Here is a 69950-nt window from a genome sequence, read left to right on the forward strand (position 1 = left end):
ATTGCAATGGCTTCTCTTGTTGTGGAGCACAGGCTCTAGCGCGTGGGCTTCAGTAGTTGTGTCACGTGGGCACAGTAGTTGTGGCTTGCGGGCTCTAGAGCGCAGGCTCAGCAGCTGTGGCGCACGGGCCCAGCTGCTCCGCGGCATGTGGGATCCTCCTGGACCAAGGCTCGAACCCGTGTCCCCTGCATCAGCAGGTGGACTCTTAACCACTGCACCACCAGGGAAGCCCCCCTTTGGGGATTTTAAATCATGCACATGATTTACTTTTTTTCAGCAACATAAATCTTCCTCATGGTTTAAAACTCAAATAAAACTACAGGGCTTAGAGACTTCCTTGGTGGCACAGTGGTTAAGAATCCACCTGCCAAAGCAGGGGACACAGGTTTGAGCCCTGGTCCGGGAAGATCCCACATGCCACGGAGCAGCTAAGCCCGTGCACCACAACTACTGAGCCTGTGCTCTAGAGCCCGCAAGCCACAACTACTGAGCCCGTGTGCCACAACTACTGAAGCCTGCGTGCCTAGACCCTGTGGTCCGCAACAAGAGAAGCCACTGCAATGAGAAGCCCATGCACTGCAATGAAGAGTAGCCCCCGCTCGCCACAACTGGAGAAAGCCTGCATGCAGCAACGAAGACCCAATGCAGCCAAAAATTAAAAAAAAAAAACAAAAAACCAACCTACAGAGCTTATATCAAAAATTAGCAGTCCCCTACCCCACCTCTCTTGTACTCCAGGTCTCTTCCTAAAGGCAATGAATTCAACTCTTTCAGCTGTTCCTTCTGTTTGCCATTCTCTTTCTTTTCTTCTTTTTTTTTTTTTTTCCATTCTCTTTCCAAGTCAGGGTTTCTCAAACTTCAAGGAGCACGTGAATCACCTGGGATTTTGTTAAAATACAGGTTCTTATTCAGCAGGTCTGAGGCGGGTTCCAAGATTCTGCATTTCCTCATTATTTTTTAAAATATTTATTTATTTATTTATTTATCTGGCTGCGCTGGGTCTTAGTTGCGGCATGCAAACTCTTAGTTGTGGCAAGTGGGATCTAGTTCCCTGACCAGGGATCGAACCTGGGCCCCCTGCATTGGGAGCGTGGAGGCTTAGCCACTGGACCACCAGGGAAGTCCCTGGCATATGCTCTTAATTTGTCAGAAGATTTGTTTGAGCCACTGTAATTGAAGGCCTCTTTGTTACAGCAGCTTAGCTGCACCCTAATTAATAGAGAGTGAAGGGCCATCTCTCACCCATCCCCTACTGGGCAGGGAACCACCCCCCACTGGTGGGAGTGTTTCCTCTCTGGACCTGTCTGGGCCCCCACGTGCACTGCCCAGCATTGGAGGCCTGGCCTAGAGTGCGCACCCAGTGACTACTGAATTTGAATTTGAAATGGGAGCTATTTGTGTCTGTATTTGCTTCCCCCTCGGATTATGAGCAATTTAGGTTCTATCATTCAGGTCTCCGATGAAGGACTTTGAAAAGCACCAGCCATGCTCAGGTGTGCCAAAGGGGAAGGTGCTTTGTCCAAGCTTCAGAGGCCCCTGGGCGAGAGAGCCCGCCCAGTTACTGTGTACCTGGCATTTCACATGCCCTGGTTCACATAATTCTCTCCACCATCCCCCGAGGTAGGTATTTGGAGTGAACCTCAGTAGATTTTGCCTGCCCACCATCCACGGGGGTGAGAGGGAATGAGAAATGAATCAAAACAAGAAAGGGTCCTGGGCTTCCCTGGTGGCGCAGTGGTTGAGAATCTGCCTGCCAATGCAGGGGACACGGGTTTGAGCCCTGGTCTGGGAAGATCCCACATGCCACGGAGCAACTGGGCCTGTGAGCCACAATTACTGAGCCTGCGCATCTGGAGCCTGTGCTCCGCAACAAGAGAGGCCGCGATGGTGAGAGGCCCGCGCACCGCGATGAAGAGTGGTCCCCACTTGCCGCAACTAGAGAAAGCCCTCACACAGAAATGAAGACTCAACACAGTCATAAATAAATAAATAAAAGAACGTGAATTTCTTTAAAAAAAAAAAAAAAAAGAAAGGGTCCTGTGTGGACCAAGAATGACAATGTGCCATGAACTGAAGGGAAAGATTAACCCCGCCTTCCGCACACCTGAGTCCAAAATGGAAAATAAGGGGCATGGAGGAGTGTTCGCTGGGGCCTGGGTGGACAGGACAGGTGAGGCCTGGCTGTCAGTGTTCACGTCCCGGTTCCCGGTTCACGAAGGCCAGGGTGCTAGGCTAGGAACCCGGCAGACAGCCCCTGCGGATGGCCTGAGTGCTTCCAGCCAGCAAAGGCGTGGGTCCAGGGTCCACCAGGAAAGGCCTAGGCTCTCAGGTAAGGAGGTGGGTGGGCCTCTCCAAGGTCGACACATCTCAGACCTCTTCCTTTTTTAGAGGCTTACTGTGTTCTGGAAACATTAAGAAGTGCCAAAAAAGGCATTATGAACGCCACGGTGTATCTTAACTATTTATACTTGCCTAATTAACATACATGCAAATACAGTGCAAGATAGTTGTTCCGTTCACAAGGTAATGACAGGATTCATAAAGGACAGTGACTCAGGGATACCCCATAGAGGGGTCAGGGGAGGATGTGGTCTGAGATGGGACAAGCTCTTAATGTCCCATAAATGTTCTCAGTTCTCAATCCCATCAGAGAAATTGTCATGCCTGAATGTATAACTGCACGTAGAAATCATATCAGAAGCCTACATTTAAGTCTCTTCAGGAATGTGAGATTCCCCCCACGCCTGAGACAGGTCTGTGAGCCGAGCCTGAGCCCAGGAGGATGGCTGGGGCTGACCCTGAGTGCCAAGGGCTGCAGGCCTGACTCCAGCCCCCCAAAGCTGGTGGGGCTGCCCCTGCTGACGTGTTTCTGGCCCGTAAGTCTGGTGCGGGGGCCACCCCTCGTGGAGGGGGGTCAAATGGCCGAGGTGTAGTGCTCAGACTCTCCCGAGATGCTTGGAGAAGTTTGGAGCCGCCTGGTGACTCTAATCTTCCCTCCCCAGGCGGGGGTCAGAAGCGGGTGGGGCCGAGAGAAGGAAAGGCAGAGTCTCAGGCTCCTGCGAACTGGGTCTGATCCTCCACCCCCATCCCCAGCCCAAGAGCAGACCCAGCCACCCAAACAGTAGACAGACAGAGCTTCACAGCCACTGAGAATTAAAACCTATTGATTTTCCCCATTAGCTAGAGAACACCATCAGAGTGCATTAAAACCAGGCAAAGCACCAGCATCATGAATAATTAACATCCACAAATGACAAACCCAGGGGGCCCAGGGGAGGGGGAAGGGGCGCCTGGAGGCCTAGGGCACCTGACCCCTTATGACTCCCACCCCAGGGAGTCCTAACCTGGCCTGCCCTCCCCTCCCCTCCCCTCCCCCTCCTCCATGAATCTCTACTAGTCCTATCCCCTCTCATTGCCTGTCCTCTCCTCAAAGAAACATCAAGTCTCCAAGGCAAGCAGCCTAGGAAGACAGAGCACTGAGATGAGAATCAGGAATGCCCGGCCCTGCCGTGTGTCACTGTGTGACCTCCAGGGAGTCTGCCCCTTTCTGGGCTCATTCCTCTGGCTAAGTCTACAGATCTATGGTTCCAGAGAGGGACAGTGACTGGCCCAAAGCACACAACAGGTCTGTAAGCAGAGCCCATACTAGACCCTGGGGCCCCTAGTCGTGCCCCCCCAGTCCAGCCTATGGGGCACCTTTAGGCAAATCAGAAAAAAGTCCCCCGCTTTGGATTGACCATTGGAAAATGGCACCCCTCTGGGTGAACCAATTAGATGAAAGCATGCCCTCTGAACAGATCAATTCAAAAGCGACCCTCCCTCTAAGTGGACTAATTTTTAAAAAGGCACTCTTCAGTCTGACCAATAAGAAAAAGGAACTCTTTTGAGTGGACCAATTAGAAAAAGGTGCTCCCCAACCCCTGCATGCGGTCAGAGTTTTAAAGGAGCAAGACTGCAGAGCAGAGGTACGGCTGCATGTCAGCCCCCCACTCACCACCCACTGGGCTGCCCTGTGCAGTGTGTGCAGCCTAAACAACTGTGTGTGGCAGGCTGTGTCCCCACCCCCACCTTTTCTTGGCCAAGGAGGCCCAGATCTGTCCTTCCAGCCGGTGGAATTCAGTTCACTGAATTGATGTTTCCTTCCAAGCCGCTCCACCTCCCACGTACTTCCTCAGCCCCTCAGCTGACCCAGGTTCCCACTTCCATCCTCCTCCCACCCATTCTTCCTCCTCAGAGCCCCGGGAGGGGCAGCGCTGGAATGAATACCTCCTACACCTCTGACCGTGTTACCTGCATCTTCTTCCTGCCCTGCAGGGCACCCTGCATCTTTCCATGCCTCTGAGCCTTTGCAGGTACACTGCTCTCTGCTGGTGATGCCCCGCCTCTAGAGCCCCTGGGAAACATCTACTCACTCTAAAACTCAGCTTAAAGACCTTCTCCTCTGCTGCTCACTCTCTCCTTAAACGTGCCAGCTAGTTCTTGCCTCTGAGCCTTTGCACCTGCTGATTCCTCTTCTTGGACCTGTTCTGCCTCCAGATATCCTGCAGATATTCCAGCTGGCTCCTCCTCCTGCCGGTCACAGCTCCAATGTCCCCTCCTTGTGAGGTCTTCCCTGAACACCCTGTCAAACCACCTCCCCATCAGCCTCCCTCACAGCTCCATGTTTTATTTTTTCATAACACTTTTCACAAGATGAATTTATTTTTCCTTTGTTTACTGGTGCTTCCAAAGCCACTATGAATGGCTGTGCATGTTGTAAGTTGCAGAGGAGGTGAGTGGGGCTGGAACACAGCCTGCCATGCACACTACAAGCTGGTGCTGGGGAGAGGGGTGGGGGTGTGTGTGTGGGAGGGGCTGCACCTGCCCGGAGGGAGCGCCTTTCCTAATTCACACACTGTCACCAGGTATACAAGCTTCAGCCCCAACGGCCTCCAGCTGTGACAGGCAAGCCCACCAACTCAGGAAGTGTCTGCCCTCTCCATTGCTGTGAGTCCAGTGTCCAGCGCAGTGCCTGGCACGTAGCTGGTGCTCAATAAACATTTTTCAGTTTTTTTGGGCTGCACCTCTCGGCTTGCGGGTTCTTAGTTCCCCGACCAGGGATTGAACCCAGGCCTCAGCAGTGAACGCTTGGAGTCCTAACCACTGGACTGCCAGGGAATTCCCCAACATTTTTCAAGCAAACAAATTCTACTCGGATTCCCCCACTCCCACCCTCTCCCCACACTCTTCAATAGAATACACCATGCATGTGGTCCATTTCTGGGTCCCACAGGGGCTGCGTGTAGTTCATTGTTGGGGGTGGTCCCACAGGAAGCCAGTGACAGAACTGGACCCAGACTTGGTGATGGTAATTGTTTGTTAAGGGAATGCAGAGGGGATCCAGGAGTGGATGCGTAAGTGAAGGAGTCCTGGGTATGCTCCCTGCAACTCAGTGCCCTGCTCATGACAGGGACCATGCCCTGAGACCCCAGTCTCACCCGGCTCCCTGGAGAAGCGCGGGGTGGGTTCAGGTGGCCCCGGGCACTCTGACCAAGATCCAGATGCCGAGCGCTGCACAGTCATTCTTGGGCAAGAGGTGGCATCTGAGGGTCCCGTGGGAGGCAGGCCAGGCTCAGGCGGGGGCGGAACTCAGGCGCTGCCTTCCCTCTGCTCCCTGTGGCCACCCGCCTACCGGCCTCCCAGCTCTGGCAGGGAAGGAGTTAACCTCCCGGCTTCTCAGCGTGAATGTGGAGCTATTAATACCCACAGCCAAGCCGGTCTGCCCGAGCAGCCACTGGAGTCGGAAGAGCCGGGAGCAAAGGGAGCTCCAGTCGGAGCTAGCGCTGGAGCCAGGACTCCAGGGTCCAGAACTTTTCTCGGGGATAGCGAGGGCACTGTGCCAGCCTCACCTGGTCCTTGCCCACCTTCCAGCTTCAGGTCCCGACTGTCCTTCCCGGAGGCCACCCGTGCCGTGCCACCCACCCCAGCTGGGGAGAGCAAACTTTCTTAGGGAAACCACCGCCACTGCCGTGCTGGCTGGACGGGGAGGAGCAGACGGCTGGACAGACAGATGAACAGATGGACAGGACATCTGCGAACCTGTCCTCCTGGTCCTGCCTCTGACAGGCTGCAGCAGAGCGGGCAGCTGAGGGGCCTCGGGCGCCACCAGGGGCAGCAAGGGGCCCTGCTGGACCTTTGTGCACCAGCCAGCTGCCTCTGAGTCCAGGCGGCTGGAAGCTGCTTCCAGGGGCCCAACCCCGTGGCTGGAAGGTCTGTGGGTCAGGACAGCAGATCCCACCAGACAGAGCCCCAGGCTCTCCCACCCACCGAGGCGACGGGTAACCTGAGTGAAAAGGCACAGGTGGCAGGTGGGCAGGTACAGCCGCGGGGTCCTGAAGCCAACAGGCTACTGACCCTGGAGCACGCTGGCTCGGGGACCCCTGCCCAGGCAAAGGACGATGCTGCCGAGGCCGCCACCAGCCACCCCTGCCCCGTCCTGGAGCTGCCTCCGGCCTGGCCCCTGGGCTGTGGAACAGAGGATGTGCCAGCCTTCTGCTTCGTCTGTTTCCACAGGGAGGAGGAGGAGGAGCTGCTGGAAGAAGTCCCACTGCAGAGGTCAGTGCCCGAGGTGGGCAGCGGGTGGGCAGGGTGAGGGCACAGGGCTCGAATGGGGCCCCTGGGGGCCTGGAAGTCCTGCTTCCGAGTTCCTCGTCTGTCCACTGCTTACCAGCCACCGCCACCTCCCTGTGTCAGACTCTCAGATCTCTCACCTGGGTATCCCCACAGCCTCCTCCCTGTCTCTCCCATCCTGCCCCCACAGTGACCCTCCTGTCCTTTCCCATTGTGGTCATGTCCTCCCTGCTCAGAGCCCTCCATGGCTCCCAGCTCCCACACGATGAAGTCAATACTCAGCTGGGCATTCAAGGCCTGTGAGATCAGGCCAGCCCCACCCACCTCATCTTGCTCTGCTCTCCTGTATTCACCCCCAGAGAAACCCTGCCCAGACTTCCCTTCTCCTGGCTCCCCTCCTTCTAGGCCCAGCTGCAATACCTCCTCCTCCAGGAAGCCCTCCAAGAAGCCCCTGCCCCATCCCAAGCTGAAAGCCACCTTTCCTCCCTACACTGCACTGACACCTAATAGTGATAGGTTTTCGTTGAATTAATAAGTGGAAATGTCTGTGTGTGCATATGGATGCGTGTATGTGAGTTTGTGTATAAAAGAAAGGGAAGGGAGGGGAATGAAGGTTTGTGTGTGTATGTGATTGGGTATCTGGGTGTGAGTATGTGGAATTGTGAGTATGTGTACATGTCTGTGGCAGTGGGTGTGAGTTCTATGTACTTATGTGGGGAAGGGGGTGTGCACTGGGACCGGGTCGGGGGGTTCATGCCCTAGAGATCATTGTCTCTTTTGCCAGCTCTCCCTACCCCCACCTTCAGGAAAACCCAGGCTCCAGCCAAGTGCATTTCACAAGCTGTGACTGCAAGCTCCAGGAATAGATGGAACATCTGTAGGGGAGACAGGGGTCACCTCTCTCCAGCCCAGCCTGCCCACGCCTCCATCACTGCCTGAGTCAGCACTGCCCTGGGTGGTGAGAAGGGCAGGCTCAGGGCCAGCCCAGGTGTGCCCTCTGGGCCCCTAGTAGGAGGGCGGGAGTATGGGCTCCTGCAGCCTGGGACAGTTTCCTCCCTGAATCTCACTGTTGGACCTGGGTCAGTCATTTCCCTTCCGCGGGTCTCTGTCTCCTCATCTGGGAAACGGTGGGCTGCTCCTTGCATGGTTGTCAGTTCATCATTCAGCAGCGAATGAGAGCTCATAGTACGCCAGGGCCCCAGCCCTCATGGGGTCCAGCCTGCTAGGAGAGACCCGAAAGCAAACCAATCAGTTTGGCAACGCGATGGGCGCCTTGATGGGCGTGAGTGCACTGCGCGCAGGGAGTGAGGGGGAGGGACTGACCACCTCTGCCTGCAGGAACCCTAGGAGCCCCTGCGGGTCTGTCTTAAAGGACAGGTCCTCTGCCAGGTGGTGTGTGAAGTTAAGGAAAGGACATCCCAGGCAGGGGGTACGGCAAGAGCAAAGACTTGGTGATATGCAAAAGAAATTGTGTGGGCATGGTGGAGATGGGGCTGACAGGGTCTGCGGGGGCCAGATCACCAAGGGCCTTGACTACTGAGCCAAGGACTTGATCTATAGGTGATGGGGTGAGCAGTGGGGAGGGCTTGAAGCAAAACGGGGCCAAGTTAGGCGACTCAATGAGGTCACAAGTGTGGAAGTGTTTCTTGAAATCCAAAACAATGGATTCCTGAAAGCATCACTATTTTCATAGTAAGAGCTCAAAATGCTTGTTGAATGATTGGACGAATGGACGAATGAATGAATGAATGAATGAATATGATGTGGGGAGATGGGACATCAGAATCACTGAGCTGGTGGGCGCTGGCCCTTTAAGATTTGGCAAGGGGACACCGCCAGGCTGGGCAGAGACAGTGACCACAGGTGCCAGGTGGTAAAGCTAAAAATACTGAGTGATGTGGACACCCAGGCTGCAGGAGCCAGGCAGTGCTAGCGGGGAGGGAGGGGGGGAGGCTCTGGAGTGTTTCTTTCCTACTGGAGGAGGGGCAGTGGGCAGTGAGGTCTGGTAGGGTCACCTTGGGGGTTTAGAGGAGCCTGTCCCCCTCCCCCACTACTCTCAGACTTTCTCCAGCCCCTGGAAGGTGCCAGCTTTCACTCCCAATAGCTGTCATGTTTAGTAGCCCCAGGGCGTGCTAATTCTGAAGCATCCTGCTTCTCTGTGACTCTGGGGAAGTCAGTTCTTCTCTTTGGGCCTCTGTAAAATTAAAGCATTGCTGGGGCGCTTTTAGGGACAGAGAAGCAAGGAGGGATGCAGGCAACCAGTTCACTCATGTGTGGATTCAGCAAATGCTCCCCAAGGCCTCCTGGGGACTAGATGCTGAGGCCACAGAGATGAAAACAAACCAGGCACTTCCCTGGAGGAGCCCAGCAAGGATACACTGGAACAATTGCATGCAGCGCAATGTGCTGTCATTGAGGTGTGAACGCAGTGCCCTCGGTGGGCTGATGTAAGAAACGGCCACACTGAGAACTCATCTGCATGTGGTGAAAATCTGTCAACAAAAGCATCACCCATCAGCCACCTCCACTTGATGCTTGATGTGTGATTAAGGTGAGGCTCGCGGCCTTAATGAACAAGCCCTGGAACCGCACGCGCTTCACATGGCAGAGCCTCCTGTGCTGCTCACGCAAAGTCCAGAGGGGGCTGGGGTGTGGGGGACACTCTGCTCTACTCAGTCTTTCGGGGACCCAGGCTCCTCCCACCTTGTGATACTGTCATCACCCAGGGCCTCAGAATCCATCACCGGATCCTCTGCTTCCACTGGCAAATGAAGAAGAAAGAGGGTGGAGATCACATGGAAGGGTTTTCCGAGCCAAAGCTGCAAGTGGCCTACTTCACTTCTGCCCACACTACATGGCCAAAGCAGCTAATTGCAAGAGAAACTGGGAAACGTAGTCCTGTTGTGAAAATGTTATATTTGGTATACATGAAAGCGCCTGGCACATAAGAGGTACCCAGCATGTCCGTGCGGAATGCATTCATTCACTCTGCAGATTTCACTGAGCACCCTCAGTGGACTTGTACTAGAAACTGGGCAGTGAAAACACCAGTCCTGCTCTCAGTGGGCTTTTATCAAAGGGGGAGTCAAACAAAATACAAGTAAACAAACAAATAAATACCATCTTCCGTGTTCAAAACCCACTGTTAAGGAAATGACCAGAGGGATGGTTGGGGGAGACACCCACTTGACATAAGGGGGAGGGGAGGTAGGGACAATTCATCTAAGACCTCAAGAATCAGAAGGAGCTGAGCAGAGTTGGCGGAGGAGCATTTCAGGCATGGAGAACAGAGAGTACAAAGGCCCAGAGGCAGGTTAGAGTTTGGAGACTGTGAGAAAATGTCAGGTCATTGTGGCTAGAGAAGGGTGAGTGATGGGAAGAGTGATACGGGCGACAGGGAGAGTGACAAGGGTGATGGGGAGAGTGACAAGGGCGACGGGGAGAGTGACACGGGCGACGGGGAGAGTGACATGGGCAATGGGGACAGACAGGAATGGCTAGATCACGTAGGCCTTGTGGGCCATGGTGAGGAGGATGGATTTTATTCTGGATAAGATTGGGAAAGCTTTGGAGGCTTTTAAGTGGGGGAAGCCATATAATTTGATTGACATCTTAAGTGGTCACTTGGGCTGCTCCGGAGAGAATCCATGGCAGCCAGCCCAGAGTAGACACAGGAAACCGGGGTGGAGGTCATGGTGATGATGGAGGGGGCCATGGTGTTGGCATGGACCATGGTGGCCCATGGAGACGGGGGAAATAGGTGCCTTCTAGATATATTTGGGAGACAGAATTTGCTGATGGATTAAAGGAAGAAGGGAAGCAAGGATGAATCTGAGGTTTCTGGGTTGGATAAGTGTGGGGATGATGGGAAGGTTCAAGGGAGGGAAGAGACGTGGTGGGAAACTCAAGAATTCGGCCATGGATGTTTTCAACATAGAAGCACATGAGATGCCCAAGTGAAGATGTCAAGTGAGGACGTGATACTAAGAGTCCGGAGCTCAAAGCTGGAGTTTTTGGGCGGGCGAGAGGATATCAGAGACTTCAGTGTGAAGATGGCATTGAAAGCCATGAGGTTGGGACTTCCCTGGTGGCGCAGTGGTTAAGAATCTGCCTGCCAATGCAGGGAACACGGGTTCGAGCCCTGGTCCGGGAAGATCCCACATGCCGCGGAGCAACTAAGCTCTTGCACCACAACTACTGAGCCTGCGCTCTAGAGCCTGCGAGCCACAACTACTGAAGCCCATGCGCCTAGAGCCCATGCTCCGCAACAAGAGAAGCCACCGCAATGAGAAGCCTGTGCACCGCAACGAAGAGTAGCCCCTGCTCCCCGCAACTAGAGAAAGCCCGCACGCAGCAGCGAAGACCCAACGCAGCCAAATTTTAATTAATTAATTAATTAAAAAAAAAGGAAAACCATGAGGTCACAAGGAGAGAGAGGAGAGGAGAGGCCCCAGGACGGAGCCCTGAGGAACTCCACAATTTTGGGGTCACGTGGAGGAGACGCTAACAAGGGCGGAAGAGAAGTAAAGTAGGAGGGAAACCAGGAGCATGGGTAGTCATGGAAACCAAGAGACGAGTGTCTCAAGGAGGAGAGAGAGGTGGACAACTGGCTTCAGAGATGCCAAACGGCCAAGGAAAAGGAGAATAGATTCAGCAGCACAGAAGTTGAAAGTGCCCCGGATAAGAACATTTCATGGAGGGGTGGAGACAGGAGTAGGTGTGAGCAGAAACTTCTGGTTAAAGACTGTGGATCGAATACACACATCTAATTTCTCTGTGTCCTGAAACTCCACGAAAAAGAAGTGAGTGGGTTTTTTTTTTCTTTTCCTTTATGGTTTATTACAAGATATTGAATATATTGATAGTTCCCTGTGCTATACAGCAGGACCTTGTTGTTGCTGGTTTTTTGGTTTTGTTTTTTAGTGGTGTTGTTTGGCCACACCGTTCCCTGACCAGGGATCTAACCCGCGCCCCCTGCAGTGGAAGCACGGAATCTTAACCACTGGACCTGCAGGGAAGTCCCAGGACTTTGTTGTTTGTCTCTTTTATATATAGTAGTTTGTATTGGTTAATCCCAAACTCCTAATTTATCCCTCCCCCACTTTCCCCTTTGGTAACCATAAGTTTGTTTTCTATGTCTGTGTCTGTTTCTGTTTTTCAAATAAGTTCATTTGTATCATATTTTAGATTCCACATATAAGCGATATCATCTGATATTTATCTTTGTCTGGCTTACTTCACTTAGTGTGATAATCTCTAGGTCCATCCATGTTGCTGCAAATGGCATTATTTCATCCTTTTTATGGCTGAGTAATATTCCATTGTGTATGTGTGTGTATATATATATAAATATAAAATTGTATATATACATTGTATTATATATATATATATATCACATCTTTTTTATTATTTTTTTTATTGAGGTATAGTTGGTTTACAATGCTGTGCCAATCCCTGCTGTACAGCAAGGTGACTCAGTTTTACACATACATACATTCTTTTTTAAATATTCTTTTCCATTATGGTTTATCCCAGGAGATTGGATATAGTTCCCTGTGCTATACAGTAGGACCTTGTTGTTTATCCATTCTAAATGTAATAGTTTTGTAGATAGGTTCATTTGTGCCATACTTTAGATTCCACATATAAGTGATATCATATGGTATTTGTCTTTCTCTTTCTGACTTACTTCACTTAGGATGATAATCTGTAGTTGCATCCATGTTGCTGCAAATGGCATTATTTTTTCTTTTTTATGGCTGAGTAGTATTCCACTGTATATATGTACCACATCTTTATCCATTCATCTGTTGATGGACATTTAGGTTGTTTCCATGTTTTGGCTATTGTGAATAGTGCTGCTATGAACATAGGGGTGTATATATACCACATCTTCTTTATTCATTCATCTGTCAGTGGACATTTAGGTAGCTTCCATGTCTTGGCTATTGTAAATAGTGCTACAGTAAACATTAGGGTGCATGTATCTTTTCGAATTAGAGTTTTCTCTGGATATATGCCCAGGAGTGAAATTGCAGTGTCATATGTTAACTCTTTTAGTTTTTTAAGGAACCTCCATACTGTTCTCCATAGTGGCTGCACCAGTTTACATTCCCACCAACAGTGTAGGAGGGTTCCCTTTTCTCCACATGTGAGTGGGTTTTTAAGGTGTATTTATTGCTCTTTTGTTGCTGCCATAACAAACTACCACAAACTTAGTTGTTTAAAACCAAATTTATCATCTTACTGACTATATGTCAAAAGTCCAACACAGGTCTCCCTGGGCTAAAATCAAGGTGTTGACAGGGCTGCTCTTGGAAGCTCTTTCTGGAAGAACTTTCTGGAAGCTCTAGGGGAGAATCCATTCCCTTGCCTTTTCCAAGGTGCCGTTTTCCAGTTGGCCCCCTCCCTCCGGCAAGGTAGCGTCTCTCTGGCCCTGCTTCTCTCATCACGTCTTTCTTGGACCACAGCTGGGAAAGGTTCTCTGCTTTTAATGCTGCATGCGATTAGCTTGGGCTCACCTGAACAATCCAAGATCATCTCCCCATCTCAAGGTCCTTAACCTTAATCTCACCTGCAAAGCCCCTTTCTGCCACGTAAGGTAACATACTCCCAGACTCTGGAGATTAGGACACAGACATTTTGTGGGATTAGGTGGTCCATCATTCTGCCTGCCACAGCATGAATCAGCAAGAACTAATACATTGAAAAAGGAGACAATAGCAACACAGTTTCGGAATCTGGAAAGCAGAAGAACATGGTAAATGATGTAGCAGTCTGATGAAATTGCACCTCAAGTGAACCCTAAATTGGGGGTGAGAAAGCCAAGGGGCACCACAGTTCCCCCACAAAACCCCGAAAGGCCCTGGTGTTAATGGACTAAGTATCCCCTGGAAGTGAGCGTAAAGCCGGGGCCAAAAACAGGAGGATTGGTCTAGGAAGGGCTTTAATTCTCAGATTTCTTTCTCTGCTCAGCACCACTGGGCAGCTGCCTCTCCCCCACCCTGACAAAGACCGAAGGCTTATTCTCCAGAGAGGATAAAACACAGAGTCTCTGAACCAGAGGACAGGGCACCGTGAGGACGAGGGGAGAGTTCTATACCCTACTGGCGGGATTATTTGAATATTGCATCCTGAATGTGGGGAGCTCTGCCCCCGCCCCCATCACCTGGGGCCTCCTTCCCCATCTCAGCTCCCAGACTAACGAAGTCCAGCCTAAACTCTCCAGGCAGGACACTGCAGATTTATTCCCTTCAATCTCTGAGTATATTAACAATGGGTATTTTTTTCTTGCTCTTCTCTTGTTTCCTGTTTTAGTTTTCTTCTCTCCGTGCATAGTTTCTGTTTCCTCCAGATTTTTTTTTCTGTTCGGATTACTTCTGTCTACTACTGAGCCCGTGTGGGCTTAGTTGCCCTGCAGCATGTGGGATCTTAGTTCCCTGACCAAGGATCGAACCCGTGTCCCCTGCATTGGAAGGCAGATTCTTAACCACTGGACCACTAGTGTCAGACTCTCCAAGAAAAGGATACCTAAAAAGGTTGGCATCAGGGATTTCCCAATGAAACAACCCAATGCGAATTCTCTATATTGACCCCCTGACTCAGCCAAGCCCCCTACCCATAGCATAGAGCTACTCAGCAGCTTGCTTGCATAAGTTGTATTTTTCTAGTCTTTAATCAAGGCATAATTACTGTGAAATGCAAAGGTCTTAAGTGGCCAAATGAGTTTTGACAAATGTATACACCTGTGTAACCCACACCTTAATCAAGATATTACCATGTGAGGTAACATTCAGGCTTTCATCATGCCCCAGTCAATACCCAACACACACAGAGGCAACTACTATTCTATCAGCTCTTTAACTCTCTTAAATACGAGCAGATAACCAGGGACCATCAACATTTGCGAAAAACCTCTAATATGAGAGGCAGAACAAAAACAAACAGAAAAACAGAATTTAGAGGAAACAAAATATGCAGGGAAAAGAAAACTTAAAAGCAAAACTATAATTACTATATTCAGAGATTTAGGAAAATATATTGCAACTATGAAACAAAAACTAGATGCTATTTTGAAAGGGAAAAAACCTCTGAGGATGAACAAAACAAAACAAAAAAGTTCTTAAAAATTAAGAATATCATAGCAGTGGGAGTTTGGAGTTAGCAGATGCAAACTAGTATATATAGAATGGATAAAAAACAGGTCCTACTATATAACATAGGGAACTATGTTCAATATCCTGTGATAAACCATAATGGAAAAGAAAATGAAAAAGAATGTGTGTGTGTGTGTGTGTATATATATATATATACATATATATATATGCTGAATCACTTTGCTATACAGCAGAAATTAACACAACATTATAAATCAACTATACTTCAATTAAAAAAAAAAGAATATCATAGCAGAAATGGAAAACTTATTTAATAGAGTTAGGGGTCAGCAAACTACAGCCTTCGGGCCAAATCCAGCCTGTCACCTGCTTTTTTTTTTTTTTTTAATATTTATTTATTTATTTTTGGCTGTGTCGGGTCTTCGTTGCAGCCCACAGGATGTTTTGTTGCAGCATGTGGGCTCTTCGCTTCATTGCAGCCTGTGCGCTTCTCTCTAGTTGTGGTGCACTGGCTCCAGAGTATTCAGGCTCAGTAGTTGCAGCCCGTGGGCTTAGTTGCCCTGCAGCATGTGGGATCTTAGTTCCCCGACCAAGGATCGAACCCGTGTCCCCTGCATTGGAAGGCAGATTCTTAACCACTGGACCACCAGGAAAGTCTCCTGTCACCTGTTTTTTAAATAAAGTTTTATTGGAAAACAGCTACACCATTTGTTTATGTACTGCCTATGGCTGCTTTCACATTGGTGGAGTCGAGTAGTTGTTACAGAGACCCTAAGGCCCATAAAGCCTCAAATATTTACCATTGAGCCCTTTATAGGAAAAGTTTCCTGACCCCCGGGGTTAAAAGATAAAGTTGAGGAAATTTTCCAAAAAGTAAAGCAGAAAGGTAATGATACGTATCTGTTTGGATCCTCCAGTAAACAGATGGTGAGCTGAGTTAGCAGTGTAAGAAGTCCTGGGGGGCTAATGCTTGTGAAAAATAAAGGAGGAGGAATCAGGATTGGGCAGGAGGAGTCTTTAGACCGTGACGTAGATCTGACACCCATGAAATGAAGGAGGAAAGGAAATAAATCTGGGAAGAGAGAGCCTGACTTTGGTGTAGATCAAAGTCTTGACCAACCCAGTGGGGGCTGCAGAGCAAAGACTGTCCATTGGAGGAGCCCCACATTGGGCAGAAAGGGCCAGGTCCTGGTGTCCCCGCTGTGCTCAGTCATTGGCTGGGCTGCCCAAGAAGACCTTGGTCTTGAGTCAAAGGCTGTGGTAGGTCTCAAAGGCACTGTAGTTGGAGGCTGTCAACCAACTGCACTCTTCACAGCTGAGTAACAAGTTCTTTCTTGAAGGGAGAACCCAGTGGGGCACCTGCATGGCTGCCACAACATGGAAAATAGGAAAGAAAGAGTAAGAAAGAGGAGCAGTGCAAGAACCTGACACCTTAACACAGGAGTTCCAGAAAGAGAAGAGAGAAAGCAGAGAAGAGGAAATAAGTCGATGAAATATTTCAAATATTTCTCAGAATGGAAGGACCTGAGTTTCCAGATCAAAAGGGCTCACTGAGGACTTCCCTGGTGGCGCAGTGGTTAAGAATCCGCCTGCCAACGCAGGGGACACGGGTTCGAGCCCTGGTCTGGGAAGATCCCACATGCTGCGGAGCAAAAAAACCCATGTGTCACAACTGCTGAGTCTGCGCTCTAGAGCCCGTGAGCCACAACTACTGAAGCCCATGCGCCTAGAGCCCGTGCTCCGCAACAAGAGAAGCCACCGCAATGAGAAGCCCGCGCACTGCAATGAAGAGGAGCCCCGTGGCAACTAGAGAAAACCCATGCGCAGCGACAAAGACCCAATGCAGCCAAAAAATAAGTAAATAAAATTAATTAATTAATTAAAAAAAGAGAAAAGATGCACATACAGAAATCAATTTAATACAGGATAGATGGATGTAATATATGTGATATATGGATGTGAGATCACTCTAGAGAAGTGAGGAGGGAATAATGGGGGAGGTAACATCTGCATCTCTGAAAAAGAAGTAGGGTTTCAGAAGGACAGTATGGAGGAAAGGCATCAAGAAGAAGGAGCAGCATGAACCACTGCATAGAGGCAGGAGCATGATTTGTCCCGCGTGGCTGCAGTATAAAGGGTTAAGGGGAGTTTAGGCTGGAGAGGTAGGTTGGGGTCAGGTTGAGGAAGGCCTCCAATTCCGGCAAGGAGTTTGGATGTTACTCAGTAAGCAGTAAAAGCCTTTCAGTTGCTCGCTGCAACTAGAGAAAGCCTGCGCACAGCAACAAAGACCCAACGCAGCCAAAAATAAATAAATAAACAAATTTATATATTAAAAAAAAAAGAGGGCCCACTGAGTGTCCAAAAAAAGGATAAAGTTCGACCCACACCACAGCCAGTCACTATTAAATTTCAGAACGCAGAGACAAGAAGAACATTCTACCATATTCTAATAAGGATCAAGAATCATAATGGCATCAGATTTCTCAACAGCAATCCTGGAAACCAGAAGACAAGGAAGCTATTTTCAAAAGTATAAAAGAATTATTTTCGGTCTAGAATTTGATACTTAGCCAAACCATTAATAAAGTACAAAAAAGATCTTTTTAGATTTACTAAGGCTCAAAAATTTACCTCCCACGCACCCTTTCTTAAGAAAGCTACTGGAGGATGTGTTCCTAAAACAAGGAAGTAAACCAAGAAAGAGTAAACCTGGGATGCAGGAAACAAGGGAGCCAACACAAGAGAGAGTTGAAGGGCATCTCCCAGATGTTGGTGAAGGGAGATCCCAGGGCAGCTTCTCTGAGGAGCAGGCCTGGAGGGCAGGTAGTTCACATTGGAAAAGTCAGAAGGTTCTAGAAAAGGTTTCTTCAAGGAGATGAAACTGATAGGATGCCCAATATACTTAAACTTTTGAAAGATTTACACAACAAAGAGAGAGTGTGGGTTGAATTAGACATAAACACAGAAAAACAGGCCCTACTCCCCCCTCAAAAAAGTTATTAAATCCAAGAAGAACAACTTTTGTGCAGAAAAGGGAAATTAAAAATTTTAAACTTCTGCTCTAACACACTGTTAAGAGAATGAGAAGATAAGCCATAGAATGGGAGAAAAACATTTGCAAAAGACATCTGATCTGATATAGAAATGTTTAACTGATAAAAGACTGTTATCCAAAGTATACAAAGAACTGGTGAAACTCAACAATGAGAAAATGAACAACCCAATTAAAGAATGGGCAAAAGATCTGAACAGTCACTTCACCAAAGATGATATGCAGATGGAATATAAGCTTATAAAAGATGCTCAACATCATATGTCATCAGGAAATAGCAAATTAAAACAACAGTGAGATACCAGTACACACTTACTAGAATGACCCACATCTAAAACACTGACAACACCAAATGCTGGTGAGGATATGGAGAAACAGGAACTTTTGTTCATTGCTGTTGGAAATGCAAAAGTTTACAGCCACTTTGGAAGATGCTTTGGCAGTTTCTTACAAAACCAAACATACTCTTTTTTTTTAATTATTTATTTATTTTTATTTATTTATTTATGGCTGTGCTGGGTCTTCGCTTCCATGCGAGGGCCTTCTCCAGCTGCGGCAAGCGGGGGCCACTCTCCATCGCGGTGCGCGGGCCTCCCACCACCGCGGCCCCTCCCGTTGCGGAGCACAGGCTCCAGACGCGCAGGCTCAGCAATTGTGGCTCACGGGCCCAGCCGCTCCGCGGCACGCAGGATCCTCCCAGACCAGGGCCCAAACCCGTGCCCCCCGCATTGGCAGGCAGATTCTCAACCACTGCGCCACCAGGGAAGCCCCTAAACATACTCTTAACATATGATCCAACAATAGCATTCCTTGGTATTCACCCAAATGTGTTAAAAACTTATGTCTGCACAAAACCCTGCACATGAATGTTTATAGCAGCTTTTTTCATAATTGCCAAAAACTTGGAAGCATCTAAAATGTCCTTCAATAGGCGAATGGATAAACAAACTGTGATATACCCATACAATGGAATATTATTCTGTGATAAAATGAGCTATCGAGCCACAAAAAGACATAGAGCAATCTTAAATGCATATGGCTAGGTGAAAGGAGCCAATCTGAAAAGGCTATATGCTGTATGCCTCCAACTACAGGACATTCTGAAAAAGCCAATACTAGAGACAGTAAAAAGATGAGTGGTTGCCAGGGGCTGGTGGGGAGGGAAGGAGGGATGAGTAGGGGGAGCACAAAGGATTTTTAGGGCAGTGAAACTATTCTGTATGATCCTGTAACGGTGGGTCCATGACCCTAGGCATCTGTCAAAACCCATAGAATGTACAACACAGAGTGAGCCCTCATGTAAACTATGGACTTTAGTTAATATTAGTGTATCAGTATTGGTTCATCAATTGTAACAAGCTTACCACACTAATGCAAGATGCTGATAATAGGGAAAAATGCGGAGGGGGTATACATAGGAACTCTCTGTACTTTCTGCTCTGCTGTTCGATAAACCTAAAACTAAAATAGAATGTCTATCATAAAAAAGGAAGAAAAGGGAAAGAAATCATAGTATTCCACACAAAGTTGTAAACAATGTTTCCACAATATGTAAACACCACCAATCTTTTGTTGCTGTTTTTTCTTTTGGCCACGCGGCATGCGGGATCTTAGTTCCCTGACCAGGGATTGAACTCTTGCCCCCTGCAGTGGAAGCGTGGAGCCCTAACCACTGGACTGCCAGGGAAGCCCCCAACACTACCAATCTTATCAATATTATGATGCAACTGTACCGGGATGGTGGAAGACAGGAAGTGGAGGCAGTGGACATGAGGGAGCTACACCCTTATCTTCCAACATGGGAAGTTGAGAGGAAAAGTCTAAAACTGGAAAAGCGTAACCTAAAACATGCTATGTAGGAAACACAGGGGTGAAAATTACTAATAATCAACTAAAAGAGTGGAAACGGTTGTCCTTAAGAAGTGGGAAATGGGAGCAGGAAATGCCCGTGTTTCTTGATAGAAATAGATGGAGGACTTCCCTGGTAGCGCAGTGGTTAAGAATCCGCCTGCCAGTCTTTGGCTTGCGAGCGGACAGCGGACATCATGGATCAGGTAATGCAGTTCGTTGAGCCAAGTCGGCAGTTTGTGAAGGACTCGATTCGGCTGGTTAAAAGATGCACCAAACCTGATAGAAAAGAATTCCAGAAGATTGCCATGGCAACAGCAATAGGATTTGCTATAATGGGATTCATTGGCTTTTTTGTGAAATTGATCCATATTCCTATTAATAACATCATTGTTGGTGGCTGAGTACCTTTTTAGAAAAGTGTTTTTCATCTTGGGGATTGGTGAACAAGTGAGGATTTGAGACGCTCATGGGGTGAATATTTCCCTATATGTTTTGTGTTTTTCTTTCATTTTTTTTCTTCCAAGATGTTTTCTATTTGTAAATTAAAATAATTTCAAAAAAAAAAAAAAAAAGAATCTGCCTGCCAATGCAGGGGACACGGGTTCGACCCCTGGGCTGGGAAGATCCCACGTGCCACGGAGCAACTAAGCCCATGCGCCACAACTACTGAGCCCGCACGCCTAGAGCCCGTGCTCCGCAACAAGAGAAGCCACCGCAATGAGAAGCCCACGCATTGCAACACAGAGTGGTCCCTGCTCGCCGCAACTAGAGAAAGCCTGCACACAGCAACGAAGACCCAACGCAGCCAAACATAAATAAATAAAATAAATACATTTATTAACAACAACAACAAAAGAAATGCATGGAGATGTGTGGTGGAGGAGACACCAGAGTCCGCAAGCTGGGGGGACGATCCTGGAGAAAGGAGGAGGGGGAAGGGAGGGGGGATGTCCTGAAGAATCCAGGGCCCAAGGGAGGGGTTGGCCTCAGAAGGAGAAGGGCCACCCCCCACTGAAGGCTTTAGAAGAAGTGAGGAGTGAGGAGCTAGGTGGGTTTGTGATTTGATGGTGGGAGCCAATAAAACTGCATCTGGTCCATCTGTTTTCTCAATGAAGTGGCAGCCACGGTTTGAGGAGAGAGGAGAAGGTGGGAAGACCTTGCCATTCAGAGTGGGGTGCATAGACCAGCAGCAACAGCACCCCCTGGGGGCTGGTTAGATGTGCAGAATCTCAGGCCTCACCAAGATCCCTAGGAGATGCACAAGCAAATTAAAGTTTGAGAATCACTGCTCAGAGAGAGTGGGGAAAAGCAACTGACAGGCATACTTGGGTTGTAGGGCAGCAGTGAGTGCCCCTTTGAGACCATGAAGGGACACTCCCAGCCAGGTGTGGGACCCTCAGACCAGTGCTAGCTTGTGCAGTGCAGGCAGAGAGCAGGTGATAGCTGGCATTTTGCCAGGCAGGTACTCCAACAGGAAAGTTGGGCCCAGCAGTGGGGGGTGGTTTCCAGGGAGCGGCCATGGTGATGGTGTGCAGAGCCCAAACAGGGCACAGTGGACAGTCGTGGCAGAAGGAGACTGATGGGCAGTGAGAAAGTGATGGGGACAGTGGGCTGGTGGCCTGGGTGAGATCAAAGAGCTGTTGTTTCTGGGTACCAGATGAAGAGGATGGAAGGGGGAAACAGGGAGATGATCAAAAAAGATCTCAGAGCGGGGTGGGGGGGCGGTAATTACAAGGCTTGGGGTGTGAGCCTCAGAGGTTGAAGGGAGCAGAGAGGGTTAAGGTGACAGAAAAGGCCAGAGAACCGAGACGCGTGCTGCAGACTGCCTGATATCTCCTCTGTCCTCCCCTCTAAAGATGGTGGTGTGGCCTGCGCATCAGGACTTTCGAAAGTTCCCCAGTAGATTATAATGTGCAGCAGAGTTTGAGAACCACGGGTGTGGTCAAGGAGACCCAGGCTCTGACAGAAAGAAAGAGACACAGGGGAGCAACCAGAAAGTTCCTTGGGGCTTGCATTGCAAGTGGAGCCTCACCAGGGAAAGTGGCAGTTGGGTAGGGGCCGCATGTCCTGGGTTGTAGATGAGAAGATGGAGATGTTGTGGTCTTCCCCTGGAGAACCAGATAGTAAATATGCGTGTGCGCGCGCGTGCGTGCATGTGTGTGAGACAGAGACCGAGAGAGCGGACCGAGCAAGGCCAGCGCCCCGTTAGCCTTCTGTCCTGCACTGTTGCAGACCGGCCACTAGAGGGAGCGCCGCGCCCGCACATTGCGGGGACGGCCCAGCAGGTTCCAGTGGTGAGGCTTCAGCCTCTTTTTCGGACAGTTTCTGTGTTCAAAGTTCAGATTCTGCAGCCACGTAACCCTGGGTTTCACTCCAGGTCCCACTACTTCTAGGCTGTGTGATCTTGGCCAGTTAGGCGACCACTCTGTGACCCAGTTTCGTCCGCGGTACAGTGGGCACAGCGTTAGTTCTAGCCTGAGCGGGTTCGGAGGATGAAGGAGGTCACGTGGGTGAAGCGCTGCGCCACACTGGGGAATGGCTAACACGACCTGACAGTGGAGGAGGTTTTGCCCCCGCCTCTGTATCTCTCTGCTTCTCCTGCAGCCCCTCAGCCCTGCCCAGCCCAGATCCATCCAGTGTGAGAAACGGAGTGGGAGGAAGCAGAGACTGGGTTGGGGGTGGCCTCTAGGCCAGGGACACGCCTGGGCTCCTCCCTTTCCTGCTCAGTCTTGCTGATTCTTTTGTTTTGCAGCAAACCTCACCCTGTGGCTTGTTCCTGGCCATGGTCTCGTCCTTCTTACCCCAGACCTTCCCCTGCTCCTCCGGGTGCCCAGGGGACCAGCAGCTGCCCTTGCCTGGCAACCACATCATCCCTGGAGCCCATGGGATGCCTGGTGCCCAAGGGCTCAGCGTGGGTGCTCCATCCCAGCCATTCTCCTAACTGCCCCCGCTACTTCCTGGCTCCTGCCCAAACCAGCCAAGAGCTGACCTATGAGGCCACACCCCAGGGGATGTCTGCATTTCCAGGTTTGCCAAGACCCCCGGTGTGGAGGTTGCAGTGGGTAAAAGGCCCACAGAAGCAGCCCCTCTGTCCTATCCTTGGTCCCACAGAGGGGTATAGCCTGCCTGACTTTTTAAAAATGATTTGCCAATATTTTAAAAATCAGGGCATTACACCTTAGGATGCAGATTTCCAACTTCTCCTGAAAAATTGGAAGCTCTGCAAACCTGAGTTCACATTCCCACATGACAGCAGTGGGCCACAGGGGAGGGGAGGCCACCACTCAGATGGGCCAGGGCTCTTCGGCTCACCACTGTCCCCACCCAGGCCGTGCACCCCATTCACAGTCCCTCCCTGGCTCCCGTGAGCATGTCAGTCTGCGACCCCAAGAAGGGGGAACTGTGCCTAAGAGGGTTCATGTAACATGTCATTGTTGTAGCTGCTGGCCCAAGGCAGGCAGAAATGCAGAGGTAGAGGGGTGGGGGCCCCGGAAATGAGAGCAGACCCTCAGGGGCAAGGAATCTTGGGGGACAGAGAGCTGCTTAGTGTCCTCAGCTGTTCGTGGAATTTCACGGTCCAGGGGCCAAGCGCACTCTACACACACACACACACACACACACACACACGCACACACAAGGCCCACCCCATTGGCCAATCGGTCAGCAGATCCTGCCACTTCTCACCACCTCTGTTCCTACTGCCTGGTCTGTTGCTATCTTCTCTCGCCTGGCTGGGTACCAGAGCCTCCTCACTTCCATTCCCCCACAGTCTGTCTTCCCCAGCAGCCAGAGGGAGGCTGTTAAAACCTACAACCCGCCTCCTCCCTCCTCTGCTCAAAACCCTCCAAGGACTCCCACCCCACTCAGAGTCAAAGGCAAAGGCTTACAATGGCCCTGAACAAACTCTCCCCATCACCTCTCGTCTCCTCCCTTACTCCATCAGCCTCCTCGTTGTTCCTGAGCATCCCAAGCACACACTCTGGCCTCAGGGCCTTTGCACTGGCTGTTTCCTCTGCCCGCCCACTGTACCTGCCCACCTGCCTCCACATCTGCATGGCTCCCTCCCTCCTTCACCTCCTTCCAAGTTTCTGCTCAAATGTAACCATCTCTGTGAGGACCTCCCTGTATGCCCTGTCCCCTCCCTGCTTTACTTCTTCCCTCCCGCTAATCCCTTGAAGCATAATCGTTTACTCGTGTACCCTGTTTTTTGTCTTCTCCCCTCACTACAATGGACAAGAGCAGGGATTTTTCTCGGTTTTGTTCATTGCAAATGGTGCTTGGCATGAAGGAGGCATGCAATAATATTGGGTTGGCCAAAAATTTCGCTCGGATTTTTCATAACATCTTAGGGAAGAATCCGAACGAACTTTTTGGCCAACCCAATATTTGGTAAGTGAATGGATGAATGAACAAATATGTGAAATGAGGGCAGTAACAGTACCAAGTAAGCAGAGTGTCTGTGAGGACTCAGTCAGTGCGCATTATTCAGGGCCCCAAACTTGGGCTATAGTGCTCTGTGGTTGGCATCTTGCAATTTTTTTTTTTTCATTTTTTGGCCACGCTGCGTGGCTTGTGGAATCTTAGTTGCTCAACCAGAGATCAAACCCTCGCCCTCAGCAGTGAAAGCACAGAGTCCTAACCACTGGACTGCCAGGGACTTCCCAGCATCTTGCAATTCTTAATCATTTCATCTTTGAAGTGTAATGAAGTCTGATTAACAACGGCGCACGCACTGTGAGCGATCCCACCTTCCTTCCCACACCCCCTGGCGTTTTGGCCACCCACTCCTTGCCCCCAGCCAGTCAAGGCTGCTATCCTTCATCTGGCAGCGGCCTGGGTGCAGGAGGGTTCCATGTCAGGTGTGCATCAAGGTGGCCCCAGGCACCCATGAGGGCCTGCACTGGCCCCAGGAGTATCCCCGTGCCCAAGGCAGCATGACATTAAATAGCAAATACAAAACACGGTGGCAGGCGGAGAGAGAGGCTTGGGTAGGAAGGAAGAGCTTCTCTTCTGCTTTCTGAACAAGAAGCCCCACATTCTGTAGCTGGCCCTGGTGTCAAGGACACACACCTCACACGTGGCACCTGCTCCAGCCACGGGTGCTGTCGTTGTTGTTACTAAAGACCCCATGATTAGAGGGAAACAGAGCCCAGCAGGAGAAAGCCCCCAGGCTCCTGGGCCAGCTGCTGGCCTCCCAGGTGACCGGCTTGGAAGAGAACATTCCCCTGCCGCCCACCACCTGCCTCGCGTCCGCTCTGTGAGCCGTGGGCTGCGGACGCGCCAGGGCACATCCCTCCCTCCTGGCCGCAGCTGCCACATCTGTGAGCTGGGACGAGAGCCCTGCAGGTTTCCCTCTGGCAACGACAGCGAGTGCTTTGCCAACTTAAACCTGGGGGAATGTGAGGGTGGCGGTCATGGTTCCCAGCCCGTCACAGGGATTGTCGTGGCTGCTTTGCAGGGTCCCTGGGTCAGGGCTCATTTTCTGCCTCCATCCCCCAAAAGTTCAAAGGGTGATATAGCTTTCAGCCCTGAGGGGTGGGTGACAGGGGATCAGGCCTCCATGGTGACTTCAACCCAAGCATCCATAGCATACGTGGCCCTGGTGAGGGCACCACACCCTGATGGTAACTTCAGGCCAGACCCTGGGGGTGGCTGCCGACCCTGATGGTCACTGCAGGTCTCGATAGTGGCCTCAGTGGCCTCAGAGCCCCGCGGCGGCTGCAGACCTGGTGACGGTGGGGAGGTGCCGGGCACTTTATCCCCCCTCCCTCTGTCCTGCCTAAGCCTCCATCTCTCCTCCCAAGCCACTAGGATTTGAGCCATTCTCCAGGATCCACTTAATTAGCCAAGCTCATTAACTCCCACAGGCTTCTCCTCCCCACCTAATTAACTGACTTAATTAGGGCTTGCAGGCCCGGTTCCACCCAGCCCCCTCCCGCTGCACCCTGCCCACCTCCTCCAGGCCCCTGGCTCAGCCAAGCCTCCACCGGGCTGGGAATGGATGGGGGTGGTGCTAGGTCCCTCCAGCGCCCAGGCCTCCACCCTGTGTCCCTCCCTCCAGTCCGGGGGCCCAGCGCAGAGCCCCTCCCGGGCAGAAGCTCATGGGCAAAGGAGTGGAAACTGAGAGAGGGAGGTGGGTAGGGAGAGGGATGGAACTGAGATAGTGGGATCAGGTGAGAGGAGGTGAGGATGGTGGGACTGGATGGGCCGGGCACCGGAGTGGTTCGGGGCCTGGTCTCCGGAGCCTGCCTGGGTTCAAGCCCCAACCAGTGTGTCAGCCTCGGCATCTCCTCACCTCCCTGTGTCTCAGGTACAAAATGATAGCGTGCCCGCACCGTAAAGTTGTTGTGAAATTTAAACGAGTTCATATGTGTCAAATGCTTAAAATCTGGCACCAATCTGTGTTTGTCAAATAAGTGGGTGGTGTGGACAAAGACTCCCTGCGGAGGAGGGGCTGGAGGAGGGGAGGGGAGGGTGCCGCCCCTAGGTGTCAGGGAGACAAAACCCGCCCCCACCCGGAGGCCAGCAGTAGAGTGGGCCTGGGAATTGCAACCAGAGGCTGCCAACTGGGAGGGACCCTTGGCCTGGGAGAGGTTAAAGGGACAAGGAGCAAGAAGGGCACAGGACAGGGCGTCCTGTTCCTACTCCAGGGGGTGGGAGAGGCTGGCCTTGTTAGTGCAGGACCCCCATGCTCTGTGCCCTAGTTTCCCCATCTGGGGGAAGGTCTAGCCTTATGGAAGCACCTGGCACATCCTAGTTGCCTCATAAACGTCTAGAGCCTCATACCTGAGAAGCGAGGTGACATGAAAAGGTGTTCAATGGTCTTCACCTCCCCTGGGACCAAAGTAAAGAAAGTGGGCTGCACCAGCAGCAGGCAGGATGCAGGTTAGACAGGAGGTGGGGCTTCCAGGTTGAGGAGTACAAGATCCCAAATGTGGGAAGGAGAAAAATTGTGTCTGAGCTGCTGAGCGGGCTCCAGGGGAGAGATGGCCAATCAGCAAGGAGCAGGAAGGAGTGAGATGGGGCCCGGAACTACTTAGCTCAGAATCTGACGTTTATTGGTGTAATTAGTATAGGGTCTCCCCCACTAGACTGGAAGCTCCTGAAGGCAAGGATTGTCTGTTTAGCCCACCCTTTTATCCTGGTGCCCTTATACAGCAGGTGCCAGTGAATAAATGTGAATGCGTGAATGCACGCCTGCGTGCCTTGGCCAGGAACACAGAGGTTCCTGATGCTTAGAAGGAAAGGGGCCCCACCTGGCAGCCCAGGCATCCACCCCGCCTGCTCAGCTATGATCCCCCCAGCTCTTCACGTGGCCCCAAGAACAACCACCCTAAGGGGGCAGGAGCTGGACTCCAAGGATTCCAAACTCCTGGACACACTGAGCTCCCTCTGAGAATCTCCTCAGACAACCTGGGATGCTGAGGAAATAGTGATTATGGGGGAGAGAGTTACTCCTGCATTCTTAAACACTTTAGAAACCCCCATTTACACATAGTGTAAAGAGCCTGGGGTTGTAAGTGACAGAGACCCAATTCAAACTGACTTAAGCACAAAAGGGATTTTTGGGTTACACGACTGAAAAGTCTAGGGTCTTCAGGTATGGCTAGATCCAGGGGCTCAAATGATGGCACTGGGATTCTGACACTCTCCATCTCTTGGCTCTGCTCTCTGCTAGGTCAGCCTCTTCCTCTGGGAGGTTCTCCCTTGTGGGAGCAATTCCAGGCTTACATCCCACCCTCTTTTGGTGCAATGGAAAGAGAGTTCTATTGTATCAGCCTGGCATGGGGCACAGACACGTCTCAGAAACAATCAGTGTGGCCAGGGGACTGGTATATGCTGATTGGCGGGAGCTGGGTCAAAAGCCCACCCCTAGAGCTGAACAGGTGAGCCCCACTTTCAGAAGCCCTAATGAGTAGGGAAGGGTACGTCAAGGAATGACGTGGGTCCCCAAAGGAAAATTGGGGTTCTGTTACTAAAAGTGGGGGACAGATGATGCTGTATAACAGAATTCCACTCTACTTGGAATAGATGGGCATCAAGCCAGCCCCAGGGCCCTGTTCGAAGTGCTGGTTATTTGTGGCAGACACTGTCCGTTCCCAGCCCGGATCTCCCTGGGCCCCTTCCCAACTTCTGTTTGCCAGCATCCTGGCCCCTCTTCCTGAGGGCCTTCCCTGTTCCAGCCTGCTCTGCCCACATCCACAGCACGGCCTGCACCCCTGCCCAGCAGCTCTCACCAGTGACCGACAGGAGCTGGGAAATCATACATGTTCAGTGTATGGCCGTGCATGTTCTACACTGTCTCTGAGAGTGCTCCAGTGTGTTCACCTCCAGTTGCCTGCAGTGGTGATTTGTCACTGCCTTCCTGTCTCTTTTCTCTACCCCGCTTCCTGGGATCACCTGCCAAAAAAAACCCACCTGATCTCGAATCCCTGTCTCAGGGTCTGTTTCTGGGAAACCCAAACTAGGACATCATTAAAGCCAGCCCTCCAGGGATGTGTACGAGACAGCACTTTCTTCCTTCCAAATGTCTATTACATTCCTGGGGCTGGCTTTGGTGACCCATCCCTGAGGAAGGAGCGGAGACTGACGGGGCTCTGAGTGGCCTCTGTTCTGAAGATGCTCCCAGGTCCCTGCAGTAAGCATGGTGGGGGAGGGGCAGAGACCTAGCAGACCCTCACTCCACTATGTCCCAGAGAAACGGCCACATCCAGCCCTAAGGAACACAGGCGTTCAGATCCGCCATGAGCAGTCGGTACAGGTGGCAGGGGGCCAGGGAGCCAAATGTACTACTCATTCCCATGTTCCTCAGAGAGCGAGAGATGAGATCATTTCAGAGAGTTCTTAGACCTGGCTTTACAGTGAAAAAATTATTTTTTCCTCTCTTTTTTCAAGATCCCATTTAAAAACACTCCCACTGATTAATTTTTAATTATTTTGAAAAAAAAGTTAAAAAAAAATAGAGAAAAGTGTAACCCTGTGCATATCCACAACGAGAATCAATGTTAACATTGTATCATATTTGTGTCAGATGTTTTCAATAAAAAAATAATAAAACATGACAGATAAAGGTGAATTCCCATGATCTGTCCCCGCCCCAGTCCCATTTCCTGGATTCCATCCCCAAGGGCAACCACAGTTAGTCTTCTCAAATCAGTTGGCACGCTTTCAGCTGCAAGGGACAGAATTCCCTTCAAAGCAGCTCCAAGTACAACTCAGCAGCTCTGAGGTGCCATAAAGAAGAGGGTTCTTTCCTCTCTGCACTACCATCACTCTGTACTTCCCATCATCAGTGGCATCCTGCTGGCCATGGTCACAGAGTTGTATTTCGACCCGGGAGGTGGAGAGCCCATCAGGACTCTTGCTAGAACACTGTGTTTCTCACTTCAGAATATATTCTCTAAAAAGGTGTTGAGAGATTCAAATATCCATCGCCTCCAGCTGCCATACAGCTGGGGCTGCCCCGCTGTCTTCTTTCTGATCCATCGTGGGTTCAGGTGGATTCTTGGTTTTCCTTATCAGCTACAACTTGACCTGTGTCTCCCAGCGGCCCTGAATGCTCCCGCTCCTGGCTATGAGCAGCTTCTGTACTTTGCCCAAAATGGCATTGTCTTCAGCACCCTAAGCCTGATCAGCTCTCTGAGCTACTCAGTCACCAATGCCACCAGGGCCCCTGATCATGCTGCATGAGCCAGTCACCAGCAGCAATGTCCTGGGCATGATGGTGGCCCTCCGGGGGAGGAAATTATTCCTGTACAAGACCATCATAATGCAGACCAACAAGCCAGGAACGTCTTCTCCCGGTCATGACTGGGGCCAGATGCATCATAGAACATAGAGTACACTGGGGAAAATCCCCAAAGGTCATCATTGTTCCATTGATGGAGATGATCAACACAGCCGAGACAATGTCTCAGCAGAGCCCTTTCAGTACAGCTGGTAGAGGTACCCACACTCATATAGTTTGAAACATTATGTAGATTCTAGAGGACAGGGACTCTATTTCAATTCCTTCCCTGTTTCCCCCAACAGTAACAGAAATTTCTGACACATCAATGAATATAAAATGCAGCCAAGGGAAAAGTGCAAAATCATCAAAAGTCGTGTGGTTCCAGGTCTCACATGCTTCCCTGTGCAGGGAGCAGCAACTGACTGTCCAAGACCATGAGGACATGTCAGCCTTGGAGAGGGGTGTGGGCAGAGGAAATCTCAGTGGAGGTCTCTGTTTTCCAGTGTTCCTCCTGTGTCGCTATGGAGGTGACAGTTAAGTTTTACGTTTGTGTTCTGCTATCCAAATGACACCCATCAAAACCCTCTCTTGCAAAGGCAGCATTTGCTGTGGGTGCAAAATTTGAGCTGGCCAGAGTGGATTATCTCTGGGTGTCAAGGAAAAAGGGCTGCAGCATTACAAACAGCTGCTTTAGTTCCTCTCTTCGGATACATTGTATTGGTTCAGTCTTCCAAGAAGTGGGCCAAGACAGGGTCAGATATGCAAGCGATTTATTGGGGAAAATGCTTGGGCGGGAACATAGGGAAGGAGCCAGAGGAGGCTGGGAGAACTGTCAGACTGCAATAGAGCCAATATTTGGAAAAGGGAAAGGAAGGAAGGAAGGTGGGATAGGAAGAGTCTTAGACTGCAGTGCAATGTTAAGAAAGTTCCGACAAATCCAATGGAGAGTCCTTGATCTCAAGTTGCCCATCAGAGGAGCCCTGTATCTCCCAGGAACTGGGCGCCTTAGAGTCTCTGCTGCGCTCAGTCTTTGGCTGGGATGGGCTGGAGGGAAGCAAAGGAGACTTCTCTGTGAACCCTGCAGACTCCACAGCTGCTGCCCTCAGAGGCACCATCCCTGCAGTCAGAGGTCTGGGTGGTGCATTCTCAGGGCTGCCACATCCCACCCCTTGCGCCGCACGGCTCTTCTGTGGATGCCATGAGCCTCTCTTTCTAAGGGGAAACTTTGAAGAGGGAGATTAGTGGAACCAACTACAGCTCCCCTCCCCTCTGCTGCACTTGATCTCGGGGACATAACTGGTACTCATCCCGTCCCCCTTCCACCATCCATTCTCAATTATCCACACCCTCAACTGTCACATTGGCAGGTCTTGATGGGTCACCGGGTGGTGTGACCCAACCCTTCAGTCCTGAGGGGTCTAAACTCTTGGTTATCATAACCAATGGATCACTTCAATGGATCACTGGGTTCCACGTGTATTTCTCCCTGCTCCCACTTTGCAAAAGCAGCCCTGCCTTGTTCTAGTAACTGATCAGGGTACTTCTAGTAACTTCGAATAACTAATGAGGGTCAGTTACTGCTGCCAGGACAGTGACTCCTCTTCTTGCCTGCTGGTCCCAGAACACACGGAGTCCAGAGTACCCTGGCAAGCAGCCATAGCTTAAATTTTAATGGGACCCTTGCTGTGTCCCCTGGTAAGAGTGTGCCCCCTTTGGGGACCAAGACTTCTCTCCCTGCAGAGCTGGAGGGGGGTGTTGATTACCCACAGTGCATTTTGGCAAAGCTTTACTAATCACAGGGGTGGGAATCAAATCCCCAGTTGAAGAATCAGGGAAGGCTCCTGCGGAAAGTGGCCTTGAACAGCACTACCCTTGATAACCATAGCTGGGAGCATTTCAAGGCCTGATTCTACCTCTGCTCCTCTCTAGGCCTCAGTTTCCCCACCTGTAAAAAGAGGAACTGCTCTCTAAATGCTAATGTTCTGGGACTCATTTGTTAGACGAAGGAAGATATTCCCTTCCCTCTTTCTCTAGTCTCCCTCTACTACCTGCCCAATAACTCAAACCCCTCCATTCATTTGTTTGGGACAATAAGGCCTTACTTGGAGAGGATCAGAACACCGAATGAAATTTGAAACTCGGGAACATTGGCAGGACAGGGAGGAGAGAGGAAACGTAGACAGACATAGAGGAGGTATCTTGGAGGAAAGCTGTTTGGAGTACAAAGAAGAGGGGAAAGATGTTCGAGGCAGAGAAAACAAAATGTATAAAGGCACAGAGGTACAAGAGAGCAGATATTCTAGGAATACCCGCTGAGGTCAAGGCTGAATGGAGAAGAGGGGGCCTCAGCAGGGGAAAGGTAGGAGGCCCCAAAGGCTAAGGGCTTGGAATGCCCGGATAAGGTTAGAATTTTACCCTGGTGGTAACGGAGTTATTGACAATTTTATGTAGGGGAGCAACCCAATCTACTTTGTACTTTACGGAGCTGATGATCACTTGGATTCATCACTGATCATCACTGATGATAGACTTGGATTCTTTTTTTTAAAGTTTTGATAGAGGCTGGAGGGAGACAAGTTAGGAAGTAAGGCAATATTCTCCCCAGCAGAGGTTGCAAACCGATGGCCCATGGGCCAGATTTGGCCCAAGAGAATGTTTCATTTGGCCCATTCGGTATTTCTGAATTTGGGGAATTAGTTTCAAACATTTAAAAGTTGGACAATTGTATGTTAGAATATGGATTTCCTGCTTGAAAAATCATCTGTCCACCCAGGGCCCATGATGCTTGTTTGCTTCATCTCCACCATTCCCTATCACGTTACACCTGACCCCAGTCACTAATTTATGTTACCTATAAGTACTTGAGTTTGCAATCCCTGGCTCTAAAACGTCTAGAAACAGTCGGGGTACGGCGGGGGTTGCGGGCAGTGGTTGGGAAGAGTGTGCTGGGTGGACAAATAGGGAAGGTGCAGGGGGTGTTAGGGGCTTTCTCTTCGGGGAAACAGTGTGGGTGAGGCTGAGAAAAAGGAAAATAGGGCCTGGGAGGCTGAGCTGCCCCCATCTCATCTCCATCCTCATCCACCCCACTTCCTTCCAGGTCACAATTTCCAGTTACCAAACAGACAATAGTCCTTCATACCTGGGTAATGCCTTTGCACATGATGCTGCCTGGAATCCCCTTTCTTCCCTTCTATCCGGTGAGCACTGTGAATCCCAGCTGCATCCCATAACTAGCCACTACCTGTTTACAACAGGGGTCAAAAACGCAACCTGGGCTGGACATGACCTTCAAGGCCCCAGTTTACGACCTCTTTCCTAAGTAGACTTTCCTGAGTTAGTTCTCTGACGTCCTGCTCGGATGGATGGATGGATGGATGGATGAATTTACATCGGACTGCAGGGCTTACATGTTTCCCTCCTTGAAAAAGACACAGGCTCTGCCCCACAAGAACAGACTGGGACAGTCTGGGGCAGTCTGGTCCCGCAGGAGCCAGGAGGCTGGACCAGGTGACCCTCTCAGACTCCCCCGACTCCTCTCTAACCTCGTTCTCGCCCCCTTGTGGGCTCTGACCTAGAAAAGACGGGGATGGGAGGAGAAAGAAGCAGCCCCCGGGCGCTAGGACCCAGCGCGGCCGGAAGGCGGGGTGGGGGCGCCGCGCACTACTCTCGCCGCGAGGGGAGAATCTGCGCCCAGCGGCGCGCGGCCGGAGGGCGCGGCGGGAGGGCGAGAGCGCGCCGGGGTTAGTGCGCGTGCGCGAGGGCGCGCGCCAAGCGGGGCGGACAAAGGGGCGGGCGGCGGCGCGCGAGCCAGAGGGCGGAGCCGCGGGCCAGGCGGGCAGGTGCGCGCAGGCCGGAGGGCGGAGCCGCGATGCCGCGATGGAGCGCAGCCCGGGCGGGCGCCGGGGCCGGGGCCCGAGCACCAGGCGGAGCGCGAGCAGGAGCCGCAGCCAGAGCCCGGACCAGGCCGGGGTCCGGGACCGCCGGGCCGGGCTGCTCGTAGCGGCGGCGACGGAGCCCCCCAGCGGCTGAGGGGCTTCCTCCCAGCTCCTGCGGTGGCCGGGACTCAGCAAGCCCCCGCAGCCGGGGAGCGTGGGGATCCCCCCACCACATCCAGGACCCAGAGACCCTTAGGAAAGCGGGTGGCCCCTCCAGATCCAACACAGAGCGATTCCCCAGCGGGGGAAAGCGGAGACTACCTCCGTATTCAGAAGACAGCGACCTCCCTGCGGTTCCGCGAAGACACCCCCTCTTCAGTCTGGGCCCCCACAAGACCTAGAACGCAGTGACCCCCCTGTCCGGGATTGTGGGGACCCCTTCTCAAGATCCTGGCCATTACAACTCCACACCTCAAGACACGAAGACCCAGCTCAGAACGCCCCTAGATCAGGGGTCTTAGACCTCTCCCCCCTCCCCGATTCCGGCTCACAGAAACCCCAAATCTAGGGACCCGAGGACAGCAAGAGCTATCCCTCACCAGCAAGAGGCCTCGGGGACCCCCCCCCTCGAAGCTCCAGGACTGGGGCGACTGAGCCCCTCGCGGCGCCCTTCTCATCCCAGCCCATGGTTGTGGCGCCCTGAGCCCCCCGGGCCGGGCTGACGACGAAAACCGAGACGGCGCCCAGGCCCCCTGCCGCGGCGTCCCCGCGGCCCCAGCCCAGGTAAGCCGGGCCCAGGTGAGGGGCAGCAGGTGAGTGGCCGCCGAGGTCCCTAGCCCTGCAGGTGGGGAAGGAAGTATTGGGTGCGCACCGCCCCCTCCCCAGCGTCGCCATGGAGCCGAGGCTGAAGGACGTCTCTTTGTGTCTCGCTTGGAGGAGCCGCCCCCTCCTCCTCTCCCTTCCCCCACCCCACACCCTGGCCCTGGGGTTTGGGCACAGCTTCCCGGCCCTGCGGGGGAGTGGTGGCAGAGACCCTTGCGCCACAGAGAAGGGGAAAGAGGGTGGGGAGTCCACCCCCCAAAATTGTGACCCTGGAGCCGTTGGATCCTTGGTACTTGGACTGTATATACCCCTCCCTCAAAGGCCAGGCTGAGTTCTCAAGTGAAGTCCCCCCCGCCCCGGGAAGAGAAGATTTGGGGTGTCCACAGGTGAGGGGGCCTGCAGTGTGTGGCCCTAGGGTGATGGCTGGGGCTTTGGGTGTGTGTCTTTGTCTGCGAGAGACAGGGAAGGGGTGTGTTTGAGAGAATGGGTGGGATTCCCTTCTTTTCTCTGTGATTCCACTGCCCCCCACCCAGGCTGGGAAGGGGTGTCTTCACCCAGGCCATGCTTCGTGCTCCCTTCAGGACAGGGAGGGGACAAGCCCTTTCCAAAGTGAGGCTCTGGTTTCTGGGGAGGGGAGGAAGTCTGGAAGAAGAAGCCATTTCAGGTCAGGGCACTTTTCTGTCCCCATGTACCCCAGGGGCAGCAAACCCAAGGCCCTCCCTTCTCCTCCTGACCTCCAAACACCCAGGGCCAAACCTCAGGTGGGGTCAGTGTATCCTGGACAACCAAGGAACCATTCTAGGTTCTCACTGTAGCTTTACAGGCGGTGTACAAAGCAGTACCCCCGCCTGGCCTTCAGTGAGGTCCTGAACCCCAGGCCTTGCAGCTCATGGGAAGATGAGAGGCCCAGGGGGTGTTTTATCCTGGAATTCTGGATCAGAGATCGTAAGAAGGGACTGGACCATGCCGAGGGAACACACTCTGGGCTGCTGGCGTTTCCACCAGCCTCCTCTCTCTGAGCCCTCTGCAGGCGAGCAGTGATGCTGAAGAAGGTAGGACTCTGAGTACAGGTAGCCCCACCAGGAGTTCCTTTGTTCACTTATTCATTCAACAAACCTTTTGCTAGTGTCTGTGATGCACCAGGCCCTGGAGTCAAGGTCCTTTTTCCCACTTCATCCCCTTTCCTGATCTTTCCTGCTCATCAGATGTCTGGGCTGTTCTCAATTTGCCCAGGCTGTGCTTGGTTGGATCAGTTGAGGTGGGTCTGGTCAGGCCCAGCTGACCAGTTCTGACCCCACTCCAGAAGCACCTGACCCTCATCAGGATCTGCGTCTCCAGCCTGGTCCCACCCTCCACCCAGGGGCCCACATAGTGCTGCAGACTTGGGGGCACTGAGCCTGGGCAGCAGCTTACTCTTCTCCCCGCTTCCCAGTACCAAGTGCCCCCACCCCCACCTGCTGCTGGCATGGACCTAAGGGGTAGGATGTGATCAGCCGGAGAAGAGGCTGGGGAGCTCCAGGCCAGAGCCCTGGCAGCCCCACCTTCAAATTCAAGGAGAGTTGAGACAGTCCCCCTCAGCCCAGGCTGTGGGGGGAGCCAACTGCCCTGAAGACTGGGTGACCTTGGGCAAGCATGTGGCATCTCCCAGAGATAACGGCAGTGGGCCACTCACTCTGCAGCCGCCGGTTGGGTGGATGTGGATCGCCCTTGGGCGGCAGAAGCATCCAGGTGTGTCCTCTCCATCTCTAAAGGAGTTCATTTCCCCCGGGGGGTTCCCAAGAGCCCAGGGCCTTGTCAGATGACCCACCAGCAAGGGAGTGGAGTGAGAGGCTAAAGAGTGGAGATTTGAGTCACTGTGACTAGGGAAAACGATCAAGAGGCCAGAGGGGGACAAGGGAGTAAGATCTTCCCTCCTCGCTAACCTGCAGAGGCTCCCCGTTGAGTCTGGAATAAAGCACCATCAAAGCCCTTTGCAGTGTGGCCTGAAACTACCTCCTGAGTGTCAGCTCCCGCTCCTCACTCTCCAGCCGCTACTTCTGGCTCATGTCTGTGTCCCCCAACTCCTTCCCTCTGCCATGTGCTGTTCCCTCGACCTGAAAAGCCCCACTATAGGATGACTCAAGGGCAGCTCTCCACCTCCCCTTTTGATCTGACCTGGGCTGGCACAGAGTGGAGAGTAGAGTTGGACTGATTGATGGTTGGTGGCTGGGAGACGGTGGCACGTGTCTATATGTGCTGTGAGAGTGTGTCTCCACATCCAGACTCCGATCTCCGATCTCCAGGAGGCGGGACCAGGTCTGCCCCCTCCCTGCTGCATCGGCTTTGTCTAACCCAGAGCCCAGCATATTGTGTAGCACGTGTTGTAAAACACAACTGCTAGACACATTTTGTTGATCCAAACAGTGTTTTTCTCATGTTTGTGTTTGTTGCCAATGCTAAACAAACATACAGTTTCATACACAAATATTGATTTTTGGATCCTCTTGAAAAATCAGATGCTGTGATAAGCCCAGGCGAGAACCAAAGAATGACAACCTTCTTTAGATTGGCTGTCACCCTGCAGCTTGACCCAGGCCCCACCTGGCCTGTTCACTCATTTCCATGACCTGCTGGCCCCTCTTGTAGGCATCTGGTCTTGCAGGCCTAGGGTAGAGGCCAGAAAATGTTTGCTCAGAGGGTGACCTTTGTCTGTGTGTGTTTGCACACACGGGTCTTTCCTGCCTCCCCCATGGCCAAGTTAGAACCAGTACAGAGCAGTGTCCCTCCGAGGCTTTTAGGGCTAAGTGGTGAAGTGAGCCTGAATTCCTCCAGCCAGAAGCATCTCCAGCCTGGTCCCACGTTCCACTCTGGGCCCCGTCTTGTGCCCCCTCCTCTAGATTAGAAGGATTCAGCCAGCAAAAACCTGTTTTAATTGTCCTACTTGCCCGGGAGCAGAAGTCCAAGGTTCTAGACCCAGGTCTTACTGAGGACTCTTGGGGGAGGTCTGCCCTCTGGGCCTCAGTTTACCCATGTGTCAGGGAGGAATTGGACTAGAGGTTCTCTCAGCCATAATCTTCCTCCTCGTTCTAACTTTCTAGGACTGAGTTCAAACTGCTGTAGTTTTGGTCGGGCAGGAGACGTGCGGGCCTAGATGCAGAAGTCATGCAAAAATATTGACATACCCTAAACATTAAGGAAACCAGTGGGTGATACTAAGTAGCTGAGCCAGGGGTCAGGAGTCAGCACTGGGCCCCAGCCACTGGGCATGGCCCTGGGAGGGAGTGTGCCATCTTCCTGGATGAAGGTCTACAGCAGCCCGAGGCCAAAGGAGACAGCAGAGCACTATAGTTGAGAGCACAGGCTCTGGACTTCTGGGTCTGAATTCCATTTAGCTGCTGTGTGATCTTGGGCAAGTCACTTAACCTCTCTGAGCTTCATTTTACTTATGTGGAAAACAAGGATAATACCTACCTCAGGGTCAACAGGGGGATTAAGTGAGCTAAGGCATGAAAAGGGCCTAGGACAGGGTCTGTCATGTGAAAAGTGCTCAGAAACTATTGGCTCCTATTGGAAAGGGCACATTGGCAAGTGGGTAAGTAACCCTTGGTGGTAATGTCTTCTTGGTCTTCCTATAGCTGTTCTGGGGGAGCCAGAGGGCTTTTGGTGCTGCCCCCAGGAAAGGGGAAGCGGGTGTTTGAGAAGCAGTTCTGTGTGGTGCTTAAGGACCTACCTGCCCCTGCTACGGGTGGGGTAGGGTGAGAATCAAGCCTGAGGGTTGGGACATACATATGGCAGCTGTAGTTGAGGTCCTCTTCCTGCCCAGAGCTGCTTTCTAGGTGAGATGCCTGCCAGGCTTCTGTCCCCAGGCTTCCCGCTCCAGGCAGGTGGGCCTCTGGCCAGAGCCAGGACCAGCATCTCCAACAGACCTAGTCTTCTCTGGACTACCCCCTCCCTCCCCTATTCCCTTGGTCCCCCTTCCAGGTCTCAGGAAACTGTGGCGTTAGGCCTGGTGGGGCCCGTTAGAGCCCCCTCTCCTCTCCTGTCCACCCTCTCCCCATCCTCCCCTCCACCCACCATATAGCTTGGCCACAGTCTGGAGAGGGGACAGCTCCAGACTCCCCGCTGAGCCCCCATTCAGGGAACCATGTAATATCAGGGTTGGAGGGAAGCATTCTTCAGTGTCAAGTGCCCCACACCGGCCACTGGACATCCTTTCTCATTTAGCACCGAGAGCAGCACGTCCTTAACCCAGAGTGGGGATTTGAGCCCAGCTCTGTGAACCCCCAAAGGTTTGGGTGAAACTGGCATCAGACTGCCTCGACCACTCACTAGCTGCGTGACCTTGGATGAGGCAGTGTCCTCTGTGCCTCAGTTTCTTCTGATGTAGAATGGGAATAATATCAATAGTAGCTCCTTCCTAGAGTTGTGGGGAGGATTAAATGATAAAGCACCTTTAGCTCTGCCTGCTACTTAAGTGTTAATACTTTTGCCACCCCCAGCGGGGTATGCAAATGAGTGGGTCCAGCCACTGTGACTCCCCACTGCACCTGCTCTCCTTCCCTGTGGCTTTAGCCAGTCCTGGGAGAGGCAGAGAATGTTCCAACTGCCTCTGGGTGTTGGGATGGCCCTGAGGGGCAGGGGTGGGGACTGGACAGGACAGAGCCGCCTTGTCCTCCTCCTGGTCAGGCCCTGTAGAAGCTGCACAAATCCCTGCCCCAGGGTAGCTTCTGGTCTGTTGGGCCCCCCAACATAGCAGGAAGGCTTCCTACTCTCAAACTGGAGCCCACAGTCCCGCGGGGAGATCATCCCATCCCGAGAGCTTGGGTACCTGCCAGCCCTGACCCCAAGTGTCTCTGGGAGGGAGTGGGGCCAACAGTTAACATGGGTTAGTGGTCAAAAGCACAACCTCTAAACTCGTGTGACCTTGGGCAAGGTGCTTAGCCTCTCTGTGCCTCAGGTCCCTCGACTACAAAAAAGGGGGTGATACTAGTACTTGCCTTGTAGGGTCATAGTGAGGATTAAGTGATGAAGGTTTGTAGAATGCTATGAATGGCACCGAGTACCCTCTATGGTTTGCTGTTACTATCAGTCCCCTGAAGCCCTGAGCAGAAATGGTAGTCCCACATGACAGTTTAAAAAAAAATGGAGGCTCGGGGTGAAGGTCTTTACTCAAGCTTCCATATCTAGGATTCGGAGAAGATTCTGCCCGCTCTTCCATCATTCACACATAGTCCACAGGCCACGGCCAGCCAGAAGGACCCGGCAGAACCTAACCTGGGCCCTGTCCGCATTCCTGGACATACTTCCCGCACACCTCTTCTCACCTGGGGCCACGACAGCCGAGAGCTGCAGCACAGAGGAATCTTCGAAGGAAGTCTGTAAGGCTCCCCTATTCCTTCCTCACTCAGCCCCTTCAAGGACAGTGGTGGGATGCTGCTGGGGGCTGGACTGGGGGTCTCCGAGTGCAGCGGAGTCGGGTTCCTGCTGTCTTTTGGCCTCTCAGGGTCTGGCACATGGGCTGGCTTCAGGAAGGGTTTGCTCAGGTCCGGAGTCTGGCATGCATTTCCAAGTGAAAGGCAGGTCCCCGCCATGGCCTCCAAGGCCCTGCGCACTGCCCCCCATCCCTTACCTCTACACTCCGCTCTGGCCCCTTGCCCCTTACCCACCACTCCACAGCCATGCCGGCCTCCTCACTGTTCCATGAGCACACCAAGCACAGCCCTTGCCATCCCCACCTTGCCTCTGCCAGCAGGGCTCTTCTACAAGATCCAGTCTCCACATGCTTGTAGCCTTCTCAGGGGCCTTTCCTGACCCCCCTCACCCCACCATCTACAATCCTATTCCCCACCCCCGGCGTTTCCTCAGCTCTCCCTGCTTTGTTTCTCCCTTTAGGACTTCTCACTCTCTGACTGACATGTCTTACTTACCTTTATCATTGTCTGTCTCCAAATTAGAATATAAGGTCCTTGAGGATGTGCTGTTTGTCTGGTTCATGAATGTATTCCAGATCCAAACACATAGTAGGTGCTCAGCAAATATTTACTGAATGTTCTGGAGCCAGGCAGATCTCTCTAAGCCATGCCTTAGCTGCTTGCCACTGGACACGTTACTTAATCGTCCCTTCTCTGAGTCTCAGGTTCCTGAGCTGTGAGGGATATAATGGGAATAGCAATAGCAGCTTCTCCTAAGATGGTTATGAGGTTTGAATGAGTCAATCTGTATAAAATACTTACACTTTAGGTGGCTCATAAATGTCAGCTATTATTAATAATACTTTAACCTATTTAAAGTATTATTAACCCTATTTTACTGATGAGGAAATGGAGGCACAGAGAAAGTAAGTGACTTACCCAAAGTTTCATGGCTAGACATGGTGGTGACCTGGTTCCACCCAGGGGTGGCTGAATCTGGGCTCCAGGCTCCTAAGCTAGGCTGCATCCCCGCTTCCATCCTTCAGTAGGGGCTCAGGGAACGGGGGAGAGGTGAGGGCCGTAGCTAAGGAAGGGCTCATCTCTTCAGGGAGCCTCTGCTCACCCAGCCATCTCCCCACTGGCCGGCCCCTGTCCACTGGTGGACACCCAGCCAAGGCCCCTGAGTGCTGGGCTGCCCACGTCACTCAGCAACAAGGCTCATGCCTCCTCCCACACCCACAGGGGCTGCCACAGGTAGGCTGGGAACGAGGAGACCCAGGGCTCCCACCTCCCCACAGGGCCTGGCTGGAGGGTCTGTCCCAACACTGGGCACCAGCTGCAGGCGGGCGGCAGCACCAGCTATTAATAACCACCGAGGATGTGCCCTGGGGAAGGGGCAGACTGCACCAGCTGGGAGGGGAGGCTGAGGCAGAGGCTGGAGCCGGAAGCAGAGCCCGGCAGCACAGGGAACCCCAGGCTGCCCCTGGTGGGGAGGGCAGTGGGAAGAATGTTGTTTCCAGCTTCTGCTGCTTGATCTTGGGAAAGTCTCAGCTCCCCCTCTCAGTCTCCCACCTGGGAAATGTCGGGGCTGGCCCACGTGATCTCCAAGGTCCTTCCTGGCTCAAGCAGGTTCTGGGGGTAAGATTTAGCAAAGCCAAAACGGCCCCCATGTCCAGCATAGAAAACCAAGACTCAGTGAGAGTACAGCCTCACTCAAGACGGTGCAGAGTTGTCAGGGTCCAGGACGGAACCAAGGTCTCAGGCCCCTCTGCCCAGCAGATTCTTCCTGAGCATCTGCTCTGTGCCAAGCACTGTAGGAAGTGCCCCTTTAATTCTTATAGAAACCCATCATGTTAAACAGGCATTCTCACCCCATTTTACTGATGGGCAAACTGAGGCTTAGGCAGGTGTATGACCACACAGCTTAGGCCACACAGCAAGAGGGGATGTAGCCAGAATTTGCACCATGAGGGGAAGACGAAAAGATTTGAGAATATTCTCCTCTTCCTTTTGACCCTGAATAGAATGTTTGGCAGAGTCTGTATTTGTGTCAAAGGACCAAGGGGAGGGAGAGGACTTACCTGGACTTTCTTACGGGCTCCCTGGGGCCCTGACCCCTTGATGTTGTGTGTAGAAGTGTGTATGTGGTGGCTGGGGACATTTTTCAGGGGAAAGCGTACTGAGACTTTGGTGACCCATGAAGGGATATGAAATAGCTCATTTCACAGATTGGAAAACTATGGGCGGGGGGGCTGGACAGGGCTCCCTGGGGACCAGCAGCGGAGGCCAGAGCTTACCCAAGCAACTCACAGGCCTCTTTCTGGGGTGAGAGGGCTCAGCTCTGGACCCCCCACTCCCTGGCAGCAAATAGGAGAGCCCACATGTGAACTGATTTCTGCCCTGGGGTAAAAAACATGAGGGTCAGGGATACCCTTCCGAGAAGGTGTTAAGTGGCAGAGAACCAGACTGGGCACTGGCCTTGGGGATGTAGGGGGAGGGCTCCCATCAGGGGTGGGTGTCAAGGGGGCTCCCAGCTGCCCCCACCTTCCTGAGCACAGGCCAGCTCCATGTGGAAGTTGAGGGCAATCAAGCTGGACCACTCCTCCCCAGGCCCCTCTCAGGGGACACCACCCTGGGGTGCTGAGCCTGGGCGGGTGGGCACGACCTCTCCTCACACTCTCCCTTGACATTGTCTGGACCCCCAGCCATGCCTGATTCCTTACACCCCCCAGACCCAACAGGATTGTACCTAGTGAAAAGTTTAATTCCCGCCCTGCCCCTGTTCGCTCAGTTGCCACTTCTCTCCCCAGACATTCATTTGTTCATTCATTCACCAAATATTTATTAAGTGCCTACTATGTGCCAGGCACTGTGCTAGCTGCTGGGGGTACAGCAGTGAACAAGACCAGCCCAACAGAGTCCCTGCCCTCCCAATGCTTAAGTTCTAGTGGGAAAGAGAGACGTTCACAGTAGACATTACATTAGACAGTGATACACTCTACTGGGGAAAAAAAATAAAGCAGGAAAAGGGGAGTGCAGTAGGATAGCCCTAGTTGAGAAGGTGCCGTTTGAGCAGAACTTGGAGGAAATGAGCCATGTGGATGTCTGGGGGCAGAGGGAGCAGCTACCAGGCGGGGAGCTGGCGTGTTCAGGGAACAGCAGGGAGACCAGTGTGTCTGGAGCAGGGGGAGGGAGGAGGCGGGTCAGAGGGGTAAATGGAGGGCTGTTGTAAGGACTTTGGAATGAGATGGGAGCCAGTGGAGCGTGTTGACCTGGGCAGTAATGTGATCTGATTGGGATTCGATGGGCTCCCTGGCTGCTGTGTCAAGAAGAGATTGGGGTGGGGGGCGGGGGGTGGAGCAGTTAGGAGGTTGCTGCTGACGGCTCAGCCCAGTGGGAGTGAGTGCTGAGGGTGGTCAAGCGCCTTAGTGTCTGGTTGATTCCAGAGTTACTTTATGCACATGCAAAAAAATGAGGAACTTATTCCTATTTTCCCCCACTTCAAAATAACGTACTAAACAAAGTGATATGGAGGCCCAGAGAGGGTGAGGGAGCAGGCAGCAGGTGCTATGTTCCACCAAGAAGCAGCCCTCCCCTGCATGGCTGGGGGAGGGCCAGTGCAACAGCCCTCTGGGGGACATTGAGCTCTCTGCAGAAATTCCAAATGCACTCATCCTTTAACCTGGCAACCCATTTCTAGAATTGATCATACAGACACACCTGCTGCACACTGCAACGTGACTTATGTACAAGGCTATTCATTGTTTGTGGCAGCAAAAGGTTGAGCACACCCACCATCTATCAGTTGGTTAAATAAATGGCAGTACATATATCCATACGTACCTTTTCAGCCCCGGGGGCCTGGGTTTGGTTCGTCAGCCGTTCCTCCATCCTTCTGCCCAGCCTCCTCGGGCCTCCCCTAGACTTGCACTTTGTGCAGGGCTGGCCCGGGTGCTGTCCACACCTGTGGTGCTGAAGACATGGGGCTGGAGGGAGGCCTGGGCTGCAAACCAGAGACCAAGAGTCGGAAAAGGGAGATAGAGCAGGAGTCGTTCAAGGTTCAATTCCTGGCTCTGCCTCTTACCAGCTGAGCGACCTTGGGCAAATTGCTTAACCCCGAGACCCTCAGCATCGTTATGTGTAAAATGGGGTTGCTGTGAAGATTGAATGGCAGCAGCAATGTAAAGAATTGGCAATTGAGAAAATAAATGATAATTTTAACTGTATCATTTTAGAGACAGTAAAGCATAGTGGTTAAGCTTTTGGACACTGCAGTGATAATGCCTGGATTTGAATCCTGGCTCTACCACTTACTGGATGGATGGTCTTGATCAAGTGACATGACCGCTCTGTGGCTCAGTTTCCTTGTCTGTAAATTGGAGTGAATAGTAGTCCCCATGTCACAGGATGTTGTGAGGATTTGACGAGTTAATTTACCTGAGGGACTTGGCACAGGACAGGGGTTCCTTAAGTGTTAGCTGTTGCTGTAAATTTCTTCTCCATTATCTTCATCATTCTCATCACAGCACTCCAGCCTCTCTGTTCACAGTGGCCAGTGTCACTCACAGCCACTCCCGTCTCTGCTGTGCTTGGGGCTGGGGCTGTTAGAGCGAGACCGCACCTTGCCCTGCAGATGCCCTGGCTTCTAGCCCAGCCCTGCCACTAACTTTATATGTGATTTTGAGCAAATCACTGTTCTCTTCTGGCCATCAGTCTCTGCACCTGTAAAACGGGGCTAATGATATCTCACGCACGCCCCTGGGAAAATAGCTATGTGCCTGCAGGGTCACATTCAGGAAAGCCAAGGTATAAAAAGTTACAGCTTCCCAAACACGTAAAGAATTATTCACCGGGCATTTGTCACACACTGGCTAAGTGCTAGGAATAGCGAGATGATTAAGGCATGGGGCTTGCTTTCAAGGAGCTCTTGGGTTTCTTGCTAGATTGTTAATCCCCTCCAAGGCCCATTAAGGTGTCACCTCCTCCAGGAAGGTACCCTGATGCCCACTGCCAGCGCCCTTCTTGGAAATGTTGGAGCACTGATCATGGCCTTCCTGGCCTCATGATTATCTGAGTCCTTCTTTATTTGCCTCCTTGATTTGTAGGCTCATACCCTCTATCTCATACCCTCTATCTAACCTACTCACCCTGTGCCAGCACCCAGCACAGTGCCTGGGCTCAAATAGATATGCTTGTCTGGAGGCTTTAGGCTGTAAGTTACACAAATTCAACTCAAACTGGCTTAAGCCAAAAAGGAAATGTATTGATTCATGAAACAAACATTCAGGAATATAATTGGCTTTCGGCATGTCTGGAGCCAGGTGCTCGGGATCATCAGAAACCTTTCCGTCTTTCAGCTCTGCCTATCTCTTTGTTGCTTCATTCTCCGTCAGGTGCTTCCCTCATGGTCGCTGAGCCAGCCCCCAGCAGCTCCAGGCCCGTGTCCTCCAGCTTTGCAGCCCAGGGGTCAGAAGGTATCTCTTTCCTGATAACTTCAGCAAAAGTCCTAAGGCGAGATCTCAGTGGGTCACCTTTGGTCACGTGTTCATCTCTGAACCAGTCAGCGGTGACCTGGCGGATGGGATGGATCCCCTGGTTGGCCAGCCCTGGGTCAGACCTGCGCGTAAAGCCAGAGTGGGGACAGCCCTACTGAACCACTGGACTGAGAGAGGGACCGTTCCCTGGAGAAAGGGAAAGTGATGCTGGGCAGGAGAAAACACCACAGGCCGATACAAGGAACCACTGAAAATGCAGAGCAAGGCAAGGATCAGGTCAAATCTGGTCTTGAGACAATTTATTTGACCCCGCAGGTGGGGAGGACTAGAGGGGAGAAACGGGGAGGCGGGCACGCGCCGAATGCGGGGTGTGGGGAGCTGGCTCAGCCATGCAGGCTGAGGGAATGAAGCTCCAGCCCCTCCCTTGACAGAAGCAAAGTGAAACAGGTGAGAGAAGCCAGAGGGGCTCCCTGTCCCCACTCGGTACCTGAAATTCCACCTCGTGGCTGCTTTTTCACAGGGGTTTTTAATAATAGAGTAGACCCAGAGAGGGGACCCACCCAGGCACAATCACTATTTAATGGCATCCTTCCAGGCCAGGGCTTTGTTGAGGATACCCTTGGGGTTTGCCTGTGCTAAGGGCATAGCATGGGTCCAGTACCTGAGAGAGGGGACCCGGGCATGGGAACAGAGAATCTTTGACTCCCAGAGTGAGAGTAAGAAAGGCCTGGCTGACTCGGTCCAGCCTCACCCCGCACTGATTTCCCCCAACAGATGGGCTTCCAGTATCTGCTTCTCTGCTCCCAGCGGCAGAGAACGCACTTCCTCCCTGTGTGAGACTGTGAGACTGTGAGAACTGTCTCATTTTTGAGTTGCTGTCTGCCTGGGTCTGCCTGTAGGAGCCTCGCAGGACACAGCATATAAGAGCATGGGATCTGGGACTTCCCTGGCAGTCCAGTGGTTAAGACTCCGCTCTTCCAATGCAGGGGGCGTGGGTTCAATCTCTGGTCTGGGGACTAAGATCCCACATGCTGCGTGGTGCAGCCAAAAAATAAAAAAAAAGAGCATGGGATCTAAAGCCTGATAGCCTGAGTTCAAATCCCACTCTGCTAGTTATTAGCTCTTGGGCAAGTTACTCAGCCCATCCATGCCTCAGTATCCCCTTCTGTAAAGTGGGGATAATAATAGTAGCACCTACCTCTGAGACATCTTGCGATTAAATGATTTAATCCACTGTTAGCGTACCACCTGGCATATGGTAAACAGTAAATATTTGCCAGTATTATTATTCTCCCACAAGACAGGATAAGAGCAGTCTCCCTTCCCTTCACAGGCTGATGACCCTCCACCTACTCCTATAACTGGATTCTTGGTGGCCAGTGTTATCACCATCCAGGTTACATTGTCTGGCCACATTCCAGGCAGTCGAAAACACTGAGGTTCAAATCTTAGCTCTTTTGTTTACTTGCTATATAACTCTTGAATTAGGGCAGTATTAGCTGCTGTAACAAATAAGCTCCATATATCTCAGCAGCCTAACAAAACAAGTTTACTTCTGGCTCACAAAATACAGAGCAGGTAGTCCTCGTCAGCAGGAGGCCTCGCATACCCAGGGGACCCAGGTTCCTCCTATCTTGGAGCTCCACCACCATCTTCTAGAGTCTTGGAGTCCTCTGCATCAAGCCACAGAAGAAGAGAAAGAAACTTTAGCCACTCTTAAAAGCTCCAGCCTAGAAGTGACACCTCATTTCTGTTCACATGCCACTGGGGAAAACCAGTCACAGGTGACCACACCAGGTGACCACACCTGGAAGCAGGGGAGAGGAGAAATGTAGTTCCCTGCTGACAGCCACCCTCCAGAACAGCTCTGTATTATAGAAGAGGGAACACAAAGCTTTGATGGGCAGTTAGCCAACTGCCCATGGTTTGCATGGGTCATGGTTTGCATGACTTATGGCATAAGTCATCTTTGCCATAACCATAGTAAGTCAGAGGTTTCTTGGGCCTCTGCTCTTTATCCATAAAGTAGAAAGCATCGCTTGATCATGGCAATGGTTGCACAGCTCTGTACATTTACTGAAATCATTGAATTATACACTTGCTATGGGGGAGTTTTGTGATATGCAAGTTATACCTCAATTAAGCTGATTTTTAAAATGGGAGGCATCTTGCCCCCTTCTCAGGGTACTTATGAGGACTCAGTGAGTGAAATTTTGCCAGACTGGCACTACGTGCGTGTGTGTGTTTGCGTGTGTGCATGTGGTGGGGAAGGGGGTCCCAAAGTAGGCCTGAGTTGGGTTACGCTTTGGGTGTTGTTTTCATGAAAGTGGCACCCAGCTTGAGCCACCTGCCAACAGGAAGTGGTAGATGGTTCGGTCTTGCTTCTTGCTTGGGAAACTCTCCCCCCACCACCGTGGCCCTCCCAGCTTGTGGCGGAAGACCCAGCCCATGGGGCCAGAGCCTTTGTGGTCAGGGCCACAACCACTGCCATGAAGACTGTGTGACGCCCTCCTGCCTTCAGCACCCCAGATGGGGAATCGAGGGCCTCCCTTGGGGCCAGTGAGGACACATACTTGAGGTGCAGGTCACGTGGGGTCCCCTGGGGCAGCACAGCCAGCTCGAGTGTGCACGGATGCAGCACCAACTACACCGGGTGAACGGACGTTGGCCAGGACCTCTGCTGCCTGGTGCTAGGAAGTTCACGGCCGTCAGGTCCTCAGCTGCTTCTCCAAGTGGAGGCAGTGACAGAGACGAAGGTAAAATACTTTTAGGTCAAGTTCCCCCTGATGCCAGACGTCTATGCCTTCAACCACCAGTGAGGCTGATGTGTCTCACTTCACTCTCTGGGCTCAAGTCCCCACCTGAAAAAAGGGGCTGGTACACCTGCCTCAGGGACTGTTGTGAGGATTGAGTTAATACACGTGGCACACCTGGACCGGTGCCCGGCATCCAGTCGGCTTTCCGCAGGAGCTCCGTGATGGCACGCGCATCCCTGGCTGAGGCTCTATCCTCTTCTGGGTCTCCGTTTCCCCACTCAGATACTGAGGGATATGGATACGATGTTCACACATTCTGACTTGGGGGAAAAAATAGTGGTTAAAAGCACCAACTTTGGAGCCAATGCCAGCAGTAGCTAGATGACCTTGGGCAAGTTATTCAGTCTCTGTGCCTCATTCTCTTCACCCCTAAAATGGGGATAATAATAATACCTACCTCATGGAATTGTGAAAATGAGATGAGTTCATCCTCCAAACAGGGCCTGACATGTAGTGAGTACATTTAAGTGTTAGCCCCTGCTATTACTGTTATTTTCTTCATCTTATGGATGTGGAAGCTGAGGCCCAGAGAGGTGATGTGACTTATTCAAGGTCACCCAGCTAAAAAGTGGCGCACATTAGGATCAAGGCCAAGCCTGCTGAGCCCCAAGGCCTGTGCCATTTCCATCGTTCCCCACTGCGCCTCTTAAGTCACGTGTGTAGTAACTGGGACAGAGGCAGTGTGTACCTGGGGGGATGACGCAGCAGCAGGGACCGGGTGCGGGTAATTCCTTGTCTCCTGCTGACACCTTGCAGAGAACATGCCTGAGGGGAGAGAGAGGTTGAAGGAGTGAGGGGGCACAATATGAAGGACCCCCCAACCGGGACCCTAGGAACCAAGGGAAGGGACAAGGAAGAGTTGAATTTGATGTAATAGCAGCCCCCAGGGCGCTCTTGGCCTGTTGATGGGGACAGACAGGGACACAGCTGAGACCACCATATTCAACAGAGGCCCTAAGAGAGAGAATACAGATCCTGTCTGAACCCTGGGGCCCCTCAGAGACAGGAGTTGGCACCTGGGGCAGCAGGGAAGGCTTCCTGGAGGAGTGGAACCTGAGGGTAATGGGATAAGGAGATGGGGCTTGGGGCAGGGGGCAGTGAAGGCAGGCAGGAATGGCGGAGGGCACTGGAGAGGCGTGTTCAAGCTGTAGAGAGGCAGAGCTGGGCAGTGGTCAGAGCATGGGCTGAGCCTGGGGTGAGGGAGCAGGTGTGCCCCCCCACCCAGCCCGGTGCCTGCCCAGGGCAACTCTGAGGCCAAAGCAGCAGAGAGAAGCCAAGCACCCGACAGTCCCTGGGGGAGGAAGGTGGGGAGGGAAGAAGGGCTTCTAGCAACTTGCGGCTGCCAGTCAAGCTCCCAGGAGATGTAGAAAACAGCCCAAACTGATCTGACAGGGCCAAAGCCCGAAGTGGGAGCATTGCCACACGTGTGCACACATGTGCCCGCACACACGTGGCCCGCCCGCCTCAGCAGCCCTTGGGGAGTCCACACACATCAGGAGAAGTAGGTCAGCATAGCAGCCCAGCGCCGGGAACTCTTCCTGGTGGGCAGGGGGAAGAGTTCAAGATGAAGAGGGTGTGCGCTCATCAGCACCCCTCGGGGTGGGGTGGGGTAGGGTAGCCGCACACTCTCCACAGGAACGGCCTTACCTCTCCTGGCTACTTCACAGCAGGTCGTTCTCACTCGGCGTCCTTTCCACCCAACTAGCGGGTGGACACTTGATAAGGAGAGAGAGCTGACCCCTTCCAGCCCTGCAACCAGAGGAAGACTTGTGGGGAGATGTCACCCCACTTTAGCCCTGCAGCAGGAGGGGCCCAGTGCTGTCCAGCCCGGAGCAGGGACTGCATAGACTTGATGACGGTGCCAGGCAGGGTTGGGTTCAACACAGGGTGGCGGAGGAAGCAGGGCTGGGTGTCAGTGGGTCTGGCGCCATCCCTCCCTCTTGAGGTCTGTGAAATGCGCTGGAGATGCTCTGAGGGCATCGTGTGGGACTTTGGCGGGCTCATGAATGGAGGGGAGGGGCCCGCATGGGGGAACAGGATCCTGCGGAAGCAGAAGGGGGCGGGAGCCAGAGCAGAGGAGGCGGGGACGGCTCCCTGCTCCCCCAGCCAGCCGGGAGGACGTGCAGATGGAGCTCCGTTTGGGGCTGGGTGGGAGGCAGGAAGTTCCCTCCTGGTGCTCCTCCTCTCCGCGTCAAGTGGGAGGCTGGGTCGTGCCGAGGGGGAAGGGGAGGCAGAGGAGGGGAGGAGGGTTTGGGCCTGGGAGAGGAACGGCCGGGCCAGGGTGAAGATGCCAGGCTCGCGGGGAGGGCTCACCCCTGCTCCCAGCCTCCAGCCGAGCTCAGCAGGCGAGCATGGAGGTCCTCCGAGTGAGAACGTGTCCACACCTAACACTTTGGGAGTGCTTACTGTGCACCAGGCACCAAGCACTTCACGTCCTTTGACCCTTAGGGAAAAGATACTATTATCCTTTTGCTAAGATGGGGAAACGAGGCACAAAGAAGTGAAGTCACTTGCACGAGGGCATCCAACTAGCGAGTCATAGAGCCAGGCTTCAAAGTCGGCAGTCTGGCTCCAAGTCTGTGCCTTCCCTCAGAGCCGCGGGGTGGTTCTGCAGGGGTGGCGGCTGAGGGGTGGGCTTCGGCTGCTGAGAGTGCTGGGTGGTCCACCTGGGACTGGAGGGAGAAGGGAGTGAGGGCAGAGGAGCTGCACCAGGAGGCAGCTCCCGAGGGTCCAACCTAGAGCGGATTCAGCGCTGGCCTCCCCTGCTGGCGCGCACACAGACACGGACACGCGGGCACCTGCTCCCGGAGGCTCGGCTCCCTGGTCTAAGCCTCCCCCATTAGACAGACGAGAAATGCAGACCCCAGATGGGCGTTCACTGTCACCCAGCCCTGAACTCTCGCCACTGCAGCTCTCTGCCCCCCTCCCCGGCACCATCTGGAGGCAAACGCTGTACCCCCAGTGGGGTGGGTGTGTCCAGGAAGGCCTCCCCACCCAGCTCGTGTGAACACTGACGGGGTCGGTCGGTGAATTTGGAGGGTAGGGGCGAGGGAGGGTGGGTCTTTGTAGGACAGGCATTCTGTCCTTGTGTCTGGGGAGCCTGTGCGGGGCCCGGGGGCTACAGCTGTAGCTGTGTGTACCTGAGCCAGGCTGTGTGTTGTCGTCTGAGGTTGGGGGAGGGATTATAATGCTGTGATGGGGGTGTGGCCACACCTGCACCGCCCTGACAGAGTTTCGTCTGAGACCCCTGCCCTCAGACCTCGTCTGCCCCTCCCCCTGCCTTATTTTCTCTATGGCTCGTGTCACCTTTTATCATAATATAATATATAATATATAATTCATGGGTTCACTGTGTTTTGTCCATTTCCCCCCTAGAACGTAAGTCCTGTGAGGGTGGGAGCCTGGTCTATGTGTTCAGTGCTCTGTCCCCAGGGCTCCAAACAGCACCTGGCAAACAGCAGGTGCTGATCAGTACTTGTGAACTGGAGCACTCATGTGAACTCAGTATGTGGCGTGTCTTTGTGTGACATAAAAACGTGTGCCTTGCCTGGCACAGTGTCTGGATGATAGCACGAGACAGGCCAGCGGTACCCAAGTGGGGGCTGGGAGGCAGTGGCTGTGTCTCTGGGGAGTGCTGGCTCAGGCCTGGCCCTGAAGCTTTGGGGGAAAGGTGATGCAGCAGAGATACCTGTTGCCCCCTCGTGGTCATCTTCGGCCTGTCTTCGGGCCCAGCCCTGGGGAGGGAGGAGTAGGCCCTGGCTTGATGTCACACCCCTTGCCACACACCAGGGAGAAGATGAGCGTGGGCTGCCCAGAGCCCGAGCCGCCCCACTCCCTGCCCTGCTGTGGGCCAGGGACCGCCCCTGGGCTGGGTGCAGGTGTGCCCCTCCTCACTGAAGACATGCAAGCGCTGACCCTCCGCACACTGGCCGCAAGCGACGTCACCAAGCACTACGAACTCGTCCGGGAGCTGGGCAAGGGCACCTATGGGAAGGTTGACCTGGTAGCCTACAAGGGCACAGGTGAGTGTCTGCAGGGTGGCCAGCTCTAAGACAGGAGTGGGGACTTGGCTGGGGCTCTCTGCAGGGGCCAGGAGGCCAGCAGGAGGCAGAGTCAGTGGTCCACGTGGAGAGAATGTGGCCTGAAGCGGCCCAGGGAGGAGGGGACCAGGCAGATGGGACAAGGGAGCAATCTCTGGGCAGAGTACCCAGACTGGAGGGTGGGTTGCTTTGGGGCCATCCAGAGTGCCTTTGGGACAGCCAAGGGGATGCGCCCGGGGACATCTGGAGTCAGGGGAGAGGTCAGGGCTGGCGGTGGTGTCTGGGGAATCACCAGCATATTGGTGATAGCAGCCCCCAGGGAGGTGGACCGAGCTGAGAGGGGGTCCTCGGGAACAGGGCACCATGCTTACAATGGGTGGGAGAGGGCCCTGTGAGGTCAGTGTGGCCGTCTCCATTTCTCAGGTCACTGAGGACTCTGAGACCCAGAGAGATTCAGTCACTCAGCCAAGGTCGTGCAGCTACAGAGGGTGTGAGCTAGAATGAGACCCCAGTAATCAGCTCCAGGGCCTTCTTGCTTAACCCCTGAACTTGATGCCTTCCCCACAGTGTAGGCTCACAGCAGTGCCCACACAGCCAGTCAGGGACAGGGGCTGCATGAGTGCCCACAGCTGCACACAGAGGAGACAGGGACAGTAGGAGGAGTACTGGACATGGAGTCACCTGAGCTTTGCTACTTGCTTGCTGTGTGACCTTGGGCAAGTGACTTAACCTCTCTGTGCCTAGGTTTCCTCCTTTGTAAAATAGGGTAGCATTAATGCCCAGCTGATAGGGTCCTAATGAAGAGTGAGCTGTGCACATGAAGTGCAGAAGGCAGGCCTGTGATGTGTAAGTGCTCTGTGGACACAAACGTGTGTCACACAGCTATGCACCCAGGTGGCTACAGATGCCTGCTCAAGCTCAGAGTCAGGGACGTGTGCCTTGCAGGTCCTCATCTCTCCGTGTCTAGTGCCTTCTTATTTATTCATCCATTTAAGAAACATTTGTTGAGTATCTACTATGCACCAGACTGTTCTGTCGGCACTGGAGATACAGCAGCGAACAAGACAAAGGTCCCTGTACTCAGGGAGCAGCCTTCTAGGTGGGCGAGACAGACAGATAAATCGGTACACAGTATGTCAGGAAGAAAATGAGAGGATGGAGAAAGCAACAGGCCCTCCTCATCGAGGGCTTCAGGCTGGGCATGGAGGACCCAGGCTGACCGCTGACTTGCTGCATGGCCTTTGACAAGTTCCTTCCCCTCTCTGGGCCTCAGTCTCCTACCTGTGAGATGAGGAGAGTCACACCCGCTGGGGCCCTCATCGTGCACTGTGGCTGGGACAGGCTGTGCAGACAGGCACAGGTGTGTGAGGTGCAGGGGCGCAGGGAGAGGGGTCTTCACCACTGTCACTGTCACCTGGCCAGGCACAAAAATGGCACTGAAGTTTGTGAACAAGAGCAAAACTAAGCTGAAGAACTTCCTGCGGGAGGTGAGCACCACCAACAGCCTCTCCTCCAGCCCCTTCATTATCAAGGTCTTCGACGTAGTGTTTGAGACCGAGGACTGCTACGTCTTTGCTCAGGAGTACGCGCCCGCCGGGGACCTGTTTGACATCATTCCTCCTCAGGTACATGGGTGGTGGCCGAGGAAGGGGAGACTGTCTTCTGGGTCCCCGGAGTATGAGAGTCGAGGAGGAGTCAGGTGCCTCCTGACTTAATCATTTATTAGGCGCCTACTGTATGTCAGTCACTGTTCGGAGGGCTGGGGTTACACAGCAAACAAGACAAGAGGTCCTGCTCTGGTCCTAGAGGGGGAAACAGACACTCTGCAATCGGCCAGATGATGCACTGAGATGAGGAGCAGCCAGGGTGATGGGATGAAGTCCAGCAGCCCCCTCCTCCGCAGTTGCATAGAAACAGCTGGGGACCCAAGAGGGGAGGTGGCAGGGCCACCAGAGGCTTCCCAGAGGAGGTGCCCTGGAGTGGGGAGAGTGCCCGGGGGGATTCCAGGCACCTGGGTTTGCAGTTGGCCAGGGTGAAACTGCTCTGCCGCTCACCGGGTAAGGGACAAGGCCTCGGTGTAAGGGAAACGGGCATATAACCATATAACGTGTGCTGCGGAGTTGAGGAGTCGTGCGGGATAGGGCGCTTTGGCAAAGCACCTGGCCCAGTATAGGCGCTCTGGACAGTTGTTGCAGGAAATGTGGGGAAGGTGAGGAAGGTGGGAAACCACGGGGCCAGGGAGGGAGCCGGGGATGCCCAGGTGGGATGATGGAGGGTGGCTGGCACCGGATCTGCCCAGGAAAGGGACCCGGAGGGAGTTCAGGCGAGCGGTGACAGGGACGGGAAGGAGAGGACCGGGTTGGGGTGGGCCGGCGCCCCTGATCGTCTCTCCCGTCTGACCGGCCGCAGGTGGGGCTCCCCGAGGACACGGTGAAGCGCTGCGTGCAGCAGCTGGGCCTGGCGCTGGACTTCATGCACGGCCGGCAGCTGGTGCACCGCGACATCAAGCCCGAGAACGTGCTGCTGTTCGACCGCGAGTGCCGCCGCGTGAAGCTGGCCGACTTCGGCATGACGCGCCGCGTGGGCTGCCGCGTGAAGCGGGTCAGCGGCACCATCCCGTACACGGCGCCCGAGGTGTGCCAGGCGGGCCGCGCCGACGGCTTCGCGGTGGACACGGGCGTGGACGTGTGGGCCTTCGGCGTGCTCATCTTCTGCGTGCTCACCGGCAACTTCCCGTGGGAGGCGGCCTCGGGCGCCGACGCTTTCTTTGAGGAGTTCGTGCGCTGGCAGCGGGGCCGCCTGCCGGGGCTGCCGTCGCAGTGGCGCCGCTTCACCGAGCCGGCGCTGCGCATGTTCCAGCGGCTCCTGGCCCTGGAGCCCGAGCGCCGCGGGCCGGCCAAGGAGGTCTTCCGCTTCCTCAAGCACGAGCTCACGTCCGAGCTGCGGCGCCGGCCCTCGCACCGCGCGCGCAAGCCCGCCGGGGACCGCCCGCCGGCCGCCGGGCCGCTGCGCCTCGAGGCGCCCGGGCCGCTCAAGCGGACGGTGCTGACCGAGAGCGGCAGCGGCTCCCGGCCCGCGGCCCCCGCTGTCGGGCCCGCGCCTGGGCCCGCGCCCGTCCCCGTGCCGGTCCCCGTGCCCGAGCCCGGCCTGGCTCCCCCGGGGCCCCCCGGCAGGACCGACGGCCGCCCAGACAAGAGCAAAGGGCAGGTGGTGCTGGCCACGGCCATCGAGATCTGCGTCTGAGCCGCCCCCGCCGCCCTCGGGCCGGGGGCGCCGTGCAGCAGCCAGGCCGGGGCGCGGGGAGCCGCCCTGGGCCGAACCGGCCAGCCCCCCGCGGCGGCAGGAGGGAGTAGTGGTAGACGCCCGGCCCGCGGCGGGCTGGTGAGATCGCCACCAAAAGGAGCCAAGCCCCCCAGGCCCGAGGATTCAGAGGCCCCCTGACACCAGGAGCAAGGGAGCTTGCCGGCAGACTCCCCACACCTCCCTGAACCCTGGAACCCTGACTAGTTGCTCCCGGCCCTTTGCACCCCCTGGCAGATCATCCTGCAGGCCCACCCCCGGTCCTGCCCTCCCGGCCTCCCCAACCCCCAACCCCCACCCTGGGCACGAAAAGGGGCTGAAGTGCTGAGGCAGAGAAGGGCCTTAGGGCCCCTGGGCACTGGCTGGGAGGAGGGCGATGAGCTGAGGGCGGGGGCGTTGCTCAGCGGCCACCTGCCCCTTTCCTGGGAGGTTGGAGGGAAGGGACCAGGCCCCCTGCAAAATGTAGCAAATGTCTGGAGGCTGCAGAAGTGTGTATGTGCAGACACAGGGCCCAACTCCCCACCATTCAGTCCCCAGATGAGGACACTGAGCCCAAAAGGAGGGCAGCCAGCCGAGACCACACAGCCAGGGAGGTGGAGCTCTGGAGGCCCTCCCCTCCCCGACAGGGATTTCAGGACGACTGAAGGGCTCCGGGGCCAGGGACCTCAGCTGCCCCTGCATCCCTAGGCCAAGGGAATGAGTGCAGAGCCCAGGGCCGGGCCCGCCTGCCCACCGCACCTTCCCCAGGCCCGGGAAACCTCTCAGATCCTTCTCAGTCCTCGCTGCCCCAGCCCAGACTCAGGGGGCCTGGGCTCTTGGCAGGCGGCCAGGTGATCTGTGCCAGGAATTTCTCCTGAGTTTCTACTGGGGTCCAACATGTCAGCCTGGGGCTGACCCCATCCTCACATGTCCCAAGTTTCTGGTACTGGGGTGTGGGTGTGAGAATGGGAGGCCCTGGAAGTGGGAGGGGGTGAGTGTGTGAATAGGTATGGGTGCAGCGTGAGTGCACGCGGAGCGCACATGTGTGCGTGTAGCCTCGTGTGTTCAGTGGCTGCATCCGGACACCTCAGTAACTCTGCCCCAGGATTCTCAGCGGGCAGCTGCCAGAGGGCATCCAGGCCTGCGGTTCAGCACACCCCTCAGGGAACCCGGCAAGGAGGCACCTGCAGGTTGGTTCAGGACCCTAGGCAGCAAAACAGACCAGAGGGACCCAGCCTCACCCAGCACGACTCCACGACCCCCGCCCCCTCCGTGGAGGCCTGGGACCCCGCAATAACCTCAACATGGGTGAGGCTGCTCCCTCTGCCTGGCAGTGCCCCATCCACTGTCCCGGGTCACAGCTTCCAGGGTTCCTCCTGGGGTTCTCGGCCATTTGAGGGGGCTCCCTGATGGGCCAGGATGACCAGAGGGACCCCTCTGGCCTGAAGTCCCCACCTCTCCATTCACCCTCATTCCTACCGCGCAAAAGGGCTATAGGTCCCCCTGCCCTGCCCGGGTCCAGTTTACAAACAGTGTGCGGTTGCCCCAGGGCCTGGCCCCCACTCCTCCTTGGTGTGCCCACCCCTCTTGAGACGCACCTCCCCAGCGGGCATTGGGGCCCTCCACATGCCAGGTAAGTAGCAAACCCCTCCTCCCACCAAGGGCCAAGTCTCAGAGAAGGCCCCCCCCATCACTGCCCCCGGCCCACCTGGAGCCCATCTGGGCACCTCTCCCAGCCGCAACTTCTCCTTTTGCCTTAGGCCTCTTGACATCCTGTCTCTCCTGCAATAACAAGGAAGCGAGATTCCAAGTAGACGCCCCTTGCGTGCGCCCTCTCACACTCTCTCTCTTTCTCTCTCTCTCTCTGTTAAGATCCTGTCTGAGAGTCTCTCCCTCGTCGTAGTATCTAGGATGTTAGAGTGGGGAAGGGATCGTAGTTCTGTAGCCCAGCCCGTTTCCGGAGGCACAGAGAGGGGGCAGCAGCAGCCGACAAGGAAGCAAGACTGGAACCCGGTCGGTCTGCGCCCTCCCCGTCGGGGCCTTGCTGCCGCTGCCGCCACCACCTCTGCTGGTCGGGCTGGGACCCTGTGCCCCTTAGGAGAGGTGTTGGTCACAGATGTTTACCTCAGTTTATGTCACTGTCGAAGAAAATACAAACAGCAAAAAATTAATAACATCGTAAACATGAAGACTTAGAAGAGAAAAAAACAAAACAAAAAAAAACCCTCGCGATTCTTCTGTGAAGGTGTATGTGTGTGTGCGTGTGCGCCTGCATCTCTGTCCTCCCCCGGGCAGGCCAGGTCATCCCTGCCCTCTGTCCCAGCCCTGTGCCCCCCACACTGCCCCCTATCCTTCGGTGCTTCCCAGATGCCCCTCTGAGCTGGCCTGTGGGGTGTGGGGAGCCCCTGGGGGGGGGAGGCAGGGCCACAGGTTAGCTAGAGGGTCCCCCACCAGGCCAGTTGAGCAGAGCCCTAAGGCTGCCCGTGCTCCCCGAGCCCACTGTGGCCGGCAGGACAGTCATGGTGGCTGGCGTCGGCATCCAAGCCTGGCTCAGAGCCTGGGTGGAATCCCAGCCCCAGAGCCCCAGACCCTTATGTTGCCACCGTCCCCCGCCATGTGTTTGTAAATACTCTGGCATCCTTTGGCCCTGAGAAGGTTTTTAAATGTGTTATTTACTTCTCTAATCATGACAATTGCTATAAAATAAAAGTTTAGAAAAATTACCACTGGGTGGCTGTCTTGTCTCAGATACGGGGTAGAGAGGGAGGCACACAGAATTACTCTGGAAACTGAAAACTTGACAGATGGTTTAAGGTAGGGTCTGCAGAGTCCAAGGGCAGCTACTCCAGGGCTCCTGCGACCTCTCCTGTGACTTAGAGTAGGCCCAGGCCAGGGACTGAGTATGAAGGGAACGAGGACCCACGTTCTGGGGGAAGAGGCAGGGACTTGTCCTTGGACTGGAGTCCAACTTCAGCGTGGAGCCCTTCAGACTGGGCAGGAAATAGAGGCAGAAAGCCCAGAGGAACAGAGTAGGCGATTCATCCAGCCGCTGCTCAGCAAATGTTTACGGAGTGCATTCTGTGCGCCTGGCTTCCTAGCGGGGCCTGGGGATGCGCCAGTAAACAAGACAGATGGGGCCCCTGTCCTCAGGCAGCCAGCGATCTAATGATGGAGCAGACATTACCCACATGGAAGGCTGGGTGCTGGGAAATTACGTAACTGAAAAGCTGTTCAAGTTTGGAGGCGGCAGGAGCTCCCTGAAGACGGAGACCAGAGTTGTCTGGGCATCGGGCACAGAGGGTGTGAAGAAGCTGATTGGCAGTGGCTGCGGATTCAGAGGCAGCAGGCAAATGGCCGTTCTAAAGCAGGGGAGTTGGGGCCAGCTGTGGGGAGTTTCATGATTCAGCATTCATTCGGCAAATATTTATTAATTGCCTACTTGTGTCAACAGAACAATTCTGTTGGCTCTGCCTTCAGACACAGGTCCACCCAGAATCTGAGCTCACTCACCACCGGCATCGCTCCCACCGGAAGCCGGCAGCCCTCCTCTGCCTGTTGCCCCTCACTGGTCTCCCAGCTTCCTCTCCTGAGCCTCTTCAGGCTTTTTTCAGTACAGCAACCAAAGTGAGTCTTCCCATAGACAACACCTGTCACTCTGTTGGAAACATTACGAAAGCTCCCTATTTCACCCCAAATCAAAGCTGAAGTCCTTACAGCGGTCTCCAAGGTCCCAGCCCCATCCCCTGCTCCACCCCCGTGCTGTCTTCAGGCCACGTTGGCCTCTAGGAAAGCCAAGCACACGCTCCCCTCAGGGACTGTACCCTTGCCTTGGACTCTCCCAAATCTCCCTGGAGCCCCCTCCCTCCCCTCCTTCGGGTCCCTGCTCAAATCTCAGTGGTCACGGTGGGGTGGGTATGGTGGTGTGCTGAATTGGGCGATTGGGATTGACATGTATACACTGATGTGTATAAAATTGATGACTGATAAGAACCTGCAGTATCAAAAAACAAACAAACAAAAAAAAACAACTAATACTAAACTTTCTTTGGGTTATTTGTATGGAAATATGTTAATATAAATATTTCAGACATTACAAGAAGTTTCTAAAAATCTTATATGTTCTGGTATAATGTTATAAGTCATAATTCTAGTTATTACTTTAAAATGTATATCTCAGAAATAACTAAATTTCCTTGTCAATTGCATTATTATGAACTTTCATCAAATCTTTAACCATGGTCATTTTTAAGTCTTTCGTCATTTACAGACAGTTCTGGGTGTACTCTGATGCTTTTGCAAAAATGTTCCTATAAAAGGGTTTCATCTTCAAGGCATTCATGGAAAAGACTCTGACAAGTACAGGTTTCTGGTAACTGACTATACTGCTGAACTGAATGAATAAGCATTTTCAGAACTCTAATGGAAAACTGATGAATTCATAAAAGTGCTAACAAAAGATCAAGATGAAAAAAAATTAATTACATGGGACTGAGTGAACTGATGAGGATGATTATAATTTTTGTGACTTTCTGTTTGAATAAAAAAAAAAATCCCACAAGGACTCAGAGGCAAAAAATATACAAATCAATTTTCACTGCAAAGTAAAGGAGCTGTTACAGTGGAGGATTACTGGACTGAATGTCAATATTATGACATAGTATGAGTGTGTTTCATGTTTGGTAATTGCAATCATTGTTGCTTTTGTTGTGGTCGTCCATTTACAATGCTTGGTGTCAGTTTATTTATCTCTTGTAAAAATAAAATACAGTGTGTGTGTGCGAAAAAAAAAAAGAAAAATCTCAATGGTCAGAGACGACTCCCTGTAGCAAATGACCCTCACCCTGCTTCACTCACCACCACTCGCAATACCAGGTATTTGTTTGTTCTCCATCTCTCCGCATTAGAACATAAGTTCCATAAGAGAAGAGTCAGTATTTGGCGAACTGCTACTCCCCTCCCCATTCCCACCTCACTCCTAGGACAGGGCCTGGCACATGACACTCAAGAATTGTTCAAATGAATGAATGAATGCCCAATACTATTTTAGGGGCCGAGGATACAGCAATAAACAGGATAAACAATTCCTATCCCTTGAAGCTTACTTTCTAAAGACAGGCATTGAATAGGTTACATAATTATCTATGAAATTGGGTGGGGGGGCAGTTAAAAGAGAGAGAGGGGAAAAAATAAGAGAAAAAACAAAATCCACCCATACTAGATCAGAGGGGGAAGTACTCCTACCCAAGAATTTGATCAAAACCCTGTCACTTCAAAATGTCTGCCACTTGTCTGCAATCATAAGGGCGGATACCTGGGGGCAATAATCACTTTATTTAAGGGAACATTTTAATGGATTGTTAAGGGACGGAGGGGAAATCTATGCATGTACAAATATCCCCTCTTTGTAACTCCCAACGTGTCAGAGAATGCCAAGACTTACCACTAGGGGGCCTTGGTTTTCTGCGCTGTTGCTTCTGTCTGCCTCTCAGCATCACTGCTGAACTCATGCATCCTCCAGGGTGATAAAGCCATCATCCTGCCAGAACAAAGGGGCTTGACAAGAAAGGTTTACACACACACACACACACACACACACACACACACACAGAGTTTCAGAACCCAACCGACCCCTGGAACTCCTTAGATCCTTCTGTTTAGCCTGGGCCACCTCCCTTTAATCATGGAGAGTTCCTGCTCCAGAGCACTTAGTGTCCTTTCCTGTCCACAGTCTTCAGTCAAGACTTAGTCCCTCAAAATGTTTCTTTTAACATTGAACTTCAGAAGAGAAGAAATTGTATTCTTGATTGCTTTTTCCCCAAGGTGCTCCTTGAACCCCATGCAAAATTTCCCAACTCCTCGCCAGTGACAGCTAAGTATGCCAAGACAAGGAATATTGGAAGGGGCAACCTCAAAGCTCCCATTATACCCTTCATGCAGGGCAATGGATGCCTACTCAATTTGCATCACTAAGGGAGAGAGTCCCCACACGGCATCTCTGTCTCAAAAATGTAAAGCCCTACCCAGCCATCTAGTGACTGGTCTGGGGGTGGAAATGTGGGTGTAAGAAAAGCAAATTTGAGGTATTTACTGGCAGTTGAGGGGAGGAGAATATTCATCACCTAGCTTTGGGTTAATGGAGCTTTGGGACAATGGAGTAATTCAGGGGTTTCCATTTGGAGCCAAAGAAGGGCAGAAAATGGGTGGTGGCTTCAGAGGCCAAGAGCTCATGGGGAGAGCCAAGAAGTAGGCTGTATAATTAACCTACTGTATTGTATACTTGAAAATTTCCAAGAAAGTATATCTTGTGTTCTCACCACATAAAATTCTAACTATGTGATGTGATGGATATATTAATTAGCTAATTATGGTGGTGATCATTTCATAATATACACACACATATATCAAAACATCGAGTTAGGGCTTCCCTGGTGGCGCAGTGGTTGAGAATCTGCCTGCCAATGCAGGGGACACGGGTTCGAGCCCTGGTCTGGGAAGATCCCACATGCCACGGAGCAACTGGGCCCGTGAGCCACAATTACTGAGCCTGCGCGTCTGGAGCCTGTGCTCCACAACAAGAGAGGCCGCGATGGTGAGAGGCCCGCGCACCACGATGAAGAGTGGTCCCCACTTGCCGCAACTAGAGAAAGCCCTCGCACAGAAACGAAGACTCAACACAGTCATAAATAAATAAATAAATAAATAAAAGAACGTGAATTTCTAAAAAAAACAAAAACAAAAACAAAAACATCAAGTTATACACCCTGAATATATACAAGTTTTTTTTGGCCACCCCATGCCGTGCAGCTTGTGGTATTTTAGTTTCCCGACCAGGGATCGAACCCAAGCCCTCTGCAGGGAGAGTGCAGAGTCCTAACCACTGGACTGCCAGGGAATTCCCAATATATATAATTTTTATTTGTCAATTATACCTCAATAAAGCTAAGGAAAAAAAGGAGTAGGCTGAGCATGGCCTGACTTGAGAGACAGTGAGCCCCAACTTGGGAATCCTCAGAGAGATCATGGAGGCGCGTGGTTATCCTTAATATGTGGTGAGGGGCTCGTGTCATTTATTTTGATGTTAAAGAAAAATGGAGGGTGACTGCAGAAGGTGGATGATTGGGGGTTATAGTTAATTACAGCTGTGATAAGGACCACAGGATGCTAAGAATAACATAAGACGTAGCGGACATCTGCTATTTCCTGTTCCGCACCCATTCCCCTCTCCTTGGGTGACAACACCCCAAGTTTTCCCTTCCATGTTCTTGATCCATGTGGTTCCGGTGGGGCTGACTCTACCCCTTGGCTCCATGGGGTGATCACATGACCCAGGTCTGGTCAAGCAGCATATTCCTACCCCTGAGCCACAGTGATTGGCTCAGGCTTATATAACTGGGTTATACAAGGCTCCTGGCCTTTCTCTACACCTATTAGAGAAAAAGTATGCTCTTTTCATTAGAGTTGCTAAGCTTGTGGGATGTAAGCCTGGACCACTTGGGGAAATTCTGGCCAAGCATGAAACCTACACAGAGTGAATGAAGCAGGGCCAAGAGATGAGGAGCGATGGATTAGGATGACATCTGAGCACAAGATTTCATGACTGAAATTAGATCTAAATGGGTTTTGCAGTTGCATGAGTCCATATATTCCCACAAATCCATTTGAGTTTGGTGTCTGTCCCTTGCAAATAAAAGAGTTCTGACTGGTACCCAGAGAAACCTAATCTGTAAGACCCCTGAAACCACCAGTATCTATCGGGCCCTGCCCCATAGCAGCCACTGATCAACACAGGTAACCTTGATCTCTAGAAGCCACTGAGCCCTTCTGGGACAAGATGCTCACTTCTGAGGCTGAGATTACTGGAGTATTCATCAGGACTCATTGATCTCAAATAACAGAAAACCCATCGCAGACTGGTTGATTTGAAACTGATTTGACAAAGTCCAGAATTAGAACCAACTTCAGGTGCAGCTTAATGCAGAGGCTTCAGCTTCAGCGCTGGGATGGATTTCCCTCTCCATCCGCTCTGCTTCTTCTGTGTAAACTTACTCCTGGACTTCTTCCTCTTTCCTTGTGGTGTAGGATGGCTGCCAGTTGCCCCAACCGGCATGTCTCAGAGTGATTCCCAGCAGGAAAACATGAGACCCCCCTTCCCCGCTGTCCTGCCCGGCTGCTGTTTGCATTGTGTTTGGTTGATCCTGATTGGATCCTGTAACTATTGCTGATCCAATCACCAGGGCCAGAGCAATGCCGTTCTCTGACTGGCTGAGACCTTGTCACATGCTCCACCCCTAAGCCGGAGGTGGTACCTCACTCCAGTAACTGACTGAGGGAGTAAAAATGTCTCCAGTGAAAAATCAGGTAAAGGTGTGGTGGATGTATCATTTGGCTCCAACTCGTCACCCTTCCCTGTACCCATGTCCTTTGGCAGATTATTTTACAGTGCCCTCCCACCATGGGCAAGATGACCTGCCCAATCTCTTGACTCTGCAATCAAACATGTGACTTGCAGTCAGTTGAATGTTAGCAGGTGTGACCCCGAGGCTTGAAAGGAGGCTTGCTCATTGGTGCTCGGTGTCTCTTACCTTCTGCCGTTGCCATGATACCAAGTTTGTTTCTTATTCATGGACCAGGGGATAACCGCCTTTGTATGTTTCCCTGTTTTTCTTTACTCCTTATCTGCATGCATACGTAGTTTTAAGAACTGGAGAGTATTGCAGTAGGTATCTTTTTTTTTCATGAATTTATTTGATTTATTTATTTTTGTCTGCATTGGGTCTTCCTTGCTGCGCGCGGGCTTTCTCTGGCTGCGGCGAGCGGGGGCTACTCTTCGTTGCGGTGCGCGGGCTTCTCATTGCAGTGGCTTCTCTTGTTGCGGAGCATGGGCTCTAGGTGCCCGGGCTTCAGTAGTTGTGGTCAGTGGGCTCAGCAGTTGCGGCTCGCGGGGTCTAGAGTGCAGGCTCAGTAGTTGTGGCGCACGGGCTTAGTTGCTCCGCGGCATGTGGGATCTTTCCGGACCAGGGATCAAACCCGTGTCCCCTGCACTGGCAGGCGGATTCTTAACCACTGTGCCACCAGGGAAGTCCCCCTGGCAACTGGATTATAAAATGCATAATTTGGGACTTCCCTGGTGGTCCAGTGGGTAAGACTCTGTGCTCCCAATGCAGGGGGCCCGGGTTCGATCCCTGGTTGGTGAACTAGATCCCACATGCATGCGGTAACTAAGAAGTCCACATGCCACAACTAAAGATCCCACATGCTGCGACAAAGATCCCGCATGCCGCAGCTAAGACCCAGTGCAGCCAAAATAAATATTAAAAATAAAATAAAATAAAATGCATAATTCATGCAAAACTCCTGAGTCTTATGAGATACCAGAGAACTGAGGAGAGGCATAGGTTCCTGGAATGTGAGGGCCATAGTCTGTATCTTGGTCCTGCTGTCCTGGAAGGATTCAGAGATGCCCTCTCCATCAACTGCAGACCTGAGGTCCTGCAGCCATTCTCTAACTAGGGTCCCCAGGTCCCTCAACTCCTTCCAGGCTCAGAAGATGCCCCAACTTTTTCTGCCATCATCTGCTTCCCCTCCCACCCCTGGAAAAACAGTCTGAAGTAACTTGCATTCAGCGACCTGGGAGGTGCAGCGCTGGTTTGCAATGGGGAAAGAGGGGTTTCTTTCTTACCAGCTCATCCATGGTGTCTGTTGTGGTCCTGACCTGAGGATGCAGCCATGGAGCTCCATGAGGATCCTGGACTTCAAGGGGTCTCAGAGCTCTGCTGGCTGAGGCCAGAAGTGTGTCACAGCAGCTCTTAACCTGGCTGTTCACTAGCATGACTAATGTCAGGATTTAAAAAAAATATTTAAAGATAGAGGAACAAGGTAAGTGACACCATGAGGAAAGAATCTGGGAAATCCAGAGTGTAGGGTATTCTACAAGACAACTGGTCTTTTCAAAAAGTAAACGGGGGACTTTCCTGGTGGCGCAGTGGTTTAGAATCCGCCTGCCAATGCAGGGGACATGGGTTCGATCCCTGATCCAGGAAGATCCCACATGCCTCGGAGCAACTAAGCCCATGTGCCACAGCTACTGAGCCTGCACTCTAGAGCCCACAAGCCACAGCTACTGGGCCTGCATGCCTAGAGCCCGTGCTCCGCAACAAGAGAAGGCACCGCAAGGAGAAGCCCGCGCATCGCAACGAAGAGTAGCCCCCGCTCGCCACAACTAGAGAAAGCCTGCATGCAGCAATGAAGACCCAACACAGCCAAAATAAAAATAAAATAAATAAATAAAAATAAATAATAAAATAGAGTTCTGTTTAAAAAAAAAAAGGAAACGGGGAATTTCCCTGGTGGTCCAGTGGCTGAGACTCCATGCTCCCATTGCAAGAGACTAGGGTTCAATCCCTGGCCAGGGAACTAGATCCCACATGCCTCAACTAAGAGTTCGCAAGCCACAACTAAAAGATCCCGTGGGGCTTTCCTGATGATGCAGTGGTTAAGAATCCGCCTGCCAATGCAGGGGACACGGTTATGAGCCCTGGTCCGGGATGATCCCACATGCCACGGAGCAGCTAAGCCCATGCGCCACAACTACTGAGCCTGCGCTCTAGAGCCCGCGAGCCACAACTACTGAGTCCATGTGCCACAACTACTGAAGCCCATGCGCCTAGAGCCCGTGCCCTGCAACAAGAGAAGCCACCTCAATGAGAAACCCGCACACCGCAATGAAGAGTAGCCCCCGCTCACCGCAACTAGAGAAAGCCTATGCACAGCAACGAAGACCCAACGCAGCCAAAAATAAATAAATTAAATAAATTTAAAAAAAAAATCCCGCATGCTGCTGGGCTTCCCTGGTGGTGCAGTGGTTGAGAATCCACCTGCCAATGAAGGGGATGCAGGTTCAATCCCTGGTCCGGGAAGATCCCACATGCCACAGAGCAACTAAGCCCATGTGCCACAACTACCGAAGCCCATGCGCCTAGAGCCCATGCTCCGCAACAAGAGAAGCCACCACGATGAGAAGCCCGCGCACCACTACGAAGAGTAGCCCCCACTCACCGCAACTAGAGAAAGCCTGCGCACAGCAATGAAGACCCAACGCAGCCAAAAACAAACAAATAAATAAATAAATAAACTTATTTTAAAAAAATAGAAGATATTAGAGAATTACTGTTAATTTTCTTGGGTATGATGAGAGCTGGAGGCTATGGAGGAATATATCCCTATTTTTAACCGATTCATGCTGAAGTCTTTAGGGGTTGTGTCATGGTGTCTACAACTAACTTTCAAACATTTTAGCAAAATACACACACATGGCCCAAGCAATACGGCAATTATTAGTAATTATTGAATGAGATGATGTAATCATTATACCATCCTTTCAACTCCTCTGTGTTTGAACATTTAAAAAATAAAAAGCTGGGCTTCCCTGGTGGCGCAGTGGTTGAGAATCTGCCTGCTAATGCAGGGGACACGGGTTCGAGCCCTGGTCTGGGAAGATCCCACATGCCACGGAGCGGCTGGGCCCGTGAGCCACAACTACTGAGCCTGCGCGTCTGGAGCCTGTGCCCCGCAACGGGAGGGGCCGCGATGGTGAAAGGCCCGCGCACCGCGATGAAGAGCGGTCCCCGCACCGCGATGAAGAGTGGCCCCCACTTGCCGCAACTAGAGAAAGCCCTCGCACGAACCGAAGACCCAGCATAGCCAAAAATAAATAAATAAATAAAAATAAAAGTAGCTATGAAATGCAAGATCCTGTTATAAAAAAATAAATAAATAAAAATAAAAAATAAAAAGCTGGGGAGAAGGTATGGCTGCCGCCTAATTGAGTGGAGCCTGCTCTCATCAGCCCTTCTGGATCATTTAAGGACCTTGGATTCTATCCTGAGTGCGTGAGGAAGCCCTGGAAGGTTTTAAGCAGGGTGTGACATGATCTGATTTTTTTTTAATTTATAGCTTTAAAAAAGATATTTTCCTTTTGAGGCTTGGCAAAATGGATGACATAGAAAATGGTTCATGGCCAAGCACCAATGTCTGCACCAGGAAAGCATAATTATCAAATTTTAAACCAGAAGCCACCTCATGTGTTGATCATTCTGAATAAACCTAAATTATTTGGTTCCCCTAAGCTGTGTGAAACAAAATCTCATAATCACTTATAGATAATAATAATAGCACAGGGCTTTCCCTGGAGGTCCAGTGGTTAAAACTCCACGCTTCCAATGCAGGGGGTGCAGGTTCGATCCCTGGTCGGGGAACTAAGATCCCACATGCCACACAGTCAAATAAATAAATAATAACAGATACTGAGGCATCACCCAGACCAATTAAATCAGATTCCTGGCACCAGGATCTGTTAAAAAACCCCACGTGAGCCTGCAGTCCTGGGGTGACAAGTGCCAGCCTGTGATGGCTCAGCTCCCAGAGTCCCTGAGAACAAGGCTGGCCCTCGGTGCCTGTAGGAGCACTAAACTGCAAGGACACGTATTGCACCCTGGACCTCTCCCAAATACAGACAGACCGTGGCTCTGGAGGGCCAAGGTCAAGGAAAACTGCTCCTTCCCCGAGGGTTTCAGGACCTCTCACTTTTTCTTTTCATTTTCACTTAACTTCTCTGATTATCATGATCCATATACATTGTAACGAATTAAAATAATATATAAAATATGAGAAAGAAAGTAAAATCACCTAGAATCCCACTGCTCTGAAATAACTGCCATTTTACTTGATGACCACTCTTCAGGTATTCCTTCACGAGGCTAGACACGTGTAAGCATAGAGATGTGTGTAGGCGGGGTCCTAACACATAGGCACTGTTTATCACCGGCAGTTTTTGCTTTTCTCTGGGCTTACCTCCCACCAGGTCTCTCCTCCACTCCATCCCTTCCGAGGTAAAGCTAACAATACGATGTGTCACCTCTTGTACCTTCCCTGTCTCATACGACCACACCCAAGCATGTATATGCATAGAAAGGGGATTTATTTTTGTTTCACAAAACTAGAATCCTATTATCCACACTTCTCTCTGTTTGTTTTACTTTCTCCATTTAAGAGTATTTGATGGAATCCCTCCAAGGAAGCTGGGATGGATCTATCAAATTCATTCTGTCTCCCGGTCCCGTGGTATTCAATGGTGTGGATGTTCCCCAGTTCGTTCAACCATCTCCTGTTGGGTGGACATTCACTTTCTTTCCAGTTTTTGCTGCCGTGAACCCTGCTGCAATATCCATCCTTTAAAAACTTATTGGGGGGCTTCCCTGGTGGCGCAGTGGTTGAGAATCTGCCTGCCAATGCAGGGGACACGGGTTCGGGCCCTGGTCTGGGAGGATCCCACATGCCGCGGAGCAACTAGACCCGTGAGGCACAATTACTGAGCCTGCGCGTCTGGAGCCTGTGCTCCGCAACAAGAGAGGCCGCGATAGTGAAGAGGCCCGCGCACCACTATGAAGAGTGACCCCCGCTTGCCGCAACTGGAGAAGGCCCTCGCACAGAAACGAAGACCCAACACAGCCAAGAATAAATATAAAAATAAATAAATAAATAAAGGCTACAGTTGCTAGCACTATATTTAAAAAAAAAAAAAGCAACTTATTGGGGCAGGAAAAAAATGTGAAGGATAATGGCTGAAAACTTCATAAATTAGATGAAAGAGATTATTCTGTCCATCCAAGAATCTTAGCGAACATAACTAAGACATGTAAACTCTACTCAGCACTGAGTCATGAAGTAAATTATGATTACCTTTCCTTTCTGCACTTTTTGTTTTACCAGTGTTAGTAATTCTCTTTCTTTTTTTTCCATTTGCTTAGACAAATCTATGTACGTGTTATTAGTTCAACCCCAGACTCTCCACCAGTTGTTTAAATTGTTTCTCAAGATGTTCAGTTGGATTAAGTGGTTTACAAATTTAATCTTGAAGAAAATCTCTGCCGGAGCCCCCTGCCCTGCTCCAACGTGAACTGACTGCTCTCTGGACCTGTTGCAGCATGCGGGATCTTCGTTGCTGCGTGCGGGATCTTTAGCTGCAGCATGCAGGACCTAGTTCCCTGACCAGGAATTGAACCCAGGCCCCCTGCATTAGGAGCACGGAGTCTTAACCGCTGGACCATCAGGGAAGTCCCTGTCATCCTGAGGTCTGTCTCTCATTATTTCCCAGAGGAGTCCCTTCCCTCTTTTCTATGCTAGAGCTCCTCTTTCTGTATTAAATTATGTTTCTCTTCCTCGATTGCCTCTCTTGTTTTGGTGGAGCACGTTCTTTTGTAGTTGCCCAATAAAGCATGCATAAAATCTTGCAAAATATCTTGCAAAAATTCTTATCAAATACTGCCAAATTGCTTTCTGAAAGAGCTCTTAACAGTTTGCACTTCCCTCAGCGATATACGAACCCCAAACCCCTCCAGTTCTTTCATTTTTGCCTACCTGCTGGGTATAAAGTGCCAGCTCATTGGCACTTTAATTTGCCTTTCCCTGCTTACTATGAGATTGAGCATCTTTAATTTATGTATTTGCCATTTGGATTTACTCCTCTGTGAAGTGACTCTTCATACCCTTTGACATTTTTCTTTGGGGCTGTTGGTCTTTTTGCTGCCAATCTGTAAGGACTGTGCAGAACAAGCCTGGACCATTCATCTGCCATATTTGCAAATACAAATCATCTTTAACTATGCTGACAGTATCTTTCCATGCTTTCCCTTCTAATTTTACCATAGTCAGACTCATCTAAAAGATTTTTGGTGGCCTCTGGGCCTCTTTTCTTGGTTTAAAAAATTTCCCCCAAACCGTAGATTGTTAAGTCTAGTTTCCTAAGTTTTCTTCTAAGACTTTTATTAAGCCTTTAATTCATCCCTAATTTACTTTTACCTATGGTATGGAATTTTT

At 52.3% G+C, this 69950-nt stretch overlaps 2 protein-coding genes and 1 non-coding gene across 8 annotated transcripts; 2 read left to right on the top strand and 1 right to left on the bottom strand.

Annotated features, from left to right (window-relative positions):
- Positions 1-5781: 5781 nt before the first annotated feature.
- On the top strand, positions 5782-57799 carry SBK1 (SH3 domain binding kinase 1). 6 transcript variants are annotated; one of them, XM_036826703.1, is made up of 6 exons: positions 33211-34017; positions 39223-39413; positions 44840-44920; positions 51547-51779; positions 53220-53422; positions 54207-57799. In XM_036826703.1, exons 4-6 carry the CDS (start codon positions 51554-51556, stop codon positions 55038-55040), a joined length of 1263 nt encoding a protein of 420 aa, XP_036682598.1. In that variant the 5' UTR covers positions 33211-34017; positions 39223-39413; positions 44840-44920; positions 51547-51553; the 3' UTR covers positions 55041-57799. The 6 variants fall into 6 exon arrangements, with proteins under 6 accessions (XP_036682601.1, XP_036682595.1, XP_036682599.1 ...); XM_036826706.1 differs by lacking the exons at positions 33211-34017; positions 44840-44920 and adding an exon at positions 5782-6594; XM_036826704.1 differs by lacking the exons at positions 39223-39413; positions 44840-44920 and adding an exon at positions 32467-32556 and having other exon boundaries at positions 33803-34017.
- On the top strand, positions 19800-20102 carry LOC118881580 (protein transport protein Sec61 subunit gamma). The gene has a single exon (XM_036826707.1). The coding sequence runs from the start codon at positions 19824-19826 to the stop codon at positions 20028-20030; it is 207 nt and encodes a 68-aa protein (XP_036682602.1). The 5' UTR covers positions 19800-19823; the 3' UTR covers positions 20031-20102.
- Positions 57800-69114: 11315 nt separating the features above from the next.
- TRNAR-CCU lies at positions 69115-69187 on the bottom strand. The gene has a single exon. It is a non-coding gene; the product is annotated as a tRNA-Arg (tRNA).
- Between the last annotated feature and the right edge of the window lie 763 nt (positions 69188-69950).

This window comes from Balaenoptera musculus, chromosome 15, assembly GCF_009873245.2.
Source record: "Balaenoptera musculus isolate JJ_BM4_2016_0621 chromosome 15, mBalMus1.pri.v3, whole genome shotgun sequence".
Lineage (NCBI taxonomy): Eukaryota > Metazoa > Chordata > Mammalia > Artiodactyla > Balaenopteridae > Balaenoptera > Balaenoptera musculus.

Bases quoted from the DNA above. Each gene is read 5' to 3' on its own strand.
- LOC118881580 (XM_036826707.1), top strand. From the start codon at position 19,824: ATGGATCAGGTAATGCAGTTCGTTGAGCCAAGTCGGCAGTTTGTGAAG.
- SBK1 (XM_036826706.1), top strand. From the start codon at position 51,554: ATGAGCGTGGGCTGCCCAGAGCCCGAGCCGCCCCACTCCCTGCCCTGC. The intron at 51,780-53,219 runs GTGAGTGTCTGC...TCACCTGGCCAG, and splicing joins GGTAGCCTACAAGGGCACAG to GCACAAAAATGGCACTGAAG. The intron at 53,423-54,206 runs GTACATGGGTGG...GACCGGCCGCAG, and splicing joins TTGACATCATTCCTCCTCAG to GTGGGGCTCCCCGAGGACAC.